At 46.1% G+C, this 72,089-nt stretch overlaps 1 long non-coding RNA gene across 1 annotated transcript; it reads right to left on the bottom strand.

Annotated features, from left to right (window-relative positions):
- Positions 1-27,007: 27,007 nt before the first annotated feature.
- LOC138294191 (uncharacterized) lies at positions 27,008-67,287 on the bottom strand. The gene is made up of 3 exons (XR_011203255.1): positions 66,694-67,287; positions 28,385-28,861; positions 27,008-27,063 (listed from the first exon to the last, which is right to left on the bottom strand). It is a non-coding gene; the product is annotated as an uncharacterized lncRNA (long non-coding RNA).
- Between the last annotated feature and the right edge of the window lie 4,802 nt (positions 67,288-72,089).

The following is a 72,089-nucleotide window of genomic DNA, read 5'->3' as shown; positions in this document are numbered from 1 at the left end:
GAGGGCTCTTTGTCTTGCTCGACGTCCCCTCTCTCTGCAGGTCCAATTTGCGACCTCCTGGTCCCTCATGGGCCCCAGCAGCGTCCAAAAACGCCAAACGCACGATTTGCGTGTAGCAAGGCTTGTTGGCGTCCATCCGGCGGGAAAACACTTCTGCACGACTCTCCAAGGCGTGGGGGATCCATCCTCCAAAGGGGAAGTCTCTAGCCCTTGTCGTTCCTGCAGTATTCACAGTTCTTCAGCCTAGTAAGAGCTTCTTTGCACCAACTGCTGGCATTTCTTGGGCATCTGCCCATCTCCGAGTGGCTTGTGACTTTTGGACTTGGTCCCCTTGTTCCACAGGTACCCTCAGTCAGGAATCCATCATTGTTGCATTACTGATTTGTGTTTTCCTTGCATTTTCCCTCTAACACGACTATTTTGTCCTTAGGGGAACTTTAGTGCACTTTGCACTCACTTTTCAGGGTCTTGGGGAGGGTTATTTTTCTAACTCTCACTATTTTCTGATAGTCCCAGCGACCCTCTACAAGGTCACATAGGTTTGGGGTCCATTCGTGGTTCGCATTCCACTTCTGGAGTATATGGTTTGTGTTGCCCCTATCCCTATGTTTCCCCATTGCATCCTATTGTAACTATACATTGTTTGCACTGTTTTCTAAGACTATACTGCATATTTTTGCTATTGTGTATATATATCTTGTGTATATTTCCTATCCTCTCACTGAGGGTACACTCTAAGATACTTTGGCATATTGTCATAAAAATAAAGTACCTTTATTTTTAGTATAACTGTGTATTGTGTTTTCTTATGATATTGTGCATATGACACTAAGTGGTACTGTAGTAGCTTCACACGTCTCCTAGTTCAGCCTAAGCTGCTCAGCTAAGCTACCATTATCTATCAGCCTAAGCTGCTAGACACCCTATACACTAATAAGGGATAACTGGGCCTGGTGCAAGGTGCAAGTACCCCTTGGTACACACTACAAGCCAGTCCAGCCTCCTACACATTACAGATAGTATAAAGAGGGCACAAACAGCCCGGTTTCATCTCTTCTAAAATGTGATGATGAGCTCTGGGATTATGGGTACAATGTCCATCCATGCCCCTGGCTTCTCAGTTCACATATGTGCCTTCCTCCTTCACCATCCTGTCCTGTCTGCCTATCATACCACATGAACCACCTTATTAGAAATGGGGTCTCTAGTTGGCAGTCATTTAACAGTCTGTCCAAGCAGGGACCCTCACTCTAGTTAGGGTAAGGAAGATACACAGCTCAGATACCCCTGCTCACCCCCTTGGTAGTTTGGCACAAGCAGTAAGGCTTATCTCAGAGGCAATGTGTAAAATATGTGTGCAAATATACACAGTAATACAGTGACAACACCACAAAAGCAAGGTGCAAGTACCCCTTGGTACACACTACAAGCCAGTCCAGCCTCCTACATTGGTTGTGCAGCGGTGGGATAAGTGCTTGAGACTACTTACCACTCTTGTCATTGTACTTTTCATAAGAGAAAAATATACAAAACAAGGTCAGTGTATATACACATAGCCAAAAAGTTTTGCATTTCCTCTTTTCACTCTTTTCTAAGTGCTGAAAAGTACTTCTAAAACTTTCAAAAAGTTCTTAAAAGTTTAAAAAGTTTTTTTTCTCTCTTTCCAAAAAGTTCTGAAAACTTTTTTCTCTTTTTCTATCACTTTAACTCTCTCTAAAAAATGTCTGGCACAGGAAAAAATGTTGAACTGTCCAAACTTGCATATGATCACCTTAGCTGGAAAGGAGCAAGGAGTCTCTGCATAGAGAGAGGTTTGAGTGTAGGGAAGAATCCTTCCTTAGAACTGTTAATTAACATGCTTAGAGTACAGGATAAGGCCATAAGTGCCCAATCTGTTGAAAAAGTAGCTAATGGTTCTCAATCTGATCCAGGGACTCCCCCAGGAAAAGGTTCAGGAAAGAAACTTCTCAGCCTGCCCATTACTAGACAGTCTAGCATAGTTGGTACAGAGGTTGAATCACACCATACTGATGGTGTGCTCTCACATTATACTGGTAGCCAAGCTGTTAGGGTGCCCTCTGTAAGGGACAGGTCTCCGGTTCATTCCCATCATACCTCTGTATCTAGAAATGTCCCTCCCACCCACCCTGATGACAGATTGTTAGAAAGGGAGCTCAATAGATTGAGAGTGGAACAAACCAGACTGAAGCTCAAGAAGCAACAGCTGGATTTGGATAGACAGTCTTTAGAAATAGAGAGGGAAAGACAGAAGTTGGGTTTAGATACCCATGGTGGCAGCAGCAGTATTCCCCATAGTCATCCTGCAAAAGAGCATGATTCCAGGAATCTGCACAAGATAGTTCCCCCTTATAAGGAGGGGGATGACATTAACAAGTGGTTTGCTGCACTTGAGAGGGCCTGTGCTGTACAGGATGTCCCTCAAAAGCAGTGGGCTGCTATCCTATGGCTATCATTTACTGGAAAAGGTAGGGATAGGCTCCTTACTGTGAAAGAAAATGATGCCAATAATTTTACAGTTCTTAAGAATGCACTCCTGGATGGTTATGGCTTAACCACTGAACAGTACAGGATAAAGTTCAGAGAGACCAAAAAGGAGTCTTCACAAGACTGGGTTGATTTCATTGACCATTCAGTGAAGGCCTTGGAGGGGTGGTTACATGGCAGTAAAGTTACTGATTATGAAAGCCTGTATAACACAATCCTGAGAGAGCATATACTTAAGAATTGTGTGTCTGATTCGTTGCACCAGTACCTGGTAGACTCTGATCTGACCTCTCCCCAAGAATTGGGAAAGAAGGCAGACAAATGGGTCAGAACAAGGGTGAACAGAAAAGTTCATACAGGGGGTGACAAAGATGGCAATAAGAAGAAAGATGGTGAAAAATCTCAAGATAAGCATGGGGATAAGGGTAAAACCAAAGATCCCACTTCAAATCTTAAACACTCTTCAGAGGGTGGGGATAAAACAAATTCTTCCTCTTCTTCCCAACCTGCACACATTAAAAAGCCTTGGTGCTTTGTGTGTAAAAACAGAGGCCATAGGCCAGGGGATAAGTCCTGTCCAGGTAAACCCCCTGAGCCTACCACCACTAATACATCAAGCTCTAGTGCCCCTAGCAGTAGTGGTACTAGTGGTGGGACTGCTGGCAACAGTCAAGCAAAGGGTGTAGTTGGGTTCACTTATGGGTCCATAGTGGAAACTGATGTAATCAGTCCCAAGACAGTTCCTGTTACACCTAGTGGCATTGGCCTTGCCACACTGGCTGCTTGTCCCCTTACAATGGATAAGTACAGGCAGACAGTTTCAATAAATGGTGTTGAGGCCTTGGCCTACAGGGACACAGGTGCCAGTTTCACTTTGGTGACTGAAAACCTAGTGCCTCCTGAACAACACATCATTGGACAACAGTATAAGATTATTGATGTCCATAACTCCACTAAGTTTCTTCCCTTAGCTATAATTCAGTTTAGTTGGGGTGGAGTTACTGGCCCTAAGCAGGTGGTGGTATCACCTAGCTTACCTGTAGACTGTCTCTTAGGTAATGACCTAGAGGCCTCAGGTTGGGCTGATGTAGAGTTTTATGCCCATGCAGCCATGCTTGGCATCCCTGAGGAATTGTTCCCTCTCATTTCAAGTGAAATGAAAAAGCAAAGGAGAGAAGGCCTGAAAACTCAGGATCCCTCTCCATCAACAGGTAAAAAGGGTATCACAGTATCCCCTAACCACCCTACCATTAAGGATACTATTCCTGTGGTGGGAGAAACCTCTCCTGGGGTGGCACCTGTTCCAAGGGAATCATCAGCTGGCAAAGCTGGACTCCCTGAGGTGGAAGTACCTCTCTGTGGGATAACTAACATTGGTGAGAAAAACAGCACCATTTTAGTTAACATGGAGCATCCCTCCAACCCTCCCAGAGAAACTTTAGTGCAGAAACCCTGCACTACCTCACAACACTTAGGACAGCATCCCTGCCCTAGTGTGGAGCTCATAGGACAGCATCCCTGCCCTGCTCCAACTCAAGAGAAACAGCATCCCTGTTCTCTCTTCCAGCCAGATGGACAAAGTTTTTGCCCAGCTATGGCTTTTCTGAGACAGCATCCCTGTCTGGCATTTCCATCACTACAAATAGGTTCAGTGGACAATTCCCACTGCTCTAAACTAAAATTTACTGATAGAAACTCTGAAAATACATCTTCACATTGTTGCTTAGCTAAAAAACTTCAAACAGGGTGGTTTACATCCCCACAGGGAAGTAACCATATAGTGGATGATAAAGGGAGTTACCAGTCTATTGCAGAGCTACTCTCTACTTATCACCACTTAGACAATAAAGTCTCAACTGGCCAAGGTTAGCCTTATTGTCCTTCGTTTGGGGGGGGGGGTTGTGTGAGAAGGTAGCCTCTTTCTAGCCTTGTTACCCCCACTTTTGGCCTGTTTGTGAGTGTATGTCAGGGTGTTTGTCACTGTTTTCACTGTCTCACTGGGATCCTGATAGCCAGGCCTCAGTGCTCATAGTGAAAACACTATGTTTTCAGTATGGTTGTTATGTGTCACTGGGATCCTGCTGGTCAGGACCCCAGTGCTCATAGGTTTGTGGCCTATATGTATGTGTCACTGGGACCCTGTCACACAGGGCCCCAGTGCTCATAGGTGTGCATGTATATGTTCCCTGTGTGGTGCCTAACTGTCTCACTGAGGCTCTGCTAACCAGAACCTCAGTGGTTATGCTCTCTCATTACTTTCAAATTGTCACTGACAGGCTAGTGACCATTTTTACCAATTTACATTGGCTTACTGGAACACCTTTATAATTCCCTAGTATATGGTACTGAGGTACCCAGGAGATCCCTATGGGCTGCAGCATTTCTTTTGCCACCCATAGGGAGCTCTGACAATTCTTACACAGGCCTGCCACTGCAGCCTGAGTGAAATAACGTCCACGTTATTTCACAGCCATTTTACACTGCACTTAAGTAACTTATAAGTCACCTATATGTCTAACCTTTACCTGGTAAAGGTTAGGTGCAAAGTTACTTAGTGTGAGGGCACCCTGGCACTAGCCAAGGTGCCCCCACATTGTTCAGAGCCAATTCACTGAACTGTGTGAGTGCGGGGACACCATTACACGCGTGCACTACATATAGGTCACTACCTATATGTAGCTTCACCATGGTAACTCCGAATATGGCCATGTAACATGTCTATGATCATGGAATTGCCCCCTCTATGCCATCCTGGCATTGTTGGTACAATTCCATGATCCCAGTGGTCTGTAGCACAGACCCTGGTACTGCCAGACTGCCCTTCCTGGGGTTTCACTGCAGCTGCTGCTGCTGCCAACCCCTCAGACAGGCAGCTGCCCTCCTGGGGTCCAGCCAGGCCTGGCCCAGGATAGCAGAACAAAGAACTTCCTCTGAGAGAGGGTGTGACACCCTCTCCCTTTGGAAAATGGTGTGAAGGCAGGGGAGGAGTAGCCTCCCCCAGCCTCTGGAAATGCTTTGTTGGGCACAGATGTGCCCAATTCTGCATAAGCCAGTCTACACCGGTTCAGGGACCCCTTAGCCCCTGCTCTGGCGCGAAACTGGACAAAGGAAAGGGGAGTGACCACTCCCCTGACCTGCACCTCCCCTGGGAGGTGTCCAGAGCTCCTCCAGTGTGCTCCAGACCTCTGCCATCTTGGAAACAGAGGTGCTGCTGGCACACTGGACTGCTCTGAGTGGCCAGTGCCACCAGGTGACGTCAGAGACTCCTGCTGATAGGCTCCTTCAGGTGTTAGTAGCCTTTCCTCTCTCCTAGGTAGCCAAACCCTCTTTTCTGGCTATTTAGGGTCTCTGTCTCTGGGGAAACTTTAGATAACGAATGCATGAGCTCAGCCGAGTTCCTCTGCATCTCCCTCTTCACCTTCTGATAAGGAATCGACCGCTGACCGCGCTGGAAGCCTGCAAACCTGCAACATAGTAGCAAAGACGACTACTGCAACTCTGTAACGCTGATCCTGCCGCCTTCTCGACTGTTTTCCTGCTTGTGCATGCTGTGGGGGTAGTCTGCCTCCTCTCTGCACCAGAAGCTCCGAAGAAATCTCCCGTGGGTCGACGGAATCTTCCCCCTGCAACCGCAGGCACCAAAAAGCTGCATTACCGGTCCCTTGGGTCTCCTCTCAGCACGACGAGCGAGGTCCCTCGAATCCAGCGACACCGTCCAAGTGACCCCCACAGTCCAGTGACTCTTCAGCCCAAGTTTGGTGGAGGTAAGTCCTTGCCTCACCTCGCTGGGCTGCATTGTTGGGAACCGCGACTTTGCAGCTACTCCGGCCCCTGTGCACTTCCGGTGGAAATCCTTCGTGCACAGCCAAGCCTGGGTCCACGGCACTCTAACCTGCATTGCACGACTTTCTAAGTTGGTCTCCGGCGACGTGGGACTCCTTTGTGCAACTTCAGCGAGCACCGTTTCACGCATCCTCGTAGTGCCTGTTTCTGGCACTTCTCCGGGTGCTACCTGCTTCAGTGAGGGCTCTTTGTCTTGCTCGACGTCCCCTCTCTCTGCAGGTCCAATTTGCGACCTCCTGGTCCCTCCTGGGCCCCAGCAGCGTCCAAAAACGCCAAACGCACGATTTGCGTGTAGCAAGGCTTGTTGGCGTCCATCCGGCGGGAAAACACTTCTGAACAACTCTCCAAGGCGTGGGGGATCCATCCTTCAAAGGGGAAGTCTCTAGCCCTTGTCGTTCCTGCAGTATTCACAGTTCTTCAGCCTAGTAAGAGCTTCTTTGCACCAACCGCTGGCATTTCTTGGGCATCTGCCCATCTCCGAGTGGCTTGTGACTTTTGGACTTGGTCCCCTTGTTCCACAGGTACCCTCAGTCAGGAATCCATTGTTGTTGCATTACTGATTTGTGTTTTCCTTGCATTTTCCCTCTAACACGACTATTTTGTCCTTAGGGGAACTTTAGTGCACTTTGCACTCACTTTTCAGGGTCTTGGGGAGGGTTATTTTTCTAACTCTCACTATTTTCTGATAGTCCCAGCGACCCTCTACAAGGTCACATAGGTTTGGTGTCCATTCGTGGTTCGCATTCCACTTCTGGAGTATATGGTTTGTGTTGCCCCTATCCCTATGTTTCCCCATTGCATCCTATTGTAACTATACATTGTTTGCACTGTTTTCTAAGACTATACTGCATATTTTTGCTATTGTGTATATATATCTTGTGTATATTTCCTATCCTCTCACTGAGGGTACACTCTAAGATACTTTGGCATATTGTCATAAAAATAAAGTACCTTTATTTTTAGTATAACTGTGTATTGTGTTTTCTTATGATATTGTGCATATGACACTAAGTGGTACTGTAGTAGCTTCACACGTCTCCTAGTTCAGCCTAAGCTGCTCAGCTAAGCTACCATTATCTATCAGCCTAAGCTGCTAGACACCCTATACACTAATAAGGGATAACTGGGCCTGGTGCAAGGTGCAAGTACCCCTTGGTACACACTACAAGCCAGTCCAGCCTCCTACACATTACAGATAGTATAAAGAGGGCACAAACAGCCCGGTTTCATCTCTTCTAAAATGTGATGATGAGCTCTGGGATTATGGGTACAATGTCCATCCATGCCCCTGGCTTCTCAGTTCACATATGTGCCTTCCTCCTTCACCATCCTGTCCTGTCTGCCTATCATACCACATGAACCACCTTATTAGAAATGGGGTCTCTAGTTGGCAGTCATTTAACAGTCTGTCCAAGCAGGGACCCTCACTCTAGTTAGGGTAAGGAAGATACACAGCTCAGATACCCCTGCTCACCCCCTTGGTAGTTTGGCACAAGCAGTAAGGCTTATCTCAGAGGCAATGTGTAAAATATGTGTGCAAATATACACAGTAATACAGTGACAACACCACAAAAGCACTCAGCACCAGTTTAGAAAACTAGCCAATATGTATCTGAGTAAAACAAGACCTAAATGACAAAAATCCAACATTCACACTCAAAGATATGCATTTTCAAAGATTAAACTTCAATATAGTGCTTAAAAACACTATAACTCCAACGGGCTATTGCGATGTCGTTGACGGAGTCGTTCCCAACAATCCTACACCACTCGCTAGGAGGGCGACACCAGTAACGGAGTCGCACGGACCCCCAGGTAAAGTACCTTTGGTAAACAAGGAAACAAGTCAGTGCACGGAGTCGGGGAGGTGAGGCGTGGCTGGATCCAGTGCGAAGTCCATTCCTTACTGCAGAGCAGGGGAGCTGATGCTGCATCGGTTCCTGATGATCTGGTATGGTCGATGAATCGAGCGGGTCAAGACACGTCAGGCGACCTCACTAGGTCGCGGTCACGCCACGGGCCTGCAGACGCCATGGAGGAGTCGTATGTCACGGACGTTGGTGACACAGCACTTCGGGATTCACAGAGTCGCGGAACTTCAGCAAGGCTGCGTCGGCACCAGGCCTGCGGTGTCAGTTGGGGGTGTCGCACTCCAGAGTGGACCAAGGCTTCTAGATGCAGGCAGCAGCACGGGGTCGTGCACCAGCACCGGTTCTGGAGTCTTCGAGAGTTGGGGTACCTGGATCTTCTTGTTTTCTCACCAGAACTACTTTCCTAGGGCCCAGGAACTGAATAGGCATCACTTGGCAAGTCAGGGTACTCAGCAGGAGTACTCAGGTGCTGGCTGGTTAAGTCGTTGACGTCTCTGAGACTTCCTAACAGGAGGTAAGCTCAGTCCAAGCCCCTGGAGAAACTTCACCAGCAGGATTTCAGAAAGCAAAGTCCAGTCCTTTACCTCTTAAAACAGAAGCAGCAAGCTAGCACAGCAGAGCAACGGGCAGAGTGCCAGGTCCTCCTCAAGCATCAAGCTCTTCTCCTTGGCAGAGGTTCCTCTTGATCCAGAAGTAATCTAAAGTCTGGGATTGTGGGTCCACTACTTCAGGGGGTTGGAGTCTGCATTGTGTGAGGACAGGCCCAACCCTTTCAGGTGTAAGTGTCAGCTCCTCCCTCCCCACTGTAGCCCAGGAGACTCATCAGGATATGCAGGACACTCCTCAGCTCCCTTCGTGACACTGTCTAAAGAGAATTCACAAACAGTCAAACTGTTGGTCTGACCCAGATTTAGATTCCACAGGCAGGTTGAGGCACAGAATGGTTAAGCAACAAAATGTCCACTTTATAAAAGTGGCATTTTCAGACATACAATCTAAAATTCGACCATACCAAAAGATATATTTTTAAATTGTGAGTTCAGAGACCCAAAACTCCATATCTCTATCTGTTCCCAATGGCAAACTGCACCTAAAAGATATTTAAAGGCAGTCTCCATGTTAACCCATGAGAGAGATAGGCCTTGCAATAGTGAAAAAAGAATTTGGCAGTATTTCACTATGAGGACATGTAAAACACACCAGTACATGTCCTACCTTTTAGATTCACTGCACCCTGCCCATTGGGCTACCCAGGGGCCACCTTAGGGGCACATATATGCAGTAAAAGGGAATATTTGGGCCTGGCAAGTGGGTACACTTGCCAGGTTGAATTGGCAGTGCCAAACTCCACACACAGGCTCTGCAGTGGCAGGTCTGAGACATGTTTACAGGGCTACTCATGTGCGTGGCACAATTAGTGCCACAGGCCCACTAGCATTTGATTTACAGGCTGTGGGCACCCATACTGCACTTTACTAGGGACTTACCGGTACATCAAATGTGCCAATCATGGAAAACCAATTACCAATACCCTTTACACAGAGAGCACTTGCACTTTAGCACTGGTTAGCAGTGGCAAAGTGCCCAGAGTATCAAAACCAGCAAAAACAATTACAGCACAGGGTCCGAAAACAGGGGATCAGAAGAAAAATGTACAAGGAAACCATGCCAAGAGCTTCCAGGTCTAACCCACCTCATAACCTGTGACCCCATTGAAGCCATTGTGTCCCATTCAGTCCCCTGCCCCCACCCTCCACCTACAAACAAAAGGCAACCGCCTCCCTTTCTCCCCCCCAGAGACTGCAGTGAGTTCTGTGGTGGGGGGAAGGGAGCACAAAGTCACAGCGTAGACTTCAAGGTTTAGATTCCTGCCCATCATACCTGTGTTTCACTTCTCTATCCCCCATGCCTTGCCCTGCTCTCACAATCACCCTTTCTCTCACCCCCATAGACTCCCTCCTTTCACCCCCCTCCCTCCCAAGGGTGCAAACAGTGCAGGCGAGTGACCAGGCCCAATACAATATTTATATGCCATTAATAACTGGAAGCTCCTAGTTTTAGCATGTCTGCGTTTGGTGTTGTTTGAAGATGTGTACTTGCACCACTGGTAATGAATATTGAGTAACCTGCAGCTATGCCAAATCCCCCCTACTTCACCCACGCTCTTTCACGCAAACTTTACCAGAGCAGGATGTGGCACTTTGCCTAGACTGCAGACCTTGGAACTAAGGAACCAAGTTCAAGTCTCTGCCTTGGCTTAACATCCTGTGATTCTGGACACATCACGTAATCTTCCCATGCCTTAAAAAGAAAACGAATCTGACCTTGTGTAATGTGACTGGTGCTTATATATAGCACTGCAGTACCTTCAGGTCCAGTTCGTGCTACACCAAACTGCTAAAAATAATGAAAGCTTGGCTAATGTTCCTCTACCTGCTTAATTCTATAAGCACCTTCGAAAGTGTAAGCTAGCATTTCAGTTCAGGCACCTGAGAGAGCTCCCAGCCAGTCTCCCTGTCCTCGCATGGCAATGGTGTTTATGCCACGTGTTTGCCTACCCCCACTGCAGGTTTATTTTCATTTAGTCATCGGCAAAATATATCTTAAAGACTTCCTCCACTCGTGTTTTAGCAGAGCTATATCAGCGCTCGGCTTTGGGTACTCAACTTCACGTTTACTCCTAGTTTTGGGGTGAATTTTCACAGCATTTACATTTTACTGGTTGTTCTATGGCATCTCACACGATCTGTTTGCCAGTAGCAGAATGCTTCCAGGCTGTGAGCAACTTGTTATTATGCCCACAGTACTTGCGTTACTATTCCGAATCTTCAGGCGTGCATCTCATTTAAAATGTGAGCGACTGACACTCCACTGCACAGATGGCTAAAACATACGAGAAAAAAAGTATTTTTTCACGTTAGTTGTCAAAAGGGATCATGTTTAAAGTTATGGCTAATATAAGCTTGGCGGCAGGGCTGCCATCTTATCAGAGTGTGTGTTGTCTTAAGGGGTACAACCAGAAAGTCACACCTGTCCCAACTATTTAAATGTCGGCTTCATAGATGTGGGAAGCTGTAAATGCATCCACTGTGCACTGGGTGGCTTCCTTTTAAAATAGATGCCCTTGCAATCAGTACTCCCGCCCTCCCCACCCCTTCTCTCGCCTTGCTTTAGTCTTTTGTGCACATAAATGCCCCACGCAATAACTTCACCACTAATTACTGTTTTTAGTGCTGTAACTAGTTATTGTTTTTACATTTTTTAAACACTGCTTCTCCTTATTTTCTACTCTCCCCATGTGCTTGCCACCATCGCATTGACCCTTTACCGCGTTCCCATCCTGCAGCTCCTCGTCCCGTACAATAACACCACTCTTTGACTTGTGGGCAGCAGGAAGAAGTTGACTGTACAAGAGGCCACTTCAGTAGTATAGAATGATACCTTTCATCACCATTCATTTTTGACAGGTTCCGGAAGTGACGTAGGAGCCATCCCTGGAAGTCCCAGCCCCAGAAATCCCACCCCGGAAGTCCCAGTCCCCAAGGCCCGCCTGGGAAGTGGGGTAGGTGGCAGGCCCTCCACCTTAGGGCTAAGCGTGAGCAGAGACTTACCTGTGTGTGCCATGTTGGTGGTGTAAGTAGGGACATGTCTGGGCATGTTCAGCAGACAGTTGCGCCTGTAGGCTGGTGTTGCTCCAGCAGTGGCCAGGTGCTACTATGGAATGAGAGCCCAAGAGGGGTGTTGTGGTCTTTTTGGAGGTAGACTATGCCCCCATACGAGGCGTACCTAAGGCATTTAGGTATGGGGACCTAGCCACAGCCAGCCAAGGGCGGGAAGCCCATTACCGAAATTTTTACCTCCTGATTTTAAAAGTTTTTGATATAAAGCTGCCTGACACTAGTTATGAAAAAATAAATAGATGTTAAGTAACGACGGTTTGAGGGGGGTGACTGGGGTGACATAGAAGGATACACCCTCTTTTTTCTGAGCATACGTTGTATATAAGGGAGTCCGTTAACAGCTAATGTTAAACTTGTCTGCAAGTGAGAACCCTGGTATCATGAAGCGATCCAACTATCTCACAGGAAGGGACACCCCTGCTTATGGCTTGAACACTCTTGCCAAATATTTTAGCCGCTTGCACCCCTTGGTAATGGATGAGCAGATGCTGCAGGAGGTCCCTACTGAGGAGCATGAAGAAGTTACAGATTATCATGAGGACCTGTGTCGGCGGATGACCTCGCTCAGCCTTGAAGATCGGCTGCCGTTGATATCGCCTATTAAGGGGTCATCAAGCGGCAGTGAATGCTCAAGTAAAGAAGAAATGGATGAAAATAGTTTCACAGGCATGGAAGACTCAGAAGAAACTATAATCCCCCCCTTACTACCCAGTATATGAAGATTTCTGTAGAAGGAAGCAGGGTCAGAGGTTACTGAATGCCAGCAAACTGTTGTGAACAGCTACGGTGATGAGGAGACTCCTATGGACTATGACATCTCGCAATATTTCAGAGCAATTGCGGAGTCCCCTGAAAATGTAGAGGTTAGTATGATTTTAATGTAGACACTTTAAGCCTGTGTGATGCTAGGTTTTGTTAACTAATAGCCTGTTTCTTTCTTTTTTGAACTGCAGAAAGCAGCAGAAAAATGCTATGAGGCTGAGGAGACTCCTATGGACTTTGACATCTCGCAAGATTTCAGAGAAACCGCGGAGGGCCCTAAAAATGTGGAAGTTAGTATAATTTTAATGTAGACACTTTAAGCCTATGTGGTGCAAGGTTTTGTTAACTAATAGCCTGTTTCTTTCTTTTTTGAACAGCAGAAAGCAGCAGAACAATGTGATGAGGTTGAGGAGACTTCTAAGGCTGCTAAGACCTTCATTATGAACTGCTTGTGCTGTTCAAAACAGATTGAAAGTTCCACAAGCCAAAACAACTAACTGTGTAAGGATCGTGAAAAAGCATATGATTGCGTCGATCTTAAAAAGGAGGCCTCCTGTGTAACATGCATGGATAGAGAGCATGTTAAGGGTTTTGCAGCTAGTGTTGTGTACGCCTGTCTCAAACGAGACTTTTATTCTCGATGTTATGGTCATAAAACTAAGGATCCACAGCAGATGTCGCATGACTGCCTATTTCAATCATACACAGCTGAAACTACCCGCTATATTTGTCATTTGATAGACCCCCGCAAGTTATATAAACTGTTAAAGTCGGTGTACCAGCTAGCGGGTGAAAATAACATCAGACCTGCTATGGTTCGGGTCTTGTCACAGACACTCAGAGAAATCCAAAATGCGTTTCACATTCGCGCAAAACTTTCTAACATGCGGGCAAAGTGCCAGACAGCTATTTGAAAGAGGGCAGAACGATCTATAGAGAAGCATGGTGCCGTTGTTTATTGTAAAAGCAGAAAGCAAGTGGGGTGTATGGCCCCTCGAAAAATGTTTTAAGAGCCAGAGCATTGAGTGGATGAATGTTAAGGGATACCAAAAATGCTGCTGTTATAAACTATTGTTTGACTGTTTAATACTTATTTTTAGGATATGGAGCAGGAGGTGGGAATCCCAGATGATTCTGAGACATTGCCGGAATACCAGTGTATCGCTAAAGTTTTATATGATTTGCTTAAAGAAAGAATAGCTGAAATACATCCAACAACGATGAGCTTTTAAAAATGGTCTGTTTGCTAGAGGCCCCCCCCCCATGGCAGTCCTAGATGCTTATGCGAATGCTGTGATAGTATGTGGATGCCAGTAAAGGATGCATACTGGAACACGTACATAAACTATATGCATGGTTTAATATTGCCCCAGATGTGCAGCTTAAATTTAGCCTTTGAACTTCTAACAGAAGATTATTTTAGAAACAAAGGTTTCCTGATGTGTGAGAGAGAATTGTATGAACTATTGACAGCTGCCAGTATTCTAGCCGTACAGAGTTATTGGAGGGGTGATAGGGATAACCTATACAGTGCTATCGACTATCTATCTTTAAAAATATAAAGATATGTGACTTTACACACGTCCCAATTCTATATGTAGTGGACGAGCTAATATGTATGTATCTTGAATAGCCTGTATACTACTTGCTGGTATCACCAACAGTGTAAACTTGTAAAATATGGAATGATGATCTCTTGTTATCCTATTTGCCTGTAATAAAATGTCTATACACAAAAGAAAATGTTTTTCATTCTGTGATTCACAAGTGTTAACATGTCGAGCTCTGTGTTAAAGAAGCTTTATTACGATACAAAAGATGTTGCAAGTTTCTGAAGCAGCAAAACGTTGTTTAGAAGGGTTAAAGCTGAAAATGAGCCGATAAGCAGAACACAGGTTAAGACATGGCTATCGGGTGAAGAGGGGCATTCACTCCACAAGCCAGCGAGAAGACGTTTTAAGAGGCGACCCACTATCGTTAATGCGCAATTAGATTATCAATGGCAGGCTGACATAATAAGCCTTCAGGATCTGGCAAAGCATAATAATGGCGCCCGTTACATTTTAACAGTTATAGATGTACTGTCTAAATACGCCTTTGCAGAAGCGCTAAATGATAAAAGTGGAACAAGTGTCATCAAGGCCTTTAAAGTAATCTTTAGGAAAGGTCGAACCATGCAAAAACTACAAACAGACGGCGGAAAAGAATTTTTAAACAAAACATTTCAGAAATTATTAAAACAGTATGGGGTTCAGCATTTTGTAACCCACACAGAGGTAAAAGCAGCGGTTATAGAGCGCTTTAACAGAACCTTAAAATCAAAGATGTGGAGATACCCTACAACACCTACCGATACGTATCGGTTCTACAGGATTTTTTAGCTGTTTATAATGCCAGCTATCATCGAACTATCAAAATGGCCCCGGTAGAAGTAACAGCTGGTAATTCTCTAGAGGTGTGGAGGACGGTATACGGCAGTTACTTCGACACCAGAGGAAAGAAGCCTGTTTTTAAAAAAGGGGACCATGTCAGGGTTTCAAAATTGAAAGGGGTCTTTACGAAAGGTTATCAACAGACTTTCAGCGATGAGATATTTATAGTTGAGAGTGTGGAGCTTAAAGAAGGTGTGTACATTTATAGGTTGAAGGACTACTCTAGTGAAGCGGTGACTGGTGTTTTTTACAGTGAAGAGTTGCAAAAGGTCCCAGACGATGTAAATAGGGTTTACAGGGTTGAAAAGATTCTAGAGTGGAAAGGGAGGGGGGCAAAAAGACAGGCCTCTGTTAAATGGCGGGATAGCCTAAGAAATTTAACAGTTGGGTGCTGGCCAGAGCTCTGAAGGACGTGTGAAGACCAATAGCTCTAAAAAGAAGAAAACAATATGGAGACATCATCCTTTCATATTACATTACCCTCTAATTCAGCGACGGGTATGTTCCCTGGTAATAAAATATCAAATTATACGGTCAAATTGGCTAAGCCTGTGGATCTGAAAGGGGATTGGGAAATCGCCTTAACAGAAATTCAATACCCCCAGACATGGAATACATTTAAGAGGTCTGAAGTTAAATTCATTATAAAGAAGTCTCAAACTGAACCTTTATGCATAGTAGGTTTTCCCCCCGGATATTACCCTACTGTTAATGCGGTGGTGGATGCCATTAACAAGGCATTAACAGGCATTGATAGGTATTCGGATGTTCAACTGGTGCTAGACAGTGTTAAAAGGAAGGTTTTTTTAAAGCGCCCAGCCAGGAAGCACAGTTTATCACTATGGGGAAGTTGAACAGGGTTTTGGGAACTGTACAACATATAAAAAAACAAGCAGGAGCTAGATCTGACATGTCCTGATATTGATGGGGGGTTCTGCATACTCTATGTCTAAACGGATATAATAGAACCGCAGAGAGTGGGGGATAGTTATGCTCCCTTGCTGAGATGGGTTCAAGTGAGGGGTGAAAACACAATAGCTAATATTCAATATATTAGGCCTGACTATGTAACAATTTCTAAAAACCATTTTGACACTATAACAATCATGGTCTTTGATGATCAGGCTGAACCTGTGTCCTTTAAATACGGGAAAGTTATTGTTAAGCTCCATTTCAGACCTCACCGCGACAGTGACTATTAAGAGGTCGTCATGGTGCCTATGAAATACTATGGCAACCCATCTATGTATAGAGAGTATTACAGGCATTAGGTGGGATATGGAAGGCCCCCCTAATTTCAAGGAGCTCCTCTTATGTATGGGGCAGGTCTTGTTTTTTTTTTCGTTGTTTTTTCAGAAGGGCTATGCCTTTTTTGAGAAAAGGCTATGAAATTGCAAAACCGCACGTAAAGACAGCTGCCAAGAATTTTGCCCAAGATGTGGTGGGTTCTGTGAAGTCGGCAGTAATTGAACGCATGAACAAGCAGCACCAAGAAGGGTCGGGACTAATGTACAAGCCACGTCTTAGTATTAAAAGGAAGAGGAGGTCTAGATACTAGATTGCAACATCCGTTTTCCGCTTGTGAAATCATAGTAGTGTATTTTCTCCCCAGGACCTACAGCTCTGTACAGTTGTATTGCATTTGTACGGCCCCCAAACAAGGCGTTGCGGGGTTCCAGTGGGTCAGGTAGCTGATGACCCTTAAGGAAGAGACCCAGTTCGGCATCTGATGTTAGCATGTCAATCCACTCATGTTCCCAGAGGGTTCTCAGAACAAAAACACTGTTTTCAATATATTGAGCTTTTAACAGCGTGCGCCTATGAAGGTGCTCAAACCTGGTACCCAAAAGTTTATTCAACTTGTGTGGTTTGTAGCACAGGGGGCACCCGTGGTAAAAACAACCATTGTATTCAAAGGCTGTTCGCACACGTTTGATTACTGCGTATCTGTCTAGGTAATAAGGACCCACACGGTATTCACCGTAAGGCGTGCTGAATGTAAATGTTTTCTCTGTTAGAAATGTACATGAGCCATTGTATCGAGGGTGTGGAGTAACGTTTTTGTTTTTGTTTACAGTTATAGAGGTCTGGTGGTATTAAAGCTATGCTTTGAGGCTGTAAAAACATGTGCTTATAGATAGACATACACATGGAAGCTAGCGTAGTGTATTGAAAAGGGTCAATGTACTCTATAGATTCGGTCACCTGGAGTGTGTTGGGGTTGGCCACTTTCACTTGCTTAGTCATGTCTACAACAGCTTCTCTGAAAAGATTATAAGCTTTGCGCAATATCATAACATCCGCCTGACAGTAGGCTTTTAACTCGGTTTGAAAATTAAACATTTTGTCACGGTTTTCAGCATACCATTGTAAAAAGTTATTTTTCTCATCAGGCATCATATACTCCACGCCATAGCTGTGCGGCAGTGGCATGGGGCCCTTATAATTCTGATTAGCCCAGGTGTTAAAAATTTTTGGAAAATAACCTTTGCACCCAGGAAACCCAAAAGCTTTTGGTAGCTTACTTAACTTCATGGGTAAAAAATGTAAGCTGTCTATAAAACGGATTTGTAAGGTTAGAGCCGTTACCCATATCAGCTTTGAGCCCTGGGTGATAAGTTTTACCGGCACCTTTTCACTAATCAATTGTTGTAAAATAAAATACGAGTCATACCCCTTTGAGTTATGAGCCATCATATTATACCCCTTATATATGGGTTGCATGAAGGTAGTTAGGAAATCATTCACACATGAACGACCTTCAAACTCCCAGTTCTCATCTGAGGTAAGATGATGAGCATAGATATAATTGGGCTTGTGTACAGATGTTTCTTGGGTGCACTCTATATCAAATATGATATAATCTTCTGTTTTAGGAGGCTGCCGTTCTTTACGCTTGTAACAGATGTGTTCTGTACCCTCCTGAAAAGACGCCTTACAGCGGGGCTTCTCATTCCCGGGCATTTGTGATCCTCTGCGACGTAACGCCCACAACGACTGCAGTCAGTTTTAAAGGTGCACTGAACAACTCTGTTATGTATGCTCAGGCATTTTCATGAACGACAGAATAGATTACAGGTGCCACAGCGAACCTTTTGCTCTGCAACAACTTTGCATCCAGCAGTCTGACACATTTTACAATGCATTTCCCAGTCTTCTTTTTCAGAGGCTCCCCCGTTGTGAAGTACCGCCAAGAGCCATTGTTGTACAGAATTTTCACCGTAACGTCAAAATAGTTCTTAAAAAGCCCCAAGTCCCCAAAACCAACCAGGTGATCTGTAGCAATTTTAAGAGCTATATGGGCTTCATTAGCTCTAGGCAAAATGACAACATCTGTAGTGTCACGGTCCGTCAATAGCCCTGCTACACTGGTGGCCAGGCAAGTTTTAGATGTAGAGTTGTTAAAATCAAGCAGCCAATGTTATTTCTTCCCTATGATTTTAATGAACAGAATAGTCTTTAAAGGTCTGGAACTACCCCCGGCACGACCTCTAACAACTAGAGCTATGATTCTAAAGGTACCGTAAGCCATTATCTCGTTCTTACTCTGTAAAAGACTAGAGAGGTTTTCTAAAAAAGCTACAGCATCAAAAACGTCCCGGAGTATTCTTCTTGTGAATAAAGGACTATTGAGGCCTTGTCCTTGGAACAACAGTTGAAAAAAATCATTAGGCCCGCCTCTTGTAACAAATGCTCTATAAGTGTCTGTATAGCTTGATGCATAGCTAAAACGCCTTGATCTGCTGAGTTTATGCGCTCGAGGTTAACAAATCTAAATTCCTCGTAATGTTCTTTTCGTGTGAAATTTCTCTACAGGTCACTTGTACTTTTTAACGCTTTCTAAAAACACAGTTTCTAAGTCTTCAGATAGGGGGCTGGTGCTAGGTGGAGATCTCAGAGGGAAAGCCTCCCGGGTGCTTGTCTTGGGTCTTGAGCAGCTACTTTTTTAAACCATCTTGTGGCATGGATTCGGGCTTTCTTTAAGCTACTTATTAAAGGTCGGCAAAGCTTAGCGCTCTTTCACCATTTTTGCTTGTTATCAACCCTCGTGTCTTGAGGCAGCCTCCCACATCCTGATTGAATGGGAACATCTGTACCTGTGATGGTTGTTCCTGCACTGTCCCGCACTACAGACAACCTGTCAGTACCCCTTGGGCGATGAGGTTGTCCACTTTTCGCAACTTCATATGTAGTGTGTCTACAGACTGGGAGGTTCAGAGGGCCCTCTTTTAAATATCTGGTTTCGGGTTCATCATGGTCCAGTTTACACCTTATTTTCTGTACCTCCGGTGGTGTTAAACCATTGCTGAGCTGTTCTAACTGCTTTCTGTTCTTAAGCATCCGCAGGAATCGCAGAGCTTTATTAAGTATCTTATGAGTAGTTTTTTTTATATTTTGACACAGTTGTAGCTTTATTCATATGTATGGAATTCAAATTTTTTAGCGGGGTCTGTAGTCCTAGTCATAATGGTATAAGCCCCAGGTTGGTAACTGTTGATTCACAGATTGATACAACATAGCTTTTACACCTTTTCAACTCCTGATTTATTTCAGTCAGAACATCATTTAAAGGCCTGATCTTGTTTTTTGCTTCCCCCCGCTTTAAGATTATAGAGCTCACCTTGGCTTTTACATGTTTAATAGCCTGCTGCATTTCTTTGAGGTCTGTCAGTAAAGCTGTGATATGAGCTATTTCAGAGTCGCTGCTGCTGTTAAGTTGGCCTATTAGTGTAGGGCTCATATTGCTGTTGGGGTTCATTAGGATTGCTCCCTGATCAATGTTCACAGATCGATTATGGGCGTCTGTGCAGCTATCTGCTAAAGATGGGTTCCCCAGCGAACACACATGTGCATTACCCCTGATTGCTGATGTTAGAGCCATTCTCGGATTTTCAATATTATTGTTAAGAGGTTCCCAATGGGAACAACCGGGTGCGGCAGCAGTGGGGTTAGATGATAATTCAAAATACAAATTTTCAAGGTCTGGAGAGGACGGTGACAAAATTATTACACTTGAGGAGATGCTACTGAGGTTATAGACCTCATTGGGTGTAGAGGGTAACACTTGCTGAACAAAATTTAAATGTTGATCATAATAATCCAGGGCCTCAATGGCAAAAGATTCAATTGGACTAGGGGGCGGGACTTTGTATTCCACATAGTTTACATCAGAAAGACTATCAGCTACCTCTGTCGGTGTTATTTCAGAACTCTCCGTTAACCCTGACATCTCCTGAAGAAGCTGAATACAGTCTGCATACGCCTGCTTGGCCTCATTGCTTTCAACAACCTCCCCACTGAACCCAGGGTCATTATTTGTTAGAGGGTTCCTATCTCCTTGATCACCCGCTGGTAGATTACCCCGGTCTTCGTCTGTTACAGACTTCCTGCCACGTTTACCGTTTACACCTCTAACCCTCTGTTTATTACATGTCACAAGCTGTGTTGGGGGGTCTTGGAAGGGGGTGCTTACAGGGATCTGCCCTGAAGCTAGACCTTTAGGCACCTGTGAAAAAAGGGGGGCCTCGACATCTGAGTAGCAGTTTTTTTTAGAGATAAATCTAAGGGGCCATTTTGAATATTGAGGGCAGCTACTAGATCCATCTTTAACTTTTTCACATATGAAGGCGTTACTTTAGGTGCTTTACAATGTCCAACCGTCTCTTCAACAGGTTTACAAAAAATCTGCTGCTGCGGATGTGCGGTTAAATGTATGAACCCTGTGTCTTTAACACCTTTGTAAATGCTGTCTCGCCGGTTGCGGGTTCATTTTGCGCCGCCCTGGGGATGTCCTTTAGATGTATTGACACTCGCCCTCCCTTGCACGACGTTTCTTTTTCTACAAATGTAAAAAATAAAAAAATAAAAAAAAAAAAAATATATATATATATATATATATATATATATATATATGTATGTATATATATATATATATATATATTAAAAACTAGAAATGCATAAACTGGTAACAATAATCCATAGTTAGGTTTCTTACAAACAGCGGAGGTCTATACTCTGCACTTCTACTTTTACACTACATCTCAATACACCGTCGGGAATGCCTACTAGACCCCGGTGAGGGTAAGGTGACTGTTACCATTTAAAAAAAAATAATAATACTTAGTCCCATCTGTTAAAAGCTCACCTGACTGTTCGCTTTGTAGAGACCCTTTCTTAGTATACGGTCCACTTTTAAGTGCCGTCAAAGGTTCTAGAGCTCTTTTCTTGGTGGGGGTTCACTTTTAAGCATTGACATTTGTTGTAGAGCCCCTCTCTTGGTGGACGGACCATTTTTAAGCACGGGCGTCATTTGTCGAGCGCATTTTTCAGGAGGCGACCCTCTTCTAATCGCTGCTGCTGTCCTTTTCAGGGCTTTCCTTTTAACACCGTTTTCTATAGTACCCTCATGCACATCGATAGGAACTACCAAGAAAAACAAAATATATATATATATATATATATCATATCTTACAATATAACCAGGCTTACTACCCCTCTCTCAACACACACACATGCGTGCGCACACACACACACACACACACACACATACACCCACTCACACACACTTACCTGTAATAGGCGGATTATAACGTATTATAAGAGTGCTGCTTCCCTGCCTCCTGAGTATACAGTTGATGTTGTATTGAGTCGACGGCTAATTGCATTTCCGTGGCATAATCTGAAAAAACCAAATATACAAACAACGTTAAGAAATGTAGAGTAAATACATGCCTATACTTTGACACATAACTTTTTTTTACTATAAGTCCCGGAGATTCTGCGTACAAAAGAAATAAATAAATAAAAAATAAATAACAAAATAAAAATAAATAATTACCTAAATAAAAAAATATATTTTTTCCCCAAAAAGCCATTGCGTTACAGACTAGCATTTTTAGCTACCCTGAGCTTAAGTGATGTGTCCGGAATCAGAGGATTTCTTTTTTTCAAAATCATGGGGTATTGAGCCGGAGTCGTGGCTCCATTTTGTTCCCCCAAGGGGTCTCAGGCGTTAGCTCTGATCATGCAGCTACAACCTCTCATGAAAAAATGTAGTTGCATGATCAGAGCTGATGCCTGGGACCACTTGGGGGAACAAAATGGAATCACGACAATGGCTCTGATCATTCAGCTGATGAGAAATGTAGCTGCACATCTTTAGGCCATCACTGTAAAAAATGGAAAAAAAAACTGTAACTAAGCCGGAGGGTACGGCATGCTCTGGCACACCGGGCCCCCAGGTGAGTGTAATGAAGGCCTCGGGGGCTTGCCGTGTATATGGCTCACTGGACCTCCCGGCCAGTACAATTAAAGGCTGGGAGGCATAGCGTGCATATGGTGCGCAGGGGCTTAATAGACCCTTGCACCTGGGGAAGAGTGTACAGCACAGTCGTTCTGTACACCCTTCCCCAGGTGCAAGGGTCTATTAAGGTCCTACCATTATAATTACACTGGGGGCTTAATAAACTCCTGCACTGGGAAAAGTATGCAGCAAAAACACCATTGTGCTGTACACTTTTCCCGGTGCACTGCTCTATTAAGCCCCTGCCATTATAATTAAAGTCGGGGCTTAGTAAACTCTTGCACTGGGAAAAGTGTGCGGCAAAAACACAGTTGCGCTGTACACTTTTCCCGGTGCACGGGTCTATTAAGCCCTTGCCATTATAATTAAAATCGGGGATTAATAGATCCATGCACCGGAAAGGGTGCACAGTTGCTCTGTACACACTTCACGGTGCAAGGATCTATTAAACCCCGATTTTAATTAAAATTGGGGCTTAATAAATCCCTGCACCGGGAAAAAGGTGTACAACGCTGGGCATACAGTGAGGGGCGGAAGCACTGCTTAAGCGCTTCTGCCCCCATCATGGCCGTGCTGAGCGTGGCGGAAGCACTGCTGAAGCGCTTCCGCCCCCCATCATAGCTATCAGGTCACTGGGGCGGGGCTCGGAACGTCTTTCTGCCAGTGCTTCTGCCCCAATCATGGCTACCTGGTTACAGGGCGAGGCTCAGACAGCCTTTCAAGCCGTTCCCAATCTGATAATAGGCCTTGGGGGTCGTCCTCTAGACAGGCAGGAAACTTGTGGAGTTTAAGTGTTGCACTTCAGTTTTTTTCTCTGCACCCTCCCAAGGTGTAAAAAGCACGCCTTAAAAATGTCAGACTTTCACATCTGTTACAATCTGATAAATAGCCCTGGGAGGGGGAGCCCTCTAGACAGGCTGGAAACTTGTGGATTTTACGTGTTGCACTTCAGTTTTTCCTCTGCACCCTCCCAAGGTGTAAAAAGCGCGCCTTAAAAATTTCAGACTTTCATGCACTACCCCACCTAAAAGCACCATGTGCATATTCGGCCCCACTCTTTACAAGACGTCCATGCTTATCAGTGCGTGACACCTAATCACTGTGTAGAAGCCTCTTCGTGTCTTAGCAGTCTTTTACATCAATTTTAGTCTGCCACCTCTTATGGAGCCCTGGTTCATCCCACCCTTACTGAAGCTGCGGCAGCAGGCTTTACTGGGTTACAAAACTATGACTGTTTGGTGTGCCGCCTCTTATGTGGAACTTGTTCCATCCAGCCCTTTCTGGGCTGTGGCAGCACATTTTACCTTTACAGAACAATGCATCGGCATGTTATCAGACTCCCTGAGCACATTACAAAAGCTACCATGCTTATCAACCCTGACCCATCACTCCCACATAGAAAGAAACCACAGTTGCATAACACATGTCTTTTTTATTTATTTATTTATTTATTTTATACCTATTATCATTTTACAACAAAGACTTCTTAAAAAGTTAGATAGTAAAAAATGTTGCACCATCAGACTTACAGTCTAAGGCTGAGGCAGCACACTTTACCCTGTTACAGAACTATGTATGTTACTAAACCCTCTGTGTGACTTAACATCTATTTTTTTTGTTTTCATAACTAGTGTCAGGCAGCTTTATATCAAAAACTTTTAAAATCAGGCAGTAAAAATTGCTGTAATGGGCTTCCCGCCCTTGGCTGGTTGTGGCTAGGCCCCCACACCTAAATGCCTTAGGCACGCCTCCTAAGGGGGCATGGTCTACCGCCAAAAAGACCCCAACACAACTCTAGGGCTCCCATTCCATAGTAGCACATCGCCACTGCTGGAGCAACACCAGCCTACAGGCGCAACTGTCTGCTGAACATGCCCAGACATGTCCCTACTTACACCACCAACATGGCACACACAGGTAAGTCTCTGCTCACGCTTAGCCCTATGATGGAGGGCCTGCCACCTACCCTACTTCCCGGGCGGGGCATTGGGGGCTGGGACTTCCGGGCGGGATTTCCGGGGCTGAGACTTCCGGGGAAGGCTCCTACATCACTTCTGGAACCTGTCAAAAATGAAAGGTGATGAAAGGTATCATTCTATACTACTCACTTCAGTGACACAGGGCAAAATAAACTCTTCTGCCAATTACAGAACTGGGAGAGTTCCTGAATAAAGCTTATACTCCTAGTGACCTCACTTGAGTATGGCTGCATGTACCTTTATGACACTGGTCAAACGTTGAATAGCACACACACACTGTAAAAAAATACAGTGTTCAGTACTGTATACCTCTTCAAACCCTGGCGGCACAGCACCCAGGATAATGTGCTGCACGACTACACAATTATCAGGTCAAAAAGGCAAGACCTATTGGCTATGCCAATGCTTGTTGAATACTTACATTTGCACTGTTAGGGCAAAAGTTCATATTTTGGGGAGGTTTACATGCTGTAAACTTTATGTTCCAAATACCATGAACTTTTTATATAAAAAAAGGAAAAATGTGATTGGAACTCCAGCACAGTACTTTCTTCGCCTTCCCTCAACAACCTTCAACAATTCCACATTCCCCTCAGCCTAGTGAAGCAAGGGGGAGGTCAGCTGCCCTTTTAAAGCTGCATTTCCATTGATCAGGATCGGATAAATATTCACACAAAACTTGAGGAAACAGAGAACTGTGACTGCTCAAAAATGATTATATCACTTACAGAGAGGATTCTGTTTTCACCCATCCTTCAATGTGTATGTTTCTCAGGCACTCCCAACCTACTCTTCTAACTGACAGGGAACCTCGTATCAATTCTTAAAATAATCTTAAGCTTTTTTTTCTTAATAAGGCTTCTTTGTTCTGTCCATCGGATGTATTTTTGGGCATTATTGAATATAAGAATCTAATGGGGCACCCGATGCAGCAATTAGCGTCTAACTCCTTTTCCTAGTATTACACACAAAGCGACACGCATAAAAGACAATTTAAACCTATTATACAATAAATTAGTTTAAGTGTTTAGCTACCATAGTAACAAGGAACACAGATTAGGCTCTAAACGTCATTTTATTCAACAAAATCACAGAGAAAGAGAAAAGTCCTAATCTTTTTCTAAAGCACCCAATGTCCGCATAAATGCATATGACTGACTTTTCATCAAGTGTGAAGGGGCATCCATTCACAGGAGTCTATGTTCATACTTTTGTTGTTTGTCCAGTTATTGTTGCCAGAGTGAGATTCATTCCGAGTATAAAGGTATTTTAATGGATAATGTGTTGTGGTAAACATTTTCATATGTAGGGTAAATAGGGGTTGTAGAGATCATCTTTGCTTTTTTCTAATGCTATATTGTGTGGGCTAGGGGAAAACAACAGACAAGGTGTAGTATCAAATGTTTTAACTGCCACATTGGTTGTGAAGTTGCTGTTTTGTTGTCGTTATCCTCACCATCCTACGGCTTGCATCCCAAGCTGGCGTTTTTACCCTGGACCAACGTTTTAAGATCGACCTTCATTACGATTCCACAAAATCAACTATCATACTCAGGGTAGGTAGAAGTTCACTAAAATTGCTAAATCTATACTCGCCTACAAATGTTTACCTTGACTATATATTGGTAACTGATCATATGGAGTCGATACCTGTACAGAGCACTATTATTGTGACGTACAGCCCCCTGAGGTTTGACTGTTTTGTCCTCATTGCAGATAGAAAAACTACATATTCCTAATGCTGCTGGTGAGAATGATGTGTGGAATACCAGGAGATAAAAAACAACCCTATTTTAATTGATAGTGAGGGTCTTTCCTCAGTGTGATTGAGGTCGATATACATTGCCTCAGCCTCTCACCAAAAAACAAGGAAAAAACAAGACAATTACCAAAACATACACCAAAGGTATGAATGAAATAGTAGCTAAAAGGTTACAGGAGTATCCTTAAGAGGGCAGTCATATGGTAGACTCTTGGTACATTATTTTTCTGCAATGTCCATTCACATGGGGAGGTGACCTGAGGCACATCACCAGCATGCAGGCCCCTCCACTGTAGGTCTGAAGAAGAATGTCTCCAGCAGTTGTATGCAACTGCCATTACTGCAAGTTAAGGGTATACAGAAGGGTGGTGGGATGGGAGTGAGGATCTGTGATATGACCGTGACGACACCCCTTCATGAGCAGTTGGGACGGGATGAAAAAACGGCAATGTCTCAAGCACTCTCCTACATAAGAGGCTAAATGAAACCGGAAGCAGACACACTGCAAAAAACGTCAGGTTGAAGATGACAAGTGGTTCAGAGGACCAGAAGCTCAGGGGACATCCGTAGTGCAGAGAGCGCAGGATGCTTTGTGTGCACCTGTCCAACAGCTCATGAAAGCTAGGAGGCAGCAGAAAAACAGCATATAGCCAAACTGCTTGGACCACTACTAAAAATTAAGATACCATGTTACCTGATGCAAATAAAAAAGAGGGTAGATTGGATGGGATAAGATCATCACACAACACAAAAAGTTGCACCATGAGGCTGCCACTATAACCCACGTTCTAGCAAAATACTAGGCAAGGAACCGTATCTGTTAAACGTACCTTGAAAGTTGTTAAGCCATCATTCTTAATAAGGGAGGTTCTTGAGCTCTTCAAGTCAGAATTAGCAGGAGTAACTTCAAGGTGCCAGCAAAACCACTGAAATAATACAGAGGAACAAGTTAAACTGGGGTTTCACAACAAAGCAAGGAAGCAGGCCTTTGACCAATACACACCCCCATGTGGAAGTGCAGTGTGAAGAGATTAGTGTTCCAGAAATTAAGGAGGCTCAATTATGGACACATTATTTATTATGTTCTGGAGGATAATTGATTCTACCCCAACAACGTCTTTCACAATATCAAAAATATATGGCCATTTTCGGGGCCATAAAACTCAGCACAATTGCTGTCACACCAGAGTGTGGATAGGGCAACTCTTCACTAGTGAGTGCTCAATATTTCCCTATTGATACTTTCATCTCCAATTTTGTGGTGCACAGATCACATGACACTGCCACTGCTCCCTTACTCTCTTGTAAATGAAAAGAAATAACCTGATTCTTGTATTGCAACATCTAGCAATACGAGTTCAGGCGGCAGCCATATCGTCATAAACACTGTCTAACCTAAAGCCTCCTCTCAGGTCCATATCATTAGAACATCATGTTTCCAGTCCTGACCTTTTGTCTGACAAACAAAATAAGTCATAGCCAAGATTTGTCCCATTTGAAACAACAGGAATTTTATTTAAAGTTCTTATAAGCTGCTTTAATATTCTTCAGCTGTGCAGGACACTAGGACAGCTCAAGGGAGCTAGATCCGTGTGTATGATTGGCAGGGCACAGATTCCTGCAAGAAATCCTACAATAAATCTGTTGAACCTGCCTGTGGTTGGACCTTTGTACAATCATTGTGATTATGATGGTAAAATCTTTGTTATAGGGATAAAGAAGCACCATCTTCTCTTATGTAATAGCTTAATGTTCAAGTAACTTGCCATTTGACTGGCCAAGAGAATAAAGAAGATTGATTGTAGGTATGTGCGATATAGGGGTTACTTCATAGATAGTCCAAAATGATGCCAACATTCATCATTTAGGTTTATTGTATGCCTGTAGTTCATAAATTCCTGTATTCATTTGAGTAGCTGGTGCTTAGATAAAGGCGTAATATCTTTAGGATTTAATATGAGTATGCAATAGAAATCTCTTGTTATTTCTCTCACCTAACAACATACATGGTCACATAGCTTATTTTTCTCAAAATAAGCGGTTTAGTGAGTGAGTGAGATTGAAATGCTTTTTACAGCCCTCTTGGGAAGAGACATTGGATCTCGCTATTTCATGAAAAAAGGGTAGAATGATATCCCCTAAAGCTGCTCCAGGGTAATCTTCTCCAGTAGTTCTTTATCAAAGACAAAGTTTAGCTTCTCGACATTCAATCAATTAATTAGGGATGTGTAAAGCGCGGCTACTCACCCGTGAGGGTCTCAAGGCGCTGGGAGAGGTGGGAGGGCTGCTGAGGATCAGTCGAAGAGCTAGGTCTTGAGGTCCTTCCTGAACTGTGACAGGGTGGGGGACTGCCTGAGGTGGATGGGGAGTGTGTTCCAGGTCTTGGTGGCGATGTGGGAGAAGGATCTTCCTCCGGCTGTGGGTTTCCAGATGCGGGGGACGTTGGCGAGGGCCTTGTCGGTGGAGCGGAGTTGTCTGGCAGGAATGTAGAAGGAGAGTCTGTGGTTGAGGTAGGCTGGTCCGGAGTCTTGTAGGGCCTTGTAGGTATGGTTCATGAGCTTAAAGGTGATTCTTTTGTCCATAGGCGGCCAGTGTAGGTCTCTCAGAATGATGGAGGTGTAGCTGTGTCATGGGGCATTCTTGGTGAGACAGGCGGAGGCATTCTGGATGCGTTGCAGTCTTTTCTGGGTCTTGGTGGTGGTTCCGGCATAGAGTGCATTGGGCCTTGGAAAGCAAAAAAAGAAATGAAGGCATTCATGTATTGTATTGTATTGTATTGTAATAGTATTTATATAGCGCTTACTACCCCTGATGAGGCCTCAAAGCGCTTTTCGGTGAGTAGCACGCTACTCCGGAACCCAAAAAGAATTAGTGGTGGATTAGTATAGGGAAGTATGAGTGCAGTTTTAGTATTATTATGAGTTAATTTGAGCCGTGGATATGAGCGTTTATTAGTTAGATTGACTGGAGTAATGGAGGGGTGGAGGAGGGAAGAATCCAGAAGTGTTAATTGGGAGTTTATGGTACTAGGATTTAGGCTTGGGATGAGTAATGGGAGGATGGAGGAGGGAAGAGTCTGTGGAAGGGGTTAGAGAGATCATAGTAGCAGGGTGAGATAAATGAGGGAGAATATAGTAGGGTTGTTTGGAGGGTTGTTTGGGAGATCATGGTAGTAAAGTGAGGTTTGGGTGAGTTATATGTGGAAGCGGAGGGAAGAGCTTAGGCAGAGTTATTTAGGAGATGAAAGTAGTAGGGTGGATTTGGGATGAGTCAGAGTGGGAATGGAGGATAGATTGATAGAGACATGACATGGTGATAGGTAGATAAGTGTGATATAAGATGAGAGCAGGGATCTAGTATAACAACTTATCTAGGAGTTATGAAATGACCTATGAACATGTAAAGCATAGAATAACATACACATATATATATATATATATATATATACTGTATATATATATATACTCACACACACACACACAAATACACACACATATATACATATACATATTTAAACCATGAGTAAATATACTTAAACAGGTTTAAAGAGTGTGGGTGTAGTTTATTGTTATCACATAGTAGCAATACATATTTTCTAAAGTACTATATATAACTAGAATATACACATAATAAAAAATAACATTTATCAACATAGGCATGTGCAGCACATAGTTGTCTGAATATGGTGTGTCAACTTTATCAAACCCCTCATGACCTGTCACAACTGCAAACATTTGGTGCTAAATTTAGGCAGGTTGGGTTCCTGAAAATGACTCCACATAACATGCAGCTTTCATAGTATTTCATTGCGCATTTTCACATTTTCTACAATAATATTGATTTCTGCAATTATCAGTTTATATTTGTTCTGTGCGAAAAATTATCTTAAAAGAAAGCCTTTATGTTATGTTTATGTAATGGTTATGTTTATGTTTTGCTATGTTTTGTTATGTTATGTTTACTTGTAGAGCAGGCAACTCACCTGTAAGGGCATCCAAACACTGGAGAGAAGAGGCTGAGGTGTCCTAGTCAGGTGCATAAAGAAAGAGCCAGGTCTTCAATTTCTTGCAGGCGTTAAAGAATTGAAGGGGTGGCTCTGATGTGTAGGTGGAGGTTCCTCCAAGCCTTGGGAGTCAGGTACGAGAAAGGGCGCCCACCAGTCTGGCACTGCAAATGCAGGGCATGTGTGCAATCAGACATCCTGCCAAACCAAGGCTTCTGGCTGGGGTGTGGAAGTTGAAGTGGCTATTGAAGTAACAGGGGATTAGATTATATTGGACTGTGTACGTGTGTGTGTGAGGAGCTTGAAGAGTGTGCATTTGTGAATGGAGAGCCAGTGGAGGTTTTGAAGATGCAAGGTGATGTTTATGTGGGATGGAAGTCTCAGAGTGAGCCTTGCTGCTGCAATTTGGATGACGTGTCCTTGTGGTGAGTTGTGCGGTGATGCTGACTTAGAGAGCATTGCCTTAGTCCAGTTTGCTGATGATAAGAGCCTGAGTGACTGTACTGCGTGTGTTGAACATGAGCCATTTGGACATTTTTCTGAGGATCTTGAAGATGTGGTACAGGAGAAGGCAACTGAGCTGATTTGGTTGGTCATCAAGAATTGTTAGTCTACCAATGTCCCTAGGTTTCTGGCTTGGTCTGTCAGGCTGGATAGAGATCGGTTGCTCACCAGGAATCATTCTATAGTGAGGTATCCTTGCAGAATAGAACCACTTTTGTTTGGACTGTGTTAAGTTGCAGACAGTTGGTATTCACCCAGCTGTCAACCTCAAACGTGCAGGTGGTGGTTTGTGTGTTGGTAGAATACTTGGAGTGGGAAAGGATGAGCTCGGTGTATTCAACGTAAGAGACAATGCTGATTCTGTGTGTTCCGATGATGTTGGTGAGGCAATGAACAGCATATGCTGAGTGATGATACTTGGGGGACTCCACAGATGAGTTTGGTGGCGAAAGCAGTTTAAGGAGCCAGATTGACTATAGGAAGATGGCTCTTTATATAGTGGACCAAAAAGAGATACACACAGGCACAAATGAAACCCCAAATGTTCTCTTTTGTGTTAGTGTGGATGAGCAGTTAGGCATATCAGAGGGTAGTCCTAAGCATATAAGACACACACATAGGCAATAATTGAACACACATTCAATAAAGAAATCTGACACCAATTTATACAAATAACATACTTTTATGTAAAATTTAGATACAGAGATCTCCGGAATCAGGTGAGTACTTTTCAAAGTTGGAATTCTTAGACTTTTCAAAAGTAGACACAGTGTATTTCTATGTAGCTGCAAAATTACTCTATAGGAGAGAAAATATACATGGCAAACAGGTACTTCACAGCAACGTGCAGGGCCAGTCTTCTGGACTTGAGGTGAGTACAGGGCAGGGTCCTAGACCAAATGAACAGGTCACCTCGGGCAGCAGTGGGTCCAGTCACAAAGATGCTACAAGGGTGAGAGTCAAGTCTGGATGAACCACCATGGGAGTTGGGTTCTTGCAATGCTCGGTGATGAAGGGACACCAGCAGTCCTCTTCTCCTCTGCCCAGGGTGGCCAGGTGCAGAGGTATCCTGGACTGTCGGGTTTCTGTCGCCGGGGGAAGTCATGGTAGAGGGGGCCCATAGAAACAGGCTCCAGGCATGGACTGGGAGACCAGCCCAGTCGAACCAACAAGTGGGCTTAGGCCTCACGAGCCTGGGGGACATAGGAACACCAGTGGTCCTCTTCTTCTTGTTTTGGGGCATCTGGGTGCAGGGTGCAGAGGACCGTCAGATCTCCATCACCAGAGGCACTTGCAATTGAAGGGGGGGGCTGCAGATAGAGGTTGCAAGCACCTTCGGGAAGTCCCAGGCCCTCACAGTTCTCTTTGGTTACCTGCAGATGCAGAGAAGCAACTCCGGTGCTTCAAGAGAGTTCTTCTTGGTGATTTGCGAAGCACTGGCAGCTCTCCCGGTTTCTTGGAGGCTGCAGCATCAGGACAGGTCAGTTGCTCCAAAAGAGTAGGGTGCAGCAGGCAGGCTGACAGGGTTGGCGCCAAGTCCATCATGCTCCTCGGTTCTCGGTTCAGCAGGCTTCTTGTCCAATCCTTCTTTTGTGTTCTGCAAAGATCTGTTTTCCTGATATCAGGGGGACCCTAGAGGGCATTAAGAGGAGTGAAGAGTATCAGCCAATGGGCTCCTTACCTTTAGGGCCACTTCACCCCGTAGATCACCATTTCCTTTGGGAAGTGAGCATCACCCTGTCCCAGAATTTCTGATTCCACCACACACAAAATGGCGGAATTTCTAAGGATGTGTTCACTTCAGGCTGGTCACCCTGTGGGTGTGTCCAGCCAGCAAATGCAACACACCTCCTGCATAGCTAATTTTCCCAACTGTGCAGGTGCAAAATGAGACTGGGGCAGGGGTCAGCATCTCCCTTTGGAGGGATGCCAGGTCTGCATAACAAAGGTGGTGGGCTTCTTGAAAGCCTCCGGCCTTGGAATACAGATTTCAAGATCATCCTGTTGGGAGGGGTGTGCTAACACCCGTGTCAGAGCGGGGGTTGTTCCTGACCTCCTGAGGGCATAGGCTCTCCCCTTTAGGGGTCAGAAACCTGTTGGTCTGTTGTGCAGAAACCTGGCTATAACTAGTCAACCAGCCATCAGCAGGTGGAAGCATTCAGGGCACCTCTAAGGTGCCCTGTGGGCGCATGTATTAAAAAAAAAACATCACTGGAATCAGTGAGGGTTTATTAATATGAGACGTTTGATACCAAACATCCCTATTTTCAGTGAAGCCATCATGTAGTTGGAGAACTCATATTGACCATTGTCCAGCACATGCATTTAGAATGGCTTCCCTGTTCACTTACTAAGTCTAAGAATTGACAAAGACATAGTGGGGACATATTTGCTCATGTATACATACCCTCACTTGTAATATAATGCACCCTGCCTTAGGGCTGTAAGGCCTGCTGTAGGGCTGACTTACAAATATTACAGGCAGTTTTAAGGGGCATGGCACACAAGTGTGGGCCATGTTGTGTTTTCATTTTTTGAAGCACCTTGTCACGCAGCCTGCAGTGGCAGTCTGCATGAGTTTGGTGCTCGTGCCCTTTAGAGTGGCACATGTTATGCTTCAGCTCCCCCTCAATAGTATCTAGGCCATAGATACCAAAGGTACTATTTACTAGGGGTTTACAGAGGTGCTAAAGGACCTGGTCACTTGGGGATCAATTAACCAGGTGTCTTGTTTTGAGGAAGGAAGACTGGCACTGGGAACCTGGTTGGCAGGAACCCAGTGCACTTTAGTCAACGTTGCATAAAAAAAAGGCAAAATGTGTGTGGGGGGGGAGGGAGACTTCTGCAACCAGAATCCTGTTTCCTACACTGACCAACTGGGTGCATCCGGTGAGGAAGGGGCAGATCCACCCGAGAGCTGGGCCATATATGGCAGATTTGTGAAGGCATTGAATGAGAACGGGAAGGGAAACATGTTGAATGCAGCTGGTAGTTCGAGCAGGATGAGTGCTACTGTGTCTCCTCTATCCAATGTGGGGCGAATGTCATCTGTAGTGGCAATAAGGGCGGTTTCGGTGCTGTGGTGGGCCTGAAGCTGGAATGAGAGGGGTGCAGGAGGGCTGTTGTTGAGATGATTGGCCAGTCATTTGTTGGTGATTTTCTTCATGAATTAGCCAGGTAGGGAAGCAGGGAGATCGGTCATAGTCGGCCATTGTCTTTGGGTCTGTAGAGAGCTTTTTCAAAAAGGTGACTATGACAGCGTGTTTCCAGGCATATGGGAAAGTGGCTACAGTGATGGAGTAGCAGCGTCAGCGTGGAGCAGATGGGGTCCCAGCCTCTGATGAAGATAAAGTGTGGGCAGTGATCCAATGGTGCTCCTGTCCTGAGTGGATGGAGTGCATAGCTGATGCAGGTTTTGTTGTAGTGATGGTGGGCCAGAAGGTCATAAGGGTTCCAAGTGTGTTTCTATCTTTAAATTGGACAGCTGCAATGGTGGATGGGTCCATCTGGGGGGCACAATTGTGTAGTCCAAGTTTCTTCCATTATCCTATTTCAGTTGAGCATGACAGTTTTGGGAGGTGCCATTCTGTATTGGTTGGGGATGTGCAATTCAAAGCATATGAGGGCATGGTCAGTCCATGTGAGTGAGGTGGGCTTGCCACCGTGATGTCACTTAAGGTGAAAAAGTGGGGGTTGAAGAGATGTCTGACAGGGTGGGGCGTGTCCTTCACTCGGGTGAGTCCAAGTGTAGTCAGGTCTTCCAGGAGGTAGTTGGTGTTGTGAGATCATAAATATGATAGTTGAAATTGCCTAATAGGAGGAAGGAGTTAAAATTGAGTACCAGTGAGGCAGCAAGGTTTGTGATGGTGTGGCCAGAGTTAGAAAATGGTCTAGGTGGTCAGTAGAGCAGGGGTCCTCCCAGGGAGGTGTAGCCTGAAATATGTAGTTTGAAAGGCAGGTATTCCAGGTGGTCCCTGGTGTTTGTGGACATGATGGAGCAGTGAATTATCTCTTTAAAGTTTATTGCTAGTCCTCTTCGAGGTTGCTGGTTCTGTCCTGTCCTTCGATCTTGAAGCTAAGGGGATTACTGCTGTGATGTCAGGGGCCAATGTTGTTGTGGTGTGGCCAAACTTAGATCATGATACAGGAGGTCAGTAGAGGAGAGCACTCCCAGGGAGGTGTTGACGGAAATGTGTAGTTTGAAAGCCAAGTATTGCAAGTGGTCCGTAGTGTTTGCAGATGTGATGGAGCAGTGGATGTTCTCTTTGAAGATTATGGCTAGCCCTCCTCCGGGTTTGCTGGATTTGCCCTGTCCTTTGATCTTGAAGTGGGGGATCACTGCTACAATGTCATAAGCTGACGTTGGGGTGAGCAGATCAGAAATACCAGGCCAGGGGAGAGATCGTGTAGGAGGTTCCATGCTTCAATGGCGTGTCTGACAAGTGAGCGGGTGTTGAGAAGGTGGCAGATCAAGGTATATTGTGTGCTGTGAGATGGAGGGGTTGTAAGAAGTTTGGTTGTGGGTTCACTTGTGGTGAAAAGTTGCCATAACTCTAAACTGTAAATCAAAATGCCCAAATGTCCCTGGCAGATTTGGTATGTGCCCAATACACATGTTCTCCAGGTACCTTTGAGAGAAATGTGTGGGTCATAACTTATTCATTCTTTGCACTCAGGTTGGTAAGTTGGTCCATACATACGCTTGCCTGCTAGTTAAGAATGATCTACTGGGTGGTATACTCAGAACACTGTGAAAACAAAACAAAACCAAACAGTGTCATTATACATGCTGTACATATAAATATGCAACAGTTTCACACTTGTTTTGCAGATACACCAATGGGCTCATTCAGAATTAGCAACTCAGGCACAAATGTTTTTGCAGTACTGTTAGAAACTGGATCTCTAGTTTGCAGTCGGTTTGAACCCTGTCCAAGTAGTGACCCTCACCTTAGTCAGGATAAGGGAGATACCTGCTCAGATAACCCCTGCTCACCCCATTGGTAGCTTGGCATGAGCAGTCAGGCATATCTCAAAAGCAATGTGTAAAGCATTTGCACATAACACACAGTAATAAGTGAAAACATTATAAAAGGACACCACACCAGTTTTAGAAAAATAGCCAATATTTGTCTGTGTAAAACAAGACCAAAACGATAAGAATTCGACATACAGTATTAAAGATATGAATTTTGCAAGATTTCATTTAAAATGCAGTTCCTTGAAGTTGATAGCTCCACCTCGGTCTATCATAGCGTCGTGATCAACAAAACCAACAGTTTAGGCCAGCCGCGGCGTCGCAGGCCAGCTACGGTGTCAGGAAAACCCACAAACAGTACCTTGGATTTGCAGGGCATCGTGATCCTTGCGGTGAGCTATGGAGAGCTGCGTCACTGGCGTTGCGGTGTTGGTTCCGGAGTCGGTGCGGGGGTTATCAGGCCCTTGAAGTCACACGCGTTGTAGATCGAACTCTGGGCTGGTGAAGTCAGGAGCGCTGACATGGATGGCGCCAGAGCTGCAGGGCGAAACGGGATGATGCGACGTGCAGTACCCACAGGTCATGGTGCAGGCAGAGGCTCAGTGACGGCATCCAGCGGTGTCAATGAGACCAGGGCTGCGATGTGCAGTGTCACCAGGTCACGGTGCAGGCAGCGTGTCGTTGCTGAAGCCCTGTTGTTGGTAGGCCCAAGTCGGCAGTGAGGCATGGGACGGCGCCAGGCGGCGTCTACTGGTCGTGGTGCAGACATGGACGTCTGTTGACAATAATGGAGTTGATGGTGCTGGTGTCGGTGGACCGGGGCTGCAGTGCGGGACGGGACTGTGCTTCGGGCTCTTCACGAGCGGTGTGCAAGGGCCACGGTGCAGGCAGCCGCATCGGTGTCAGGAGGGGCGGCAGCGTCAGGGATGCCCAAGCTCCAGTGTGAGCAGGCGATGCCAGAGTGCGGGCCCACAGGTTGCAGTGCAAGCAGAGGCTCGGTGAAGTCATCGGATGACAGCGTCGGTAAGACCAGGGTCGCGATGCAAAGCAGGGCAGTGTGGCATCGGCAGGTCAGGGTGCAGACCAGCGGCATCGTTGACGGCGTTGCAGTTGGTTTTTCTTTTACAGCACACAACACACAGTTCCCAGTGCTGCAGGGGGAGGAAACTGAAGTTTTTGGTGTCCCTGAGACTTCCAATAGGAATAGGCAAGCTCTACTCCAAGCTCTTGGAGAACTTTCTAAACCAGATACACAGCAAAGTTCACCCTTTGCTCTGTTTTAAGGCAGTAACAGCAACTGCAGGCCAACCCAGCAAACAACACAGCAAAAGGGCAGTACTCCTCCTCCAGCTCTTCAGATCTTCTCCTTGGCAGAGGTTCTTCTTGATTCCAGAAAGATTCTAAAAGTCTGGGGTTTTGGGTCCAATACTTATACCCCTTTTTGCCTTTGAAGTTGGCAAACTTCAAAGTAAAGTCTCAAGTGTTTGCAAGGTCTTTCCTTATCCAGGCCAGGCCCCAGTCACACCAGGGGGTTGGAGTCTGCATTGTGTGAGGGCAGGCACAGCCCTTTCAGGTGTGAGTGACCACTCCTCCCTCCTCTCCTAGCACAGATGGCTCATCAGAATATGTAGGCTACCCTCACCCCCCTTTGTGTCACTGTCTAGAGAGGTGCAAACAGCCCAACTGTCAAACTGACCCAGACAGGGAATCCACAAACAGACAGAGTGACAGAATGGTTTAAGCAAGAAAATACCTACTTTCTAAAAAATGCCATTTGAAGCTAACAATCTAAAAAACAAATGCACTAACAGATGTATTTTTAAATTGTGAGTTCAGAGACCCCAAACTCCAAATTTCTATCTGCTTTCAAAGGGAATCTGCACTTTAATATTATTTAAAGGCAGCTCCCACGTTAACCTATGAGAGAGATAGGCCTTGAACAGTGAAAACCGAATTTGGCAGTATTTCATTGTGAGGACATGTAAAACACGCAGTACAAATCCCAACTTTAACATACAATGCACCCTGCTCATGGGGCTACCTTAGGGGGGCCTTAAATGTAAGGGAAGATTTGTACCTGGCAAGTGGGTACACTTGCCAGGTCGAATTGGCAGTTTAAAAACTGCACACACAGACACTGCAGTGGCAGGTCGGAGCCATGGTTACAGGGCTACTAATGTGGGTGGCACAACCAGTGCTGCAGGCCCACTAGTAGCATTTGATTTACAGGATCTGGGCACCTCTATTGCACTTTACTAGGGACTTACCAGTAAATCAAATATGACAATCATGGATAACCCAATCAACAGTACAATTTCTATGGGGAGCACTTGTACTATAACACTGATTAGCAGTGGTAAAGTGAGCAGAGACAATAAACCAGCAAAAATAGAGTCCAGTACACCAGCGAAACAGGAGGCCAGAAGGCAAAAAAAAAAGGTGAGCCACATCAAAAAACTGCCAGGTCTAGCAAGTACATTTTCAGTATGCATCCAATTACAGAGATACTGCTAATTGTGCTCACGTCTGAAATGCACTCATGCAACATTGTTGAGTTACTACATAGAGGGAATTGCTGAGGCAAAACAGTGCATTAGGTACAGTACAGTGGAAAAGAAATCTAAAACTGTTTTTTTACATTATATCCCCCCAGCTACAGCAAGAGTGATACTTGGGTGCAAAATATTACCATGGTACCTAGATTGAGGCCTTAACAGTGAAAACATGCTATTTTAATTTACAAAAATAGACATTGTTGTCTTCTAAAGTAGAAAATGTATTACTAGAACAATATTCTAGTTTCCAGGTCATATTTTGCAACACTCATGTTGGATTCACTCATTCATACACTGATTAATGTAATAATCTAGAGATGCCACAAGCGGCAACCCAGTATACCAATGAACCGTATGTAATTAACTAGTATGAAAAACAGTAGTTTCAATGGTTTCCTTCGTAAAACCTTAATCTTAACTGAGGGTTAATACATGTTTTCCCGAGAGTTATTCATAACCATCAAAACCACTGCATTCATTTATGACCTGAATAAATGTTTCCCCGCAGCGTTAATCATGAGCAAAATAACATATGCAGTTATGGTCAAAGTAGACAAATTTATAATTGATATATGTCTTTGCAGAAGAAAAGTACAGTGCTCCGATTGAAAGGACTGCACTGAATTGTAACTATGCTCATACAAGAACGCAAAATAAAAAAAAAGAACGATGACTGGAATGACCAAGACTTTCTTAGTCCAGGAATAAATAACCTTTCATGCCTACTATATAAGAGTACATCTGAGTGCCACGCCAAAGTTCAAAAGAAAGTTGATGTTTTGACCCCCAATCAAATTTAACACACAGTCTTCATCAGGACTGGTTGGATGCACCTCCATTCAAAATAGAGTCTAGGTCACTTACACAATAACAGCCAAAGCCAAATAGGGCAGAGAATGACTGGGAAAACAAACATGTAAAATGCCCACAGCTGACACCTTACAGGACATGCACTTCTGTTAAGACTACTGGTTTAAAGAATAACTGTGACTCAAGGCTTGCGCTGGTCACCATTAATCAGTCTGGCCCCAACAGTCTTAACAAAAGGGCATGTCCTCTAGGTAGCATGGCACAAGTGTAGTGGCTTCTAGTGTGAACCCCATTGCAGGAAGACGACCCAAAAGTTTAAAATATTATGTCAACCAGTGCTTTAAATGGGTCGGTACTGTCCGGTACTGAGTACCGGCACTTGCTTATTTTGAGAGGGAGAGTACCTGCACTTCTCAAGAAAAGCGTAATACTTTTCACTGGATAGTACCAGCACTTCTCGGAATCAAGCTGGTACTCTGATACAGAGTACCTGCACTTCTATTTTTCCATTTCAAGCACTGATGTCAACATTCTTTCAGCCACAAGGAATAATGTATAAAAGCCTTCTTCTATTAGGAATGTAAACCAATCTTGAAAGCTTTGACAAAATTGAGACTTATTTGGATGAGAAATATCCTTCTTGGTGTACCTAAGGGGATTGCAATTATGATGATTACTGGCTGGTATAATGTTTGAGACACTCTAAGTAAAATACAAATCACATGAAAATATACACCCATTAGCTTTATGAGGTTTGGCTAGAATAAAACCAGGTTCTGCAAGATGAGTCATGCAAACTCAACACAAGATCCAGTTTGATAGCGTCTAAAAGAATATTGGAAAATTGAAAGCAATTATTTCTTAAATATGTTTTTAAATCATAACATTTTAGTGGGTCATTCTAACAGAAATGCAAAGTTATAGCACCTGTTACTCGGATCTTTCTTCTGCTTCACAGTAATGTTTTACATTTCTGTCATGTACCTGTTTTACCTCAAAAGGAATGATCCGGTGACATTCTGAAAAAAGACCCAATACCACCGCAACAATAATTGTGTTTAATTAATTAAATGCTGACTCATTGTTATCAATTGGACTTTTAATAATAAAGGAACGCTGAAAACGCTCTTGCTAATTACAGGCAACTACGATTCCATAATTGCGTGTGTTCAAAAATTGCAATTTGTTGTGAAATTAAACTTAACGAGCGAAAAACAATACATTTGACCGGTTTCTCAGGTAACTTTTCTACACGATGGTATACTTCGCTCACAAAATGTAATGGTAAGACATTAACAGGAAAAATGCCTTGTGCGGCAAGAAAATAGCTCTCAGTTGGGCATTGTCTACCCAAACCCGCCCACTGCAAAAACATCAATCCTATTTTCTCACATTTTGCCTAATGCGAGGTTCAAAAATTATGCTGGATTTTCAATGTAATGAACATTTTGAACACGCCTCACACAGAGGGGCTTATGGAGGACAGTATGTTTTTTTTTAAATATGTGTGTATTGTCATTTGGAAACAACCATATACAGACAAACACGAATCATAAGTTAGACAGAGCGTAAATTCGTGTTTTGTTAGCACAGCATCTTATTTATTCATGGAATGTTTATAGTCCTTGTGCATGACTCAAAAAACAGGATAGAATCACAGTGGTCCCGCCATGATCCCCAGATAGATTGACTCCTGTAGTGCGGCACAGTGATCCATTCCTCGAACCACTCAAGAAAAAGTGAAGCTTTGCTTGACTACCAATGGTGGGCGATGTCCCTTTTGGCCACAATATAGAATATAGCTATCCTTCTTGGGCGATATGCCCAGTATAGCCACTTCAGGGTTTTTAACAATAGGTAAACCAGTCACCACCTCCAACTTATATATGCACAGGAACAGTAAACTAGAATGACTGGGCAATCCCACATAGTGTGCAGAAAAGGGTAACTTTAAGTGCTTTTTTTTTCATCTTAAGCAATTAGGGACCGCCCACTCAACATGTCCCACAGCCTCTCAGATGTATAAAACACCTTGTGAAAATATTTGAATTGGATGAGCTGCAGTCTCGTTGAGATCAAAGATGTCTTGCCACCACCTTGGCCTCTATTAATTTCACCTCATCAATACTGTCCAAATCTTGTTCTCAAGTCTATCTAAGAATTGTAAATGGATGGGGTATTTTTATCACCAAAGCTTTGTAGAACCTTGGGATCCCTTTCTCTTCAATTTTTCCTATTAAAATTTGAGGCTCTAGTGGGTTAAATTCAGATATACAATTCAATCTCTCTCTATGTCTTTCAAGTGCATGCCCTAACTGAAGATAACAAAAGAATTGTGACTTTTAGAGTTCGACTTCGGCCACCAATTTCTCAAAGGATTTGAAGCGGCTTGACACCTATTTGTCACACAGTTTCGATATCCCTATCCTATCCCATTCTTGAAACCCCGACAGTTGCATCAACCCAGTATTCCAGGTACCTTGCAAAATAGACGGTTCCATCCAGTGATAGCGAGCAGTGTTTGGAGTAGTTTTTTCTTCTATACTTGGGGTATCAATTCTTGTTTCTGAAGAGTGACAGGGAGGTCATCTCTATCCTCAAAAATCTAGTCATTAATGGGGAGCAATAGGGCCGCCCAATAATATAGTTTTATGTCACCTATCCACAAACAACCATCATAAAGTGAAGCATACATTTCTTATAAAAAACCCTCAAAAGGGAGGACATCCCCTCTTCTGGGTAAATGCTGTGTAGTGAAAATATTGGAGAGGAATGTATAGGCTAGTTTTACAGAATGTACAGCAGTTAAGGTAACTTAGTTATTAACAGTGGCAATTTACTCCACGCATCTATATTTGCACTAACGTTTTTTCAAGCAAAGATTTTTTCAGCACACCTGTGGGTCCCTCATGACGTAGATGGCTAAATATTTAAAATGGCCCTGAGCATAATTGAGCGCTGGGGCACGTAGGAGCCCCAGTTGCATCCCTCCATTAAGAGGAAAGAAAGTCGATTTACCCCAGTTTATCTTAAGACCAGAGGCTTCACCAAACACTCAAAGTATATACATTAAACATTGAATATAAATGGCTTCCCCATGTATAAAAACGTGTCATCACTATGCAACGAAATATGATCATTGTATTTCCTCCCTTCTGATGCCACAAGGGTGTCCTGTATTATCCACACCGAGAGTGGCTCCGTGTCTAGGGCGAAGAGAAGGGAGACAAAGGACAGCTCTGTCATGTGCCCCACTCTGCCTTAAGAGCACCCGATTCCCTCGGCTCATACCCAAGAGGAACAATACAACAGCCGAAAGTAAGCAGGAAAAAGAAAGCCAAAGATAATTTAGCACATGGAAGAGAACACACTAGTGGACAGAATTGAAAGCCTTCTTAAAGTCCACTAGGACCAAAGCAACTGGGTCTCAAATCTTGCCATCGTTTGCCAATGCCGCCTGCACTCTCCTGATGCAGTGTTGTGTTCCCCTACCCAGCATAAACCCTTTTTGGTCTTGATTAATTAAAGACCCTGCCATCTTAACCAACCTCCTTGCAAGAACTTTAACCATAATTTTAACTTTAATGTTAATCAATGAGATTGGAATATAAGACACACATTCAGTGGGTGGTTTATTGGTCTTTGGCATGATGGTAATAGTGACAGTATGGAAGTCATGGGGCAACCTGCTAGACTGGAGGTCCTCATCGAACATGTTCAATAGCTGTGGGACTACATGGGGGGAAGGGCATCCTCCTTAACATATTCCTAAGGGAACCTGTTAGGGCTCTGTATTTTCCAGGAGGCACACCTTTGCTATCCTCTGATATCAATTTCTCCATAATCAAGGAATTGGCAAATGTTGGTTTGCCAATGTTTTGTAATTCTGGGGACTATCAAGTCTTGAACTACTGGGCTTTCAGCCTGCAGTGTTGTTGGATCTTGCACTCAATATAATTTCTTGTAATAATTAGTGGATGCATTTTCAATGGCCACCAAGTCTATTAGTTTTTTGGATCACATATTTTAGACATAATTCTGGATTTTATGACCCTACCTGCATGCTAATGTATCAGATTGCCTGTTGTATCTCCACCTTTGTAAATTCTGTGTTGGGATGCTACCCACGTGGCTTTGTCAAGTACATCAGTCACTGTTTTAGTACAATTTTTGCTGCTTTCAGCTGGCGCAATGGTTCCTCATTTGGGGATACTAACTGATGTCCTTCTAGTAGAATGATGAGATTTTCAAATGAGGTGCTTTCTCTTTCTACCCACAATGTGTGAAATAATTTCCATAAAACTGGGCACTTGTAGCGCCTTCCACACAGTTTCTCTCTAGAATACTGATTTCGCATTTAAATCGAAGTAGGTGTTAATTTTCTCCTACAGAAAATGTGCAATTTGTCAAACAATAACCATAAAGTGTTTTATCACCGTTGATTTTTAATCCATCTTTGAATGCCCCTCATCCCACACTTCTGAACATTAAGTATCTGTCACCCACGTAATTTGAAGAAAGATAACTATCTTGGGAGTAACAGTGGATGCTGTGTGCCGCCATTTCAAGGTTTGTGTGTGGAGACTCAGCTTGCCTTGTTTGCCTAAACCATGCATAACTATTAACACGGTAGACCTAACACTGAGGGTACACACCAAAATTCTTTCTGAGCAAAATCAGGCACACAAGAGTTCGCAGTAGTTTACATTATGGGGGTACCAGGATCCTCATCCTCACTGATCCCTGAGGTGGAGGCAATGCCATCATCTTCTGTCTTTTGGCGCCTTGTCATCGTCAGTGCCTACGGCACGGTCTTTGTTCAGAGGATGAGGTTGGCCCCCTGGTTCCTGTTGTTTCAGGTGACCTTCAGAGTCCCCAAAGCATTTGTGCAGTTTCTTCCATTCATCAACCATGTACTTTCTGAAGTGTAGAAGAAGAAGAATTTCCCCTGGCACACAACCTTTACCTTGGAAAGGTGTGACATGTACTGAAGTTACAAAGCTCTGACTTTCTGTTTTACTTAATTGAAGGACTTCTGCTGTTGCTCCGCTTTCACCCAATAGTCTGGAAAAATTGGGACTTAAGCTGACTCACAGCGAGTGTCCTGTTCTTCGAGGCCATTCGAAGTATCTACATGCTTAGGACATTGGCAATCATGCGACACAGAGGGGTGCCTGCAGTGGTCCAAGACGTTAATGCACTGTGGGCTCTTTTCAGCACAAAACATGTAGACATGCCCATTACAAGAATCCATGATTTCAACCAAGTTGTTAAAACCTATTGAGGTCTAGGGCCCTCCAGCCCTTGAGGCATTCACCCTAGTCTTAAGGTATTCCTCTGAGATCTTCCCTCCAACCTTCTACCTGTCTCTCCAACAGGGCTATTGCATCTTGTTTTAATTCCTTGATGAGGGAGGGAAAATAATCCTCCAGAGTAGAGATACAGCCCACAGCTTCTTTGGTGCGGCCTTCCAGGTTGCAACATAACTATTAGATGAGCGATACTTCTACTACTACACCTCCAATCTTTACATTGAGAGCCCAGTATTTCCTAGCTTTCATGCCACATAGTGGTTGGAGAGATAACCTCCTCGGCAGTACCAACTGAATTTCATATGGGTTTTCTGGGGTACACAATGTCTTTGGGGGGTAGAGGGTGACTTGGTTTGCATATTTGCCAATTTTGCCTTGTTGTGAGGGTCCAATACCCTTGTCCATCTTCCAGTGCTAAAGTTGTCCCACTTGGCACCCTGATCTACCCCTCAACGACACCAATGAAGTTGTTCAGCCATGCATCTTCCTCAGTAGCATGGGATATCATTGGCCATTTCTCCAACACATCTCTGGGAATACCCAATGGTGTAATCTATGTTAGAACTGCGACTGCATAGTCTATGAATGGGTATATTGCATGGATGTATGCATACACTCTTTGCACATCTTGCAAAATGTATACATGTGTAAGTAACAACTTTTCAAGGCTTAAGTCAGACCAATACCTTGACAAATTGCAAATTTACCTTGAATAGTTATGCTAGTTGTAGGAAGCTGGCTCTGTATATACTATCTCAAAGTGAGAGATAGTGTGCACAGAGTCCAAGGGTTCCCCTTAGAGGTTGATAATGGCAAAATTAGATAATACTAATGCTCTATTTTGTGGTAGTGTGGTCGAGCAGTAGGCTTATCAGAGGGTAGTGTTAAGCATTTGTTGTACACACACAGGCAATAAATGAGGAACACACACTCAAAGACTTAACTCCAGACCAACAGTTTTTATAGAGAAAAATAAATTTTCTTCATTTATTTTAGAACCACAAGATTCAAGATTTGAGGTAAGTACATAAAATGCAAGGTACTTCACACAGGTAAGTATGGAACTTTGAATTAAAGCAGTAGTACACACAGTATAGGTTAAAATGGCAATAAGCTATTTTAAAAGTGGACACTGCAAAAATCAACAGTTCCTGGGGGAGGTAAGTAAGGTTAAGTTTCTGAGGTAAGTGAAGCACTTACAAGTGCAGTTTCCTGGGCATAGGCAGACCACCGTTGGGGGTTGAAGGCAACCCCAAAGTCACCGCACTAGCAACACAGGGCCGGTCAGGTGCAGAGGTCAAAAGAGGGCCCAAAACACATAGGTGCCTATGGAGAACAGGGGGTGCTCTGGTACCGGTCTGCCAACAGGTAAGTACCTGCGTCTTCGGAGGGCAGACTGGGGGGTTCTGTAGAGCACTGGGGGGGGATACAAACAGGCCCACAAAACACACCCTCAGCGGCACAGGGGCAGCCTGGTGCAGTGTGCTTAGCAGGCGTCGGGTTTTCTGTAGAAATCAATGGAGGAACCCGGTGTCACTCTAGCGACAGTGCCCTATAGACAGGGCACAGGGGGGTCTTCTCGGGCCAGCCACTGACTGGGCTAGGCAGAGGGCCGTCTGAGGGTCACTCCTGCACTGGATGTCAGTTCCTTTCGGGCCTGGGGGCTGCAGGTGCAGTGCTTGGTCCAGGTGTTGGGTTCTTTGTACCAGACAGTCGCGGTCAGGGAGAGCCTCTGGATCCTCTCTGCAGACGTCGCTGTGGTGATGCAGGGGGGTCGTCAGGTTACTCACGAGGTTGCAGTCACCTGGGAGTTCTCTCTGCAGTGTTGGTTCTCTGGAGCTCGAGCCAGGGGCGTTGGGTGCAGAGTCTGAAGCCTCACGCTTCCAGCGGGAAGAGTGAGTTCTTTAAAAGTTGCTTCAAAGTTGCAAAAATGTTGCTGTTGGTGAACAGTGCTGCTGTTCTCGGGAGTTTCTTGGACCTTCGGTTCAGGGCAGTCCTCTGAGGCTTCAGAGGTCGCTGGCCCCTGTCCGATGCGTCGCTGTGCAGGTTCTTTGAGTCTGGAGACAGGCCGGCAGGGCTGGGGCCAAGTCAGTTGTCATCTCCGTTGTCTCTGCAGGGCTTTCAGGTCAGCAAGCCTTCTTCTTTGTGTAGGTTGCAGGAATCTGATTTTCTGGGTTCTGGGTTGCCCCTAAATACTGAATTTTGGGGTGTGTTTAGGTCTGGGGGGCAGAAGCCAATGGCTACTGTCCTGGAGGGTGGCTACACCCTCTTTGTGCCTCCTCCCTGAGGGGAGGGGTGCACATCCCTATTCTTATTGGGGAATCCTCCAAACTCAAGATGGCGGAATTCTAAAGGCAGGGGTCACCACAGCTCAGGACACCTTAGGGGCTGTCCTGACTGGTGGGTTACTCCTCCTTGTTTTTCTCATTATCCTCTCCTGCTTTGCCGCCAAAAGTGGGGGCAGTGGCCGGAGGGGCAGGCATCTCCACTAGCTGGGATGCCCTGGGGTGCTGTAGCAAAAGGCATGAGCCTTTGAGGCTCACCGCCAGGTGTTACAATTCCTACAGGGTGAGGTGAGAAGCACTTCCACCCAGTGCAAGCTTTGTTTCTGCCCTCAGAGAGCACAAAGGCTGTCACCTCAGGGGGGCAGAAACTCGTCTCAGTGGCAGGCTGGCACAGACCAGTCAGTCCTGCACTGAAGGATTGGGTAAAATACAGGGGGCATCTTCTAAGATGCCCTCTGTGTACATTTTGTAATAAATCCAACACTGGCATCAGTGTGGGGTTATTATTCTGAGAAGTTTGATACCAAAATCCCAGTATTCATTGTAGCCATTATGGAGCTGTGGAGTTCGTTTTGATAAGCTCCCAGACCATATACTTAATATGGCCATACTATATTTACAATGTCTAAGAATAGACCTAGACACTGTAGAGGCATATTGCTCATACAACTATGCCCTTACCTGTGGTGTAGTGCACCCTGCCTTAGGGCTGTAAGACCTGCTAGAGGGGTGACTTACCTATGCCACAGGCAGCATTTTGTGTGCATGGCATCCTGAGGGGGATGCCATGTCGACTTTGCCTTTTTCTCCCCACCAACACACACAATCTGCAATGGCAGTGTGCATGTGTTATTTGAGGGGTCCCTTAGGGCGGCACAACATATGCTGCAGTCCTTAGGGACCTTCCTTGGTCACAGGGCCCTTGGTACCACTGGTACCTTTTACAAGCAACTTATCTGTGTGCCAGGGATGTGCCAATTGTAGAACAATGGTACATTTTTAAGTGAAAGAACACTGGTGCTGGGGCCTGGTTAGCAGGGTCCCAGCACACTTCTTGGTCAAGTCAGCATCAATATCAGGCAAAAAGTAGCAGAAAACTGCAACAGGGAGCCATTTTCCTACACTAGTTGTTTATGTACTCTAGTACACACTGGATGTAATTACATATGGAGAAAAATCGTGTATCTCTGAGCCAGTATGTGGCTAATTATTCTGGTGTTGTTTGTGTTCTTGTTAAGAAGGAACCAGATCCTGTAGTTCACACTGGACCATTCCTATTGGAGCAGGTTCAAGATTGACTGACTTGTCTTTGGCAGGTGTCTGTTTGAAGTGTCATCGTGGGTGAAAAATAGAAGGTCATAAAAACCCGAATGATTGCCAGTGGCTGAGATTTTTTGAAAGAATTACACCCACCACCTTTTGGATTTCCTCAGTGCAACACCAAAAGCATGATGGGTAAGGCCAGATGTGGATCTCATACTCACTGTGCCAAAGGACTATAGCTATACCTCATTTACAAGACCAAGGTAGGCCAAAAACATTCTGCGGTTGCTAATGTTCCTGTTTAGGGAAGAGCTGGACTTTGCAGTTTGGCTGGATTGTTTCTATTGAAGCAGGAGCTATGCTGAGTTGCTTATGGCTCGTTTCTGCTTGAAACAGCACATTGAGCAAATAAAGATAGACTGGAAAATAGCCTCAAGCAAGCAGGTTAGACTTTTTGCAAGCATTCCACCAATCATCTTTGTGTTTTCTTAAAGAAATGTGCTTTGCCATGTAGGAAAACCAACTTTTATATACTAGCTGAGTCACCACTAAATCTGCCTTGTCAGGCCATAGGGCTCAATGCTTAATACATAAAGGAATGCCATGCTAAATATTAAGGAAAATGATGGCTCTACAATAAACAGTTGAACAGTTGCAATAAACTGCTTATTACTGTCTACATAAACCAATACCGTCCATGAAAAGCCTGATAATCAATGAAAAAATGAATGCAATGACTTAGCTTAGTAAAATTCTCAAAAATAACTGAAAGTTCTTTCCCACTCTTCATTAAAAATCTAATTCAGTGGAGCAGCTGGATTTTTGATCAGTATAGTGGAAAAACAACTTAAAAAAAATATAATACATGAGAGAAAACTGTTTTAGACAATGGAATACATATCCTGGGTGGGATCACTAGTAATGACTAGCCTCCTGGCTGGAGGACAGAGGATTGTCTATAAGAACAACAAGGCTAAAATCCTGTGACCACTTGGGTGGAATTGGTCACCTGGTAGATGGACAGACACAGATGACAACACAAACGCCAGAATTAGCTGCTATTCATTTGGAAGTGGAAACCCCAAGTGGGTTTCTCAGGAACTGAAACCATTTATGCCCAATGCCACCCTAGACTTTCTTTCTATGCTCCCAGCCGGAAGGAAACCAGTCCCAGCATTGGCTGTGGCGGTTACAGTAAGAGATGGAAACTCTACTGAAGATGGGGGTAAGATAGGGCCATTTTGGACTAGGAACTATGGGAAGGGTTCAGTAAGTTGGTAAGGAAGTGCTGGAAACTGAATTAGGTTTTTGATAGCAAAGTTGCCAGGGCTGGGTGTAAGAAATCACTGGCCAGTGCACAGAATAAGAAAGACACCTCAGCACCATCTCCTCAGAACATTCCTAGGAAGAAATATTTGGAAGAAAGAAGACTCTGCCTGACTGCTGTGGAAAGACGTTAGAGGAATTCCGCACTCCTGCAGGCAACCAGGGATTGGAATTATTCTCCATTGTCAGGTGGTTAACCTTCTGTTGCAGGGATATGAAAGGCAAGCCTCACTGCCCTGAAGAGGGACCAAGCGGCCACTTCAGACTCAACCCTGACAGATTCCCATCAGGGAGGTGGTCTGGTCCCTAAAGGCCTGCCCAGAGAAGCTGGGGGGTTGTAAGAGCGGACAAGACTGACACTCGGATCATCAAGAACACTGTGGGGGTTATTCATTTTGTACCTTTATAGGACAGGTACAAGGTGCTTAGATTAACCCAAGAAAAGGGTCCTCAGTTGGCAAGCCTTTTAGGTTCTTCCTACTTTGGGCTTTTTGGCAAGAAAAAATGGTTTAGAAGGACCTCACAGTGAAGTTGTCTAGCCTCGTGAAGCCCTGCCGAGCTTCATCATCCAGCCTTGCCTCACTGACAGATTTAGAAACCAAAAAAGTGACTATGTTTGAAGTTAAAACTTGTGACCAGATCAAGACAGCAAATCCGCATGTGAGTAAAATAGTTGATTAGTTATTAAAAACCATAAAACATAGACAAAACATGCACTTGACATTAGCATCCAATCGAAGTTTAAAAAATATAAAAACATCATATTTGTGGCCTCATCTTGCCTCCTTCCCTGCGAAAGCGGATAGAAAACACCCTGCTTGGCTAATATCCCGTAAAGTGCATGGTGCATTAATGTGGTCCCGTGGCTAGTCCTCCCCAAAATGGCTAAGGCAGGCAATGGTGTTTGGTGGGAGCTGCAGTGCCTGGAGGCTGGGCACTACGTCCAATGTGTATTAAATAGTAAAGTGCATAGCCCCATGCAACTGGGTGCTAATGGTAGGAGAAGGAGATAACTGGGGTGCCTAGAAAGCCAGATAGTACTGCTACATTCACCCACCTAGACTTATATATTGCTACAGAAAGCATGAAGTGACACAGTGCATAACTCGCATATGTCCAGGGCCTAATCACTAGGGGACGAGAGACAGCTACTTAGAGAGCTTGGCACCATTGCATCCGTTTCCAACCCAAACTCAGATATTGCTAAAAGAGGCCTGCCTTATTACTGCCAAATGAAGGCTGCTAGATATAAAGTGTTAAGTCTACATATGGCCAAGGCCTAAAGAAGGCGAGATAGTGGGTTAGACCATTGTTGTTCTTACTGCACCCCTAGCAGCTCACTTTTGGTCAAGACAAGGCATGATAGGGGACTGAGGCATTGTTATTCTTACTGCACCGTTCACCTGTGCAGTGCATTCCATACACCCCCACTGCTCATCAACTGCTCTTGCCTCAGTCAGAGACCTATGGTCCTACATACTGACTTAGACCTTCACAAGTTCCTTGAAGATGTTGATAAACTGCACCAGCCGATTGTTGAGCAAAACAATATTTTTAAGGATACCGTTGCTGCTGATTTGCAGGTCCTGATTCCTAAGGACTTATATTCACTCCGCAACAGGACCCTCCACTCTGTACTTAGGCATGGGCAAATGCAAATGACAAGCAGCAGTGTTTCCTTTGACTGATGGCATAAGTTACACATCACATCCTCCCATTGCCCCTCCTCCTGCCATTTCGGTTAAAAGTCTAAAGTGGAAAGCACTCAGAGTCTCACTGACATTAGCTTCTTCTTAACTTGTAAAGAGTAAGCAGCCTCAAGGAGGGGCTGGTCCTTTCGCTCATCGTTCAAGTTTAGCACCAGCCATCCATGTGCTCTCTTAGCTAATGTAATTTTATCTTCCCACAGGCTTTGCAACCTCGTGCTTTTGCTCATTCTCGTGAACGCTTGCTCGCTTGTTTGTATCTGCCAAAGCTCACCCAGGGCACGTTTTTCAATGCTGTCCTCTCCGTACCTTTTATAGTCGCCTTTCCCTTTGAGGAGGTCGATTTCAAAACATACATAGGCGGTCATTACAACATTGGCGGTAAAAGCCGCTTATCGCCGCGCAGAAGACCGCCAACACACCGCCGCGGAAATCCGGCACAGCTATTATGACCCACAGCTCGGAATCCACCAAAATTCAGACACCCACACATGTCCGCCACACCAAAGCTCAGGGATAAACTGGCGAAAACAAAACCTCCACCGTCACGCCAACAGAAATACACCCACACTATCACGACACACGAATCCACACGGCGGTCTTTCAACCACGGTATTCCATTGGCGGTACACACCGCCGCGCTCAAAATACACACACTTTTACAAAACACAGCCACATTGGACAATTCGAAATATACACACACCTGATACACATACCACTCCCACACATCCAATACAATATAAAACACACAACCACATCACCCACAAACCCTTACAACCAGAATCACAGAGAGAAGGCCAGAGAAAGACACCACAAACAACTACCAAGCATCCACAGGCACACAATACCATCACCCACAGAACTTCCACGCACCTCACACAACACACCACTAAATATCACCCCACTTATCACGACACACACCACCCCACACATCACCCACACCACCCCATAGCACGGCAAAGACACCCCAGGTTCTCTGAGGAGGAGCTCAGGGTCATGGTGGAGGAAATCGTCCTGGTAGAGCCACAGCTATTCGGAGCACAGGTGCAGCACACCTCCATAGCTAGGAAGATGGAGCTATGGCGAAGAATAGTGGACAGGATTAACGCAGTGGGACAGCGCCCAAGAAATAGGGATGACATCAGGAAAAGGTGGAACGACCTACGGGGGAAGGTGCATTCCGTGGTCTCAAGACACCACCTTGCGGTTCAGCGGACTGGCGCCGGACCCCTACCTCCTCCCCCACAACTAACAACATGGGAGGAGCAGGTCTTGCCGATTCTGCATCCTGAGGGCCTCGCAGGAGTAGATGGAGGAATGGACTCTGGTAAGTCAAATCTTAACTATTACATCCCCCACCCTATCTGCATGCTATCACATACCCACACCCTTGCCCTCACCCCCATCACTCCAACTCCTCACAAATGTCCCAATATCACAAACCACACATCCCAACACCAAGCCCTGCATGCAATAACAAAGCATGGACACCCATCACCAATAGATGGCCACTGCACATACCCATAAACCCCCCTTACCCACCATCACACAATGTCCCAGACAGGAATGCAAGCACTGGGGTACACGGTCACCCACCTATTGCACACCATAGCACACACAGATGTAATAAACATCCTTTTATACCCCTGCAGGACCCCTACCCAACGTAACCGGACAGGAGGGTCCACAGATGTCCACACCACCAACAGAAGAGGCCCACAGTGATGACAGCAGCTCTGTCCAACTGGATCTAGATGACCAGCCCGGCCCATCGGGGACCTCTGGACAGTCGGTTCCCCTCACACAGTCACAGGCCACCACAGAGCTTCCCCCCTATGGAAACACCAGCACAGCACCCACCCAGCGGGCCCATACCTCTGTCCCCAGGACACATCAATCAGCAGTGTGTCCACCATTACAGGGAACCCAGGCTAACCCACCACCCCAACGACAACAGGGACCTGGGGGCAGTGGTAGTGGGCACACCGTTCAGGGGACAGAGGCCCAGGAACACAGGTGAACTGGGAGGGCTGCTGTGCGACAGGGGGAGGACAGGCCAAGGGAACCCACTCTCCACGAGGCCCTCTCCAACATCATGGGAGCCTACCACCACTCCCAGGAGACGATGGCAACGGTACTGGCCAAGTTTCAGGAGACCCAGCGGCTGCAGGAGGAACAGTATTTCGGCTTCAGGGAGGAACTCAGATCCATCAATTCCACCCTGGGCACCATCGCAGGGGTTCTGAAGGAAGTACTCAACACCAGGAGGGACACTGTGGCACAACAAGGGGCCCCCGACACTAGCCTGGAAGATGAACTGCCCACCACCTCCGCCAGCGCTAGTGGACAGGACGCCCCGCCACAGGACCACCACACCAGCACCCCACCCCCTGCAGAGGGAGAACCACCCCGCAAACGGTCCCTGACATCCAGGACAAAGACAGAACGATGGCAAGACCCCGCCAAGAAATGAGACCACCCTGAATGTCATCCTTCTGTCCCACTTTGTCACCCTGTCCATCCTCAAACTGCCCCAGCTCCACTTCCTATGCTCATTTGGGCAATGCACCTGTGAGACTAATAGACTGGACTCTGCCATGGACATTCCTCCACCATCAACCCTCACCATTTTATTGAGCACTCCAATATTGAGCACTTAAATAAACACCCTTGAAGCACAAAACAATCTGGAGTCAGTCTGTGATTTCGAAATAGTGTATCAGCAATTACAGTGACAAAATGCTCTTTCAATTGTAATGTCAACATACCTATGTCACACAGCTCTAGTCCATGAGGAAACACAGCAGATGTCACACAGTGGGACCCACATCTGTGAAATCGTAAGGGAAAGTGACAACTCAGTGACCATACACTGGGTGAAATTGACAGACAGTAGAGAGGTAGTAGTGTTAAAGTACATGTAGTAGTCAGGTTTGTATTCTTACCTGTGTCTCACTGGAAGTATTGCAGGATCACAGAGGTCCTGTTGTCGATGTCCTCTTCTGCTTCCTCGTTTTCACTGTCCACAGGCTCCACAGCTGCAACAACACCGCCATCTGAACCATCCTCCTGCAGAAAAGCCACCTGTCGTCGCAAAGCTAAGTTGTGAAGCATACAGCAGGCCACGATGATCTGGCACACCTTCTTTGGTGAGCAGAATAGGGATCCACCTGTCATATGGAGGCACCTGAACCTGGGCTTCAGGAGGCGGAAGGTCCGCTCTGTTATCAGCCGAGTTCGCCCATGGGCCTCATTGTAGCGTTCCTCTGCCCTTGTCCTGGGATTCCTCACTGGGGTCAGTAGCCATGACAGGTTGGGGTAACCAGAGTCACCTGCAAATGGGGAGGGACAACTGTTAGACACACACTTACCTGTAGGGATATCCCCAGACCCAGACAACCATTCCCACTGACTTGCTTCCATGTGCTCACCTAATAGCCACACATGGTGCCTCTGGAGTTGACCCATCACATAAGGGATGCTGCTATTCCGCAGGATGTAAGCATCATGCACTGAGCCAGGGAATTTGGCATTCACATCAGAGATGTACTGGTCTGCCAAACACACCATCTGCACATTCATGGAATGATAACTCTTCCGGTTTCTGTATACCTGTTCACTCCTGCGGGGGGTACCAAAGCCACATGTGTCCCATCAATGGCACCTATGATGTTGGGGATATGTCCCAGGGCATAGAAGTCACCTTTCACTGTAGGCAAATCCTCCACCTGAGGGAAAACGATGTAGCTCTGCATGTGTTTCAGCAGGGCAGACAACACTCTGGACAACACGTTGGAAAACATAGGCTGGGACATCCCTGATGCTATGGCCACTGTTGTTTGAAATGACTCACTTGCAAAGAAATGGAGTACTGACAGCACCTGCACTTGAGGGGGGATTCCTGTGGGATGGCGGATAGCTGACATCAGGTCCGGCTCCAGCTGTGCACACAGTTCCAGGATTGTGGCACGATCAAGCCTGTAGGTGATGATCACATGTCTTTCCTCCATTGTTGAGATGTCCACCAGCGGTCTGTACACCGGAGGATGCCGCCATCTCCTCACATGTCCCAGCGGACGGTGCCTATGAAGGACAACAGCAAGCACAGAGTCAACCAACTCAGAGGTACGTACCCACAGCTTACACAGAACACAAATCATAATCCGAAATTTGGCCTGTATGACTGTTGAGGCAAGGCCTAGGTATGTGTGACACAGTTAAAAATTAAGCCATGTGGGCCCCTGACATGGCGGCTGTCTGACCTGTAAAGTGGGACAATGGGATGTGATGTAACTGCGCTGGTGTTGTACACCGACGCGGTAGGCGGTCGAAGACCGCGGCGCAATTCTGCATTGGTTAACATTGGACCCTATGGGTCGGAGGAGCCAATGACGATGTACGCCGGAGGTGACGGTACGCACCGCCGCGGATGTGACCGCCATTTTCTATCTGTTCAATCACTTGATACCTGATCATCGACAGGAGAGGACCTACACTGCAAGTGCTGCTGTGACCTCAGTCTGGAAGAGACAATGGCTCGTGCGTCTGGGGAAAGGGCCCCTGCCTTCACATCGGAGGAGTTGGAGAAACTCGTGGATGGGGTCCTCTCCCAGTACACGCTACTCTACGGTCCTCCAGACAAACAGGTAAGCACACTGGGAGAATGCTGTATGGGCTATGCCTGTGTGGAATGGGGTGGATGAAAGATGGGGGGGGAGATTGAGGCGTGCATGAAACGAAGGTGAGTGCATGTGCCACATGGCAAGGGTAGGGATGGGGGCTAATGACTGTGACGGTGCAGTTGGCAATAACTTTTCTTTTCCCCCTGTACAATTCATGTACGTCAGCGCCCACCAGAAAAAGGATATTTGGCGTGCCATCACCAAGGAAGTCCGGACCCTGGTGGTCCACCACAGACGGAGCCCCCACTGCCGTAAGAGATGGGAGGACATTCGCCGCTGGAGCAAGAAGACGGCGGAGGCCCAGCTGGGGATGGCCTCCCAACATGGGAGGGGTGCCCGTCGCACCATGACCCCCCTGATGTTCAGGATCCTGGCGGTGGCGTTCCCTGAGTTGGATGGGCGCTTGAGGGCATCACAGCAGCCACAAGGGGGTGAGTACACTCTCATTCTGTTGATTTTGCGCGCAGTGGAGGTGTCTGGGTGGGGGAGGTGGGCTGTGGGTTTCCCTAGGCCAGGGCGAGTGTGCTAGTTAGGTCCGCTTGTTCTGGCAGACCCTGTGGCACCCCACCCCACATGTGAACAGTGCCAAGTTCACCTAGTCAGGCTCCTGTGTCATCCATGTGTGCAGATGTCGGCCATTGCCTTGTAGGCCATGTCCCAGGGATTGAACAGTGGAGCCCAAGTGCGCGCCGTAGTGCAGGGGGCTTCTGTGTCTGTCGTGTCGGCCAACGATAGCGGTAATGCATGCACTCAACATGTCTTTCTTCTGTCGTCCCCCCACTTTTTGTGGTCTCCCTGTTCTTGTGTGCATTAGCATCATCAGGCGGAGGAGCAGTGGCACCGGAGCAGGAGGGAGCTGCATCCCACATGGCCCTGGAGGGTGAGACTACGGACTCGGAGTTCACCAGTGGGACGGAGGGCGAGGGGAGCTCCACGGCGGGGACAGGAGCTGACACCAGTGACACGGACTCGTCCTCTGATGGGAGCTCCCTTGTGGTGGCGGCAACATCTGTGCCCCCCGCATCTACAGGTACAGCCGCCACCCCCCCTACCAGGACCGCCCTCCCAGCAGCCCCTCAGCCTTTGCCCCGTGCCCGCTCACCCAGGAGGGTGGGCATCCCCTTCGCCCCAGGCACCTCAGGCCCTGCCCCAGTCACCCCTGCTGCCCTCAGTGAAGCGGCCATTGACCTCCTCAGGTCCCACACTGTTGGGCAGTCTTCCATTGTGAATGCCATCCAGGGTGTAGAAAGGCAGTTGCAACAAACAAATGCATTCCTGGAGGGTATTCATTCTGGGCCGGGGGACCTTCAGCAAGCTTTTCAGACTCTGGCCTCAGCACTGATGGCAGCCATTGTCCCTGTCTCTAGCCTCCCCCCTCCAACTTCCTCCACCCAGACCCAATCCCCTGTACCTCAGCCTATCCCAAGCACACCTTCAGACCAGCATGCACACACATCAACACACAAGGGAAGCTCAGGCAAACATAAGCCACAGGCACTCACGCAAGCATCACACACATGCAGACACACCAACATCCACTGCCTCCACTGTATCCCCAACCTCCTCCTCTCCCTCCTCCCTCCCGGTCTCGTCTCCACTCACACCTGCATGCACTACATCTACAGCCACTACTTCCATCACCAGCACACACATCACCACACCCCGCTCACGTGCAGTCACCACCCCCACTACCATTCACACTTCCCCTGTGTCCTCTACCAGTGTGTCTGTGACGCCCCCTCCCAAGATACACAAACGCAGGCACACACCCACCCAACAGCCATCCACCTCACGACAGCCTCCAGCGCATGCACCTTCACCCAAAGTCACCAAACAAACACCTCCTACAACCACTACCTCTTCCTCCACTCCCAAATCTCCTCCAGCTACCCGTCCCAGTGTTCCCAAGAAACTTTTCCTGGCCAACCTTGAGCTCTTTCCCTCACCTCCCCCACCCCATCCGTCTCCTAGGGCCTGACTCTCCAGGTCCCAACCTAGCACCTCAGCCACAACATCTCCGGGACCAGTGGTGCCTGTAGTCACCGGAATCTGGAGTGCACCGGCCACCAGAGCAGCCAGTGTGGCACGGAGCCACAGCATGGACAGTCCCCCACCTGTCAAGCATCAAAAGTTGGCCAGTGCCCGGCGGGAGAGGGGGAAGACTCCAGCCACTAAAGCCGCTCCCAGGGGTACAGGTGGGAGTGTGGAGTCAGCTGCGACACCTTCCAAGGTGGGGAAGGCCCACAAGAAAGTCAGCAAGTCTGGGAAGAGCAGCACGGCGGAGAAGACCGCCATCATCCCCGCTGCCCAGGAGGCCACCGCCATCATCCCCGCTGCCCAGGAGCCCACCGCCATTACCAGCCCTGCTGCCCAGGAGGCCACCGCCAGCACCATCCCCGCTGCCCAGGAGGCCACCGCCATCATCCCCGCTGCCCAGGAGGCCACCGCCACCCGCCCAGCTGCCCAGGAGGCCACCACCATCATCCCCGCTGCCCAGGAGGCCACCGCCAGCACCAGCCCTGCTGCCCAGGAGGCCAGCACCAGCCCGCTGCCCAGGAGGCCACCGCCATCATCTGCGCTGCCCAGGAGGCCACCGCCACCCGCCCAGCTGCCCAGGAGGCCACCAACATCATCCCCGCTGCCCAAGAGGCCACCGCAAGCACCAGCCCTGCTGCCCAGGAGGCCACCGCCAGCACCAGCCCCGCTGCCCAGGAGGCCGCCGCCATCATCCTCGCTGCCCAGGAGGCCACCACCAGCACCAGCCCTGCTGCCCAGGAGGCCACCGCCAGCACCAGCCCAGCTGCCCAGGAGGCCACCGCCAGCACCAGCCCTGCTGGGCCAGACAGGACCGCCAGCACCAGCCCTGCTGGGCCATGAAGGACCGCCAGCACCAGCCCCGCTGGGCCAGACAGGACCGTCAGCACCAGCCCCGCTGGGCCATGAAAGACCGCCAGCACCAGCCCCGCTGGGCCAGACAGAACCGCCAGCACCAGCCCCGCTGGGCCAGACATGACCGGCAGCAGCTGAGTCACTGCAAAGGACCCCTCCGCCACAAGCACCGCTGAACAGGGCACTGCCGCCACAAGCACCGCTGAACAGGGCGCCGCCGCAACAAGCACCGCTGTCAATGACACCGCTGCAACAAGCACCGCTGGCCCATGAGCGCCAAGGGCACTGACGCTACTGAGTCCGTCACAAGCAGGATGAAGCACTCTGGGCACAAAGCCCCCTCCAGAACCAGTGGAGAATCACATCCACTACCTCTGTCCTTGGCAGGATGAAGCACTCTGGGCACAAAGCCCCCTCCAGAACCAGTGGAGACTGTTATCCACTTGAGAGACTGTGGCTTTGCACTCCCCAAGATGGAACAGTGGGCAAACCACCCACTTGTGAGACTTGAGAGACTGTGGCTTTGCACTCCCCAGGATGGAACAGTGGGAAAACCACCCACTTGTGAGACTTGAGAAACTGTGGCTTTGCACTTCCCAGGATGGAACAGTGGGCAACCCACCCACTGTAGAGACTTGAGAGACTGTGGCTTTGCACTCCCCAGGATGGAACAGTGGGCAACCCACCCACTGTAGAGACTTGAGAGACTGTGGCTTTGCACTCCCCAGGATGGAACAGCGGGCATGTGGCCCCCTCGTGGATTTGGCGTTGTGCACTCAACCGGCTGAGGTGCCCCCCCCTTTCCCTTCCCCCTGAGGTGCCTGTTTTATTGCTATCTGATGCCCATGCAGTGTTCTCTCCATCATTTCGGGGACTGAGTGTGGGCCTCGCCCATACCGTGTGGGCCCAGTGTTCCACAGACTTCAATGGAGCACTACCTGGACTACTATTCTTGGTGTATATTTTGTTTATAGTGTATATATATATATATATTTTTGCGTACTGGATTTTAATATATTACAATGGTTACACTCATTTCCTTTAGTCCTTGCATTCTTCCCAGGGGTTTGGGGGCCGTAACTGTTATTTATCATGCTGTATTAGTGTGTGTGTGTTGTCGTAGGTGAGGGTGGGGCTGGGGGTGTTGCGTGTGTGTGTCCCTGTTTTTTCCCTTCCACCTCCCCTGTGTCGTAAGTGCAGTACTCACCGAGATCATCGCCGCCGGTGTTCGTGCTCCTGGTAGAGGAGCAAGAAGATAAGGGCTGGCAGGATGTGGAGTTCGAGTTCCATGGCGTCCGGATTCCTCGTGAGGTGTGTAGAGGTGAGCGTTTTCCCTTCGAAGTCCTATTTCCGCCGTGTTTTTGTTCGCGGTGAATCTGCCCCGGAAAAGGTGGTGTATTGGTAGGTTGTGATACTGTGGGCGGTACATTGTCTTCCGCCTGTCTGTTGGCGGTGACCGCCAAGCTGTTTGTTTGTACCGCCGTGGCGGTCGGAGTGTTAAAGTGGCTGTCTTTGTTGGCGGTTTCCGCTACGGTCGTGATTCCAATTTTTTTTCCGCTGGCCTGTTGGCAGTCTTACCGCCACTTTAACACCGACCGCCAGGGTTGTAATGACCACCATAATGAGCTAATGACTCTTTTGCAGCATTTCTACGTTAGTAGAATACTGCTGATTTGCTCTCTATTTACTACATGTGGGACTGGGAAGAAAAGAGAGAAAGTGACCATATCCACTTCATTTGTGAAAAGACATCCACAGCTGCAGACTTCTTCTTGTCTAGCTCTGAGCTCTTGACCGAAAACCTGAAGGATTTAGTGGGAGCTCACACATGATGTCTTTAGGGGACCCACAGGGGATCAGCATCCTATCTTTTCCCACCGTACATTTTTTTTAAACCAGCTAAACATCTGTGTCTCAGGATGAAAACTTTGATCAATGTGACCTATTTGGCAACCTGACACCAGGTTCCTTCGTGATTGAATTGAAATGTCCTGTTCAGCTGCAAACTTTGACTTTCAATTGGCACTGTGTGATTTCTTAGCACATTTAATCTCAAGCGTCTATGGTACCTGTTCTTTATTTGATTTTGATCACTTGTATGTATTTTTTGCCTATTATTTTGTTCTTTATGTTCCCAGAATTGTTTCTGGAATTTGACTGTTGTTTCTTTATCTTTAATGTTGTTTTGCACAGCTTGCAATTAACAGATGTTTCTCTACAGACCTACGGGTCGCTTGCACCATAGCTACAAGGAGTTGATGAAAGATTCTCTAAGGACTATGCTTTAAGCTAAACAGAGAGTTTTGGTTATGTTTTTAGGATAACCTCTTCCAAAATAATAATCCACTTTCTGAAAGTGCCCTTTGCGTACTTTTGTGGCTTGACCTGCATTACAAAGTGAACCTCAGAGGAAAGTCATAAAATACTTTTTAACAGCAAATCAAACTACAATGCTGAGAAAAAATATAGAATTCTAAGAAATACACCACGTGTATTAAAAAATATAAGACTTTACCAGGAAAATAAATAATGAGAAATGAAGACAAGTAAAACAACATGAAAACTGTTAATTTATCCTTATTGGACACCAGGAAAAAGTAGCAAATTTGGATTCTCAGTTGAAAGAAAGGATCCAGCCAGATATGTCCTTCAGACAGACCACAATGTCTAAGGCATTTACTTCAATTTGATTCACATTGCTCTTCGGATAGGAACATTGCAGACACGTTCCAAACACTTATCAAGGTTATCGCACAGTTCAGACATTGAAGGGTGTGCTCCACATTACTGAGCTCTTTCTCTGCAAAACAGTTAAAGCTATCCTATAATCCTCCAGAATAGTTATATGTTACCCCGCAATCCACGTGTCAGCCACCACTCCTCCCAGGTCAAAAGGACTGTCCCTGGTTTTACAGGACCCTTTAGAACTCAACTAATGGGTATTTAGGAATGTTTTTCAGCATGCAGTCCTCTTGGTTTAGGGTTCTCTGTATCTGGCACCTTGTACTCGGCCCAGGCCCTCTGCAATAACCCTGTGAATAAGATCATGGAACTGGCTTTCCTAGTTCAGGAGCATGTCCTGGGCGCAGAGATTAAGTAATGGATAAGAATCGTTGTTCCACTGTTGGGTGGCATGCAGAGCCTGCTTCTAGGGGCCAGAAAGGATCCTTCTTCTGTAATCTGAGGTTCTTAATGAACCAAACAGTGAATTATGAAGCTGGAGCTAGCACAATAGTGACTGGTTATGCTAACTCAACCTGTAAAATGTTCCTTCTTACTCCACTTCCACTTATACTACAGAGTGATGCTGGTCCTGAGCCTCATGGGCCCAAAACCCAGACAGAATTCTCCATAACCTAACATATGATATGGCACAAGAAAGCTCTGAGGCTAAGGTGCTCTTCTCACCCTAGCTCCTCCCACGATAAAGCAGGTCAGACTAGTCTAATCAAACCGATTCCCACACCATCTGTGAGCACTATGCCAGGAAGTATTGTTAGGCAGAGTAGTAGCTTGGTCCGCAAAGGCCCTCTCATGAAAAGAACCATCCTATTCAGTTTCATGGGTCTAAACAGTGCTCATGGGCCACTGCCATCTTCCCTTCCTCACTGATGCGTGTTCCCTTTGACACAGAGCAGCAGATGTCTTTTCGGAATTCTGTTAAGAGGCATGAATTGACATTGGCTCTGCCAAGCCGAGGTGTAAAGCAAGCCTAAGAAGGCCTCAATCGAAATATGCTTCTCGTCTGGTCAATCATGTTGGATAAAACTCATAGTAGTTAATTTCTCAGAACATTTTAAAAAGTAAAATAGGTATATGAAATTTAAGTAAGTAGCCTGGGTACACTGGGGGTGTGGCTAGCCACTTAACATGGCGGATTGCCTTTCTTGCCGCTCCCGATGGCACCTAGGATGCTCAATTATCCACCACCATCCTTGTCACTGCACCTATCCTGCAGGTGCATGATTGTCCACATTAGCCCTCCTCGCCCCCAGGGACTGGAAACTCATCTGCCAGAACTGCTTATCCGCCACGTGTCGATGCTGCAGGGCCTGGGTGATCAAAGAGCAGTGGTGCCTAGGCCCGGCCAGTACACCAAGGCCTCGCTCTTATTCCCTGGAACCCTTTGGACCATCATTCCCAGACTACCTTGCCGCAGGCGGCTGGAAAATGCGCTGACCCCCAAGGGACAATATGGCTGCCATCCAAGCCTGCGCATCTGCGTGAGGCGGGCGGCACAGTACAACAAAGCCTCTCCCCCATTACATCTGATGGCGTGGAGTCCCTTGGAAGCCCGAGGCACACCCTTCTTCGGACCCCTTCAAGCTGACTACCCTAGACTGCCTTGCTGCGACATGGCTAGAGAGAGTGCTGACCCCCTGAGGGACGATACCTGTGTTGTCAGAGCCTGCGATTTGGTGCTTGGCGGGTGGCGGCATCAGGGCAAGAGCCTGGAGGTCATTTGAAAATAAGCAGTTGGACACACTACCCTGGACTTACACAAAGAGGTGGGTGTAGCGCTATACTCCTTAGGAGCATGCCCAGTCCATCACGGATGCTTTGCAGCCTGCTGGTACTTCCCCTGAAATACTAACATACCCGAGCTCTGTGGGCAGGCTGGCTTCCGGGTAATCAGCATCAACCGGCGCATCCCTCGAGTCTTGGCACACAGCGTCTGGTCCCTTCAGACTCATTAGAGGCTTTCTGTCAGCCCCTGCGGAAGCGCTGGCCTGCCCCCTCCCTTTTTGTTAACCCACTAATGCGGCCAGCCAGACTTTACTTCTTATCCTCAGCTAACTTCTGTGTGGCAGCAGGTATATGATCGTCCAAAACAATTACTGCAAACAACCTCATTAGGGCGAGAGGCCATGTCCTGCTAAGTTGCGTCCACCGCCCAGCAAGCCATGAGACCCTTATAGTCAGTTTGTCCCAGTAGACAGTTCATACCATCTTGGGCTCTAATTGCTGGCCTGGCCATCCGCCTCACCCTTTTGCCATCTACTTGGAACTGTTCACCCAGCATAGGGACCCCACAGGCGCTGGTGCCCGGTCCCCAGATCGCTCTGCCCATACCTTCCTATTAGATAGCTGTGGTACCCCCAGGTGATGGACTTGGTCAATCCTCTCATGTAGGACTTTGCACTGATCAACAACAAACCCACCAAGACACCTCCTACGTGACACTGGGCGCAATACCTCAAGGAAATCTTCAATACTGCTCTACTGCCTGGGACACAGGTCGCTATGGGTAGCACTAAGAACAAGAAGTAGGCCACCTGTCCAGCCATGACAGCTCCCAATCAGGGCTTGTTCAGTCCGACGGATCCCTGGACCGCACAGGAGTGGACTGTATCCCCCCTACATCACACAGCGCAGGACCAGATAAACTGCATATAATCCTACAGTAAATCTGGGATTCCAGAAGCCACCATAGAAAACCCTATAGGGGCGCTAGCATCGGACTTGGGTCTTCTCCGCAACGATCATTGCAAGCTGTCCATCAGAGTTAAAGTAGCAGAAGCAGACCTTGCGACCACAACAGGCAGCCCACACATCAGAAATAAAGACCCTGCGTTTACAATTGCATCTGTTACATGCCAGGCCTGAAGATGTGGAGGGTGAGCAAGGCACAATAACGTCTGCATAATTGAACTGCCCTAGGAAATAGAGGGGCACAATGACACACAGTTCATTGAAAATTGGCTGAAACCCAAGATTGCACTACAAGGGCCATCAAACCTGTTCACAGTTGAAAGGGCACAGAGAGAATGCCCCAGTCGTTGTTGACAACACCCATGGGTCCCTCTTCATAATTGTACTCTGGAAGTCCAGGGTAAGCAATTGTTGTTTCTCACAGCGAAGAGACAACTCTGAGCAGAGGGCTTACCTTATGCCCTAATGTTTCCACTGCACTTGCAAGTAGCACATGAGCAATGGATGCTGTTCTTTAATACCCCTGAATCAGTATGGGACTGGTTGGAAACTCACTATCCAAATGCTTCTCACCCATTATCTTCAGAAAACACATGCAGCCTTCGTAACAGCCCCTGCTCCGATAGGGGAACTCTGGACAAACTCCATCTCATGCGTCTCCCTCTCCCCCAACAGGCCCTGGAGGAGAGACGAGCTGTGCTAGCCACTGTGACTTCATCCTGACAGCACACTGTCCTGAGGAGAGGTCGGTATAGGTGCACAGAGAGCGCCCACCTTTGATGCAAGTCTGACTATAAGGGGACGCTCCCTCTCCAGGATACCAGAGGCCACTACCCTCTGTTGTTAGGGTCCTCCCCAGGTATTCCCTTGGTAAAGGTAGGCCCCTCCTTCACCCTTTTCTAGTGTTATTATTTATGCAGCGCTCACGAAGCATATGCAACAGGGATCCAACGCCCTTATGAATGCCCAGAGACCTTCCAGAGCTCAATTTCAAGGGCAGAAACATGTCGGCTACTTCCTTTAGATAGGTGACCTTGTGAGTCATTACTCTCACACCGGTTCCCCAGTCCTTTTTAATCACACCACACAGAACCCTCTATTAAAATTCACACGGGTATCTGAGTAGGTGTTTTTATTTCCTAACATAGCTGGATCCCTTTTCCAGAAATTAAATTGATTTACGCACTCCCTCCTGTTCTTTTAACAGTGAGGTTGAGTCCGCCCAGGTGGCACTGTCCTACCTGGGTGGGGCTAGGTGGTCATATGATGAAGCATGACACTATATAGTGTGTGAGACCACCTGGTCCGTAAAGGAAATCCCCCTTCCAGACCACACACCACACCACAGGTCACCCACATTTCGCCTCTAGTTGAGGGTCACGAGTGGTCTAGTGTTACAATTGATACACTACCGACCTACCTTCGTTACAAGAACCACGTACTCTCAGTTGTGATTTAGTATTCATCCTGACAGCACCAACCCCTTCCCCACAGCCCCAACTCAGCTCCTCCAGCAGTGCGACCTCTGACTCAAACATGAGCATGCGGCTCAATCCCGCAGTGACCCCACAAACTTCTGACACTGTAATTTGATCTCTATCCATGTCATCAGTACCCCGGAAGTTCAGCGTCATCGCTGGAGGGCCAAGCTGATAATCACGATCCCCCTGACTATCTGAAACCCATGTATTGTATCTACTGTTTCCTTAGCTATGTCCTAATGTGCTATACCTTTTAGCTCCACTGTCTCATTCCTGTGGCATCCCGAGGGACTGTGATCTCCGTTTGTCACTATGCCTGCTATAGTCTCTTTAATGTCGCTGGCTCTACTGGCAAACCCCCACAGCTATTGCTGCAGTTCATGCTTAGCTCTGATAAGTTTGTTTGTTTTAAGGTCAAACAAATGGTTCTCGCTGGACCTTGTACTGGGATTCAACTGTTGGTTATTTACCGTCTGTCATGCAATGCATACTCCGGGTGAGGGGTAAGTGGGGATGGGGCAGGGTTCCATATCTTATGCTTTTTACTTGCTTTAAACATACCAACATTAACAAATCACTATAAAATTATAACATGGAATGTCAGGAGTATGGGCTCAGCTCACAAGCGGCCTCCTCAAGGCCCACATAGTATGTTTGCAGGAGACACATCTTTCCTCTGCTGAGGCCCTCACACTCCATCGGAAACGCAGGGGCAGCTGTTTCCCACAGCCTTTTCGGCTTTTGCATGCGGCGCAACAATATGAGTGCAGGCTTGAATGCCATTTGGGGCCATAGTTGCTGAGCTAGATGCAAATGGCTGTTATGTGTTCATACAAGGTGACCTGGAGGGCAGACTACTGGTGCTGGGTAGCGGTTACGCCTCAAACATGGAACAAGAGCTCTTTTTATCACCCCTCTCCTCCGTACTAGCAGTTTGATCCCATTTGCCGTGGTTGATCGAAGATGATTTCAATGCGGTTTTAGACACCCTCCTCGATTGATCTCACCCCCCCCTTTTCAGCCCCCCATCATTTAAACAAGCAAGGGCACTGTAATGATGTAACATGGCTCCATGCCAGAACACTGGGCATGGAACCAGCTTGTTCTGAGGTTCTGTCATGCAGGGTTCTCTGCATGACAGTTGATATGCTGGCTGTTGGTTGAGGCTGTAATAAATACCTCCTACCATATATCTTCATCTGGTGTGGATTCACTTTATTACACTGGCGACGCTTGGGCGGAGAAAGGAACACAGAGGAAGGGACAGCCTCAACAACAACAAAGAAGGAAGAGCTTGGATTATTTAAGAGAAAAACGGAGATAACTTACAGAGACGTGCTGGGAGAGGTTCGAGCGTCTTGCAGCATGTTCTAGCGGAGAAAAGTGTGAAATTGCGGTTGTAGGGGCTTTGTGGAAAGCTGTTTGAGCATTTACTGAGGATCAAAGTGGTCTCTGTATGCTTCACGACGTCAGAAGGTCAGTGAGCAATTGGAAAAGGACTGAAAGCTGTGGGAATTGTTGGCGGCCATCTTGAGTGTGGTGGAAGGAGAAAAACAAGCCAGATTGACTGAAGAAAATAGACTGAATGTTTGGTTGCGGCCATTTTGAGTGAGGAAAACGATCCGAGATTGCTCAAAGAGAAAGCAAGCCCAACTGCCTGAAGAAAACGGACCAAATGTTTCGTGGCGGCCATCTTAGATGAGGAAGAAGGAATTTTTTTATTTTTTAAATTTTTTTATTTTTACAGCGCAATTGTTGGAGGAAATCGAAGAAGAACATCGACAGTCTATTGGAAGTTGAAACTTAGACGGAGACTGGATAAGGATCACTATATTGATTTGTGGTCACGGGAATATACATTTCTTTGGAAACTTTATTGCACTTGTGGAATACAAGTATTGGGCGTTGTAAAATGAATTAAACTGAAAAGGTCGTCTCTGCGGTGACAAACACACCTGAAGACCCGTGTTTGATATAGCGGCATCGTGCTGGGACATACAGTGACTGGCACACCTTTTGGACTTTAAGTACTTTTAGCAACTAGTAGGGTTTGGAATATATTGTGGGGAAGAAGTGTTTTACACCTCTTGTGAGTATGCAGAATGTTACGGCGCCGCCGTTTTTCTTGTCAGATCCAGGAGAACCGGTTATTAAGTGGAAGAAATGGAAAAAGATTTTTGAGAATTATGCCAGGGTGTGTGGTACGAATTTGAGTGGTGAAAGGAAGCAGGCACTTTTGTTACATTGTTTAGGGGGTGAAGGACAGGAGGTGTTGGAAAATCTACCTCCATTGTCGCAAGCTGATCAGAGGGGGTTGAATGAATATGAAATATGTGCAAGACAACTAGATTTACATTACTTGCCAAAGATTAGTACTATTATGGAAAGGTACCATTTTGGTTTGCGGGAGCAAGGGAAAGAGGAGAGTGTTGAAGAATATATTACGGCTTTACGGAAGTTGGCTTCAAGTTGTAAATTTGGGGCGTTGGTAGAAGAAAGGATTAGAGATCAGTTTGTGCTGAGGCGTTGCAGTGATAAAGTGAGGGAAGAACTCTGGCTAAAGGACGAGCCACCGTTGGATGAGGTTGTTAGTATTGCAAAAAGGGTAGAGCATATGTTAAAGTGTGTTGGAGAACTAAGTAAAGCACATAAAGAAGACAAGGTCAGTGTAAAAGCACAAGAAGTGGAGTGTCAAGTCATACAAAAAGATGAGAAGGAAAAAAAGTATGAGGGTGTCCGTGAGAAAGGTGTTGTAATAGAAAATAGCGCAGGAAAGACACAGGGGAATAGGAGGTTTGCAACACCTTTTCAAGGAAATTGCTACAGATGTGGAAGATTTGGACACATGGCTAATGCAAGTGAGTGTCCTGCTAATAGGATTACTTGTAATGTTTGCGGAAAAAGAGGACATTTTGGAAAAAATTGTAGGATGAGGAATAGGAGAGATTCTAGATCAGAAATAAAGGAAGTCAGTTTTCAAGTTAGTGAGAGTGAGAGTGAGGTGGAACATCCCTCTGAGTGGGTTTTGGTGGGGAATGTTAGAATCAAAAGGAAATTTGATTCATGCTCTCACATCACGTTTCTCTCAAAGGATTTTTTTATGAAGAATTTTCAAGGAAGGAAGAAACTGTTCAAAACTAATATTAAACCTACGGGTTATGGTGGGTTGCCAATTAAGTTATTAGGTTATTTTGATGACTGCATTGAGTACAATGGTAGGTTCACTGATGCTAGGATTTATGTTGCTGAGAGGGGTGATAATTTGTTGAGCTGGAGTCATCAAGCACGCTTGGGTGTCATTCTCAATCCTAATGCACATCCATCTGTTCAGGTACAATCGATTGAGGGTGACGAAAACAAGTTTGTGAGAGCTTTTGGTGAATTGTTCAGTGACACCATGGGGTGTTTAAAGGGGTACATTCACCATATTAAGTTGAAACAGGGCGCAGTACCAGTTGTGGCAAAAGTTAGACGCATTCCCATTTGTGTCCAAGACGCTGTACAAAAAGAGATAGATAAATTGTTGTCCACTGGTGTTATACAGCCTGTAGAGGCAACGGAGTGGTTAGCTCCCATTGTTGTGGCACGTAAACCAAATAATGAAATCCGTCTATGTGTGGATCTTCGTGCCTTAAATAAAGAAGTGGTGGTTGACAAGTTCCCACTTCCCAATATTGAGGAATTAGTATCATCGTTGGATGGTGCTTGCTATTTTACCACTCTGGATATGGCATCAGCATACCATCAGGTTCCGTTGAGTAAAGAGTGTCAAGAATTAACGGCTTTTATTACGCCAATGGGGGCCTTCAAGTTTTTGCGTATGCCGTTTGGGCTGGTTTCTGCGGCCTCAGTATTCCAGAGGATTATGGAAGATCTTTTTAAAGGCATTTCAGGCGTAAAGTGCTACCAGGATTATGTATTATATGTGGGAGAAACGTGAGAGAACATGATGAAAGGGTGCATGCTGTGCTTAAAAGGATGCTTGATGCTGGGTTATCTCTTAGGCGAAGCAAATGTAAATTTGGAGTCACTGAACTGGACTATTTGGGTCATCATATTTCACGGCAGGGGGTGAGTCCTAAAAAGGATTTGGTGGACACTATCGAAATGTTAAAAGAACCGTGTACAAAAGATGAGGTTTCTTCATTCTTAGGTATGGCAGAATTTTATAACAAATTTATACGAAATTTTGCAGATAAGACAGTAAATCTAAGGAAGTTGATGTGTAAGAATGCAGAGTTTGTTTGGACGGAAGAGTGTGGTACAGAATTTAAACAAGTAAAAAATGATCTCAGGAATGCACCAAACTTACAAGCTTTTGTACCTGGGAATCCCACTTTCATTGTTACTGATGCGAGTATAAAGGGGCTGGGTGCTCTTCTTTTTCAGATCAGGAAGGGCCAAGAGGTGCTAATAGCTTGTGCTTCAAGATGCTTGAAAGGGGCAGAGATATGTTATTCTGTTATAGAGAAGGAAGCGTTGGCAATATTCTGGGCCATAAACAAGTTCAGAAAATTTGTGTGGGGATCTTCTTTCGTAGTCAGGTCTGATCATAAACCCCTGAAAGAAATTTTTGAGAAGAAGGGTTTGGACTCGATTTCCTCGAGGATCAAGAGATGGGTCATTTCCTTACAGGAGTATAACTTCATGTTTGAATACATTCCGGGAAAGACAAATGTAACGGCAGACTGTCTGTCGAGATTGGTGGAGGTGGTAGAGAATGATAAATCTCAGGATGAAAATGATCAATGTGATGCTGAGTGTGGCATAAGAGTTTGTGATGTTACGCTGGGGGCTGTAAAGGAAGATGAATGGAGGGATGAGTTGCAAAAGGATAGTGAATTGTGTTCTGTGATGTCTCTTTTGGATCAGCATAAGTCTCGAAGTCTGGTTAAACCTTGGTCGTTAGTTGCGAATGAGTTAGCCGTTGTTGATGGTGTTCTAATGAGGGGCACAAGAATGATTCCCCCATTGAGTTTGAGAGAAGTCATCGTGAACATGGCTCATGAAGGGCATACGGGCATTTCTAAAACCAAAGAGCGCATCCGTCAGGATTTCTGGTGGCCTGGATTAGATTTGATGGTGGAACGTACTGTTAGGGAGTGTACACCTTGTCAAGCTAGTGATAAGGTACTCAAACCAAGATGTTCACCTATGGTTTGTAGAAGTTTACCAAAAAGTCCATGGGATGAATTAGCTATCGATATTGTGGGGCCATTGCATGGAGAACATCAGACTCCTTACCTGTTGGTGTTGCTGGATTTGTATTCACGGTGGGTGGAGGTGAGTTTGGTGAGAGAGATCACTTCTCAATCTGTGATCAGTTTTTTAGAATCTGTGTTCAAACGCAAGAGTTTTCCTAACTCTATTCTTTCCGACAATGGTCCGCAGTTCTGTTCTGCTCAGATGGAGGAGTATTTTGTAAAATGTGGAATTGTACATAAAAAAAAAATGCGTTATATCATCCAGAGGCGAATGGTGCTTTGGAGAGATTTAACAGGACTTTAAAGGAGAGTATACAATTAGCAAAGGTAAACTGTTTAGATTGGAGAAAAGAACTGCAGGGTCGTATAACAGCGCACAGGTACACTCCTCATGCATCAACGGGGAAGACTCCTTTTGAACTGCTCAGGGGAAGGTCTCCAAATACTTGTTTGTGTCCTGGCTGGATGGTTGCTGGGAAGGGTTTGAAAAACAATGGTATTGGGGAATGGAGAGACAAAGAAGTGTCTCTGCAAAGCAAAAGGAAGATTTATGTTGATAAAAGGAATAATGCAAAAGTTACAAATTTTGAGGTTGGAGATAAAGTAAAGGTCAAAGCTCCTGTTGGGTGTCACAATTGGTCAAAATATACCTCTCCAAAAACTATCATTAAGCTGTTTAAAAATGCTGTCAAGACGGATGATGGTCGCATCAGGAATCATAGTCGTGTAGCACATTTTGGGGGGTGTGGTGTGGCCGACAGGAGAGATGATACTTCTTATCGTTTTCCCTCTGACATTGATTTAAGGTCTGATAATACTCGTAGGAGTGTCAGAACACGCAGGTTTCCTTTACATTTGCGTGATTTTGTGTAGTTCTTTCTACTCTCTTTTTCTTTCTGTTCAAATGAGATTTTTGTTCTCATGTTATTTCTGTTCTAATGTAAAGAGGAAGAAGTGTAATGATGTAACATGGCTCCATGCCAGAACACTGGGCATGGAACCAGCTTGTTCTGAGGTTCTGTCATGCAGGGTTCTCTGCATGACAGTTGATATGCTGGCTGTTGGTTGAGGCTGTAATAAATACCTCCTACCATATATCTTCATCTGGTGTGGATTCACTTTATTACAGGCACTACGAGACTGGGCACTGGAGTAGTACCCATCAGATCCTTGGAGTTGGATGTGGGGGTATGGGAACACTCATATTCCCCGCCACACAAATTACACTCCCGACTGGACTGTATCTTTTGCCTCTCATACTTCCTGGCGAACATATCCAACTCAATATTTCTGAGCAAAACAGTGTCTGACCATAACCCCTGGAAATAACCATGTCCTGGGGCCGAATCACCCCCCCCAAGCCCCCACATGGCACCTACAACCTAACCAACTGGAGGAAGCAGTATTCAGAGGCACTCTGGCCACTGCCATCACTGACTATTTTGTAGATAATGCTGGTACTGCCTTCTCAGCCCTAGTGGAGTGGGAGGCGTTTAAAGTGATTTCCATGACAGCCAGGGC

Source organism: Pleurodeles waltl, chromosome 4_2 (genome assembly GCF_031143425.1).
Source record: "Pleurodeles waltl isolate 20211129_DDA chromosome 4_2, aPleWal1.hap1.20221129, whole genome shotgun sequence".
In the NCBI taxonomy this organism is placed as follows: Eukaryota; Metazoa; Chordata; class Amphibia; order Caudata; family Salamandridae; genus Pleurodeles; species Pleurodeles waltl.
This window is presented reverse-complemented; position numbering and strand designations above follow the sequence as displayed.